The sequence below is a fragment of the Xiphophorus maculatus genome, chromosome 5 (genome assembly GCF_002775205.1).
Source record: "Xiphophorus maculatus strain JP 163 A chromosome 5, X_maculatus-5.0-male, whole genome shotgun sequence".
Lineage (NCBI taxonomy): Eukaryota > Metazoa > Chordata > Actinopteri > Cyprinodontiformes > Poeciliidae > Xiphophorus > Xiphophorus maculatus.
The window spans coordinates 29,812,964-29,885,052 of NC_036447.1; positions in this window are offsets into that span (position 1 = coordinate 29,812,964).

The following is a 72,089-nucleotide window of genomic DNA, read 5'->3' on the forward strand; positions in this document are numbered from 1 at the left end:
TTTTTCGTATTTTTGCAAATTCTCCTTTTTCTTTTAAAACTTGTAATCCTGTTGTTGCTTTATAGGTCAAGTTTCTGCTCATTTCCTTCAGGTAATGCTTCACTGAAGCTGAGTCACTGAAGTAATTTGGCTTCAGTGGAAACAAAAATGTTCTAAAAATACAAATAAAGTGAATTTTCATAGCAGTGGCCCTTTCAGATCATACTCAAGAGTTTCAGTCATTTTACTGATTTTATTCTCCAACTTTATGAGGGAAGGAAACCAGCAAACTTACCCAGATTCAGAACCAGGTTTGATTTGTCAGCATTCAGCAGCTCAAAGCCCACAGTAGCAAGAATTAAGTGTCTCACCGTTGGTCCGATTTTGCTGATCCCCGCCTACAGGAGCAGCAGGATCTCAGCTGGTGTGTGTTTGTGACCCCAAGAGGAAAAACTCTTGAAGAAAAGTAGCAGGTGTGTGTGTGTGTGTGTTGGGGGTGGGGGGATCAAAGAGAACTGCAGCCTGGGATGCAAGCGCAGCATGGTGTGGTGGGATGCTGGAGGAGGCCGAGGATGACAAGGGTGGTAATGTATTCTGACAAAGCTTAGCCAGCCAGTCAGAGCTGACCAACACTCATCTGTTTGTTCTCTGTATCTCCAAACCTGCAAACCACTTGGCACGCTCAGCCAGCCCAAGATTAAAGGCGTAATCACAGGTCAACAACGCTGCCTTTTGCATCATTAGCCTCCACTCGTCTGACTCCGTAATGCATCACCCACAGGACCGAGCTGGCAGATCCCTCGTTCTCCCCCCTCCCCCCCTTTTTTTGTTTCTCCCGGTTTCTACAGCAGCTGCTTAGAAAAGAAGAGACTGCATTCTGTGTGGAGGAAGTCCAAGTAATCACAGCCACAGCAAACGCTTGGCAGCAGGGCTTCTCTTTCTTCTCTTTTTTTTTTTCTCTGTGCACTCAGTTGGGATTTTGCCCTGGCAAGGCTTCTCTGCTCATTTTAAACCGACTCTGTTGTGTTGTCGGGCTGCTTATGCATTCTTACTGTGACATGGCAGTAACTGGATGGGAGACGACTCGGAGGATAATCCCTCCTGACATCATTTAATGCACTGTTTCACACCGCAGAAACAACACGTCCTGCAGCCTGAATCAAGCTAAAGGTTTAGGCTTGATTTTTTTTCTCTCTTCGGTTTATAGATTTTCCAGTTACTGTTTGAAAGTAAAGATGTCGATGCTGATGTAAAGGTCAGATTAGTTGGCATCCTGAATTGTTACTTCTACTATTTTTTTGTTGTTGCAGAATTATAAACTGCATATGAGGACTTCTTTAAAACTTCAAATATTATTTTGATTTTTTTTGTAGAATTCCTATCACCATAAAAGTGTCGGTACAACGACACATGGTGATTTGTGTTTTATACAGACTGGATCTGTGTTGTAATTATCCATATGAGGTTCACATTCCAGTGTTACTGTCCAGTGTTGTCCAGTGTGACAAAAATGTGAAACAAACCCGAGGGACGTGAATACTTTTGCCAGTCTGTGTTCATGTTCTCTCAGGAGGAACATAATGTTCAATTTTCTTCCTGTGCTCCACAATCATCTCCTTCATTTTGTTGACATACAATATGAAATGCCTGCTGCCACCCCGCGCCGCACAGTGCTCTACCAGTTCTCTGTGTTTAGATTCCTGTTCACCACTCATAGACACCACAACTGCAGAGTCATCGGAGTGTTTCTGCTGATCGCATGACTTTGGGCTTCTCTGAAAGCCTGAGGTGCACAAAATGATGAAAAACTGAGAGTGAGAGAGAGGCCAGTCTCTCTGTGGCCCTCCACCGCTGCTTACAGCTCTAACACAGAGCACAACTGTTCAGCAAAGGAAGAATGACTAGTTTTGTTGTTATGCTCATGATGAAGTGATAATTAAAAAAGTCCAAAGCTAAACGCATTCATTAAATAAATGAATGTGAAGGAAAATTACATTAATGGGGTATTGTAAAGTATTGTGTATTTTCCAGTCAAATAAGGTGGAACTATTTGACTGGTACAAGAATTCTTATGGTACAAGTACTTATGTCACCTTAAATTGATATATAGAATGCAGCATATCAAATCAGACTTAAAAACTTACAAGAAATTTGACTCTGTAATTTAACACCCTGAGATTGGGCCTCTGTCTCTTTAAGAAGCTCCTGCTCTTTCTGAAACTCCGCCTTCAGGAAGTCATCACAACATGGTTCCTCTATTAACCCTTTAACAACAATTTTTTCGGCGTTGCACTGAGAAGTAGCTCCTATAAAGAGCTCAGATGCTCAGTTCCACCGGGTGTTTGCTAATTAGTTCTGGCTAGTCTGAAGGAGCTGAGGGAGGGAGCTGTGCAGGAGAGTTGCTGTGTGAGAGGGAAGCTTGGAAACTGAAGCTCAGAGGTAGAGATGTGTTTTTAAGGCGGAGCTAAGTCCACTCAGGCATTTAGCACAGGTGAATGGTTGCCACGGGAGACTCAGAGATTTCTAAAACATGCATGAAAGAATCAAGGCAATACTCCTTGTGTGTTTTTGATGAGGTAATGATATGATGATGTAAAACTCACAAAATTTAATTTTACATAATACTGGAATCTAAACAGTCAAAAAAGGAAGGAACTTAAAGAGGGAAAGAAGAATTGAAGGGGAATAAAAAGACTAATAAAACTTGTCTGCAATGGAAAACGAAAGATAAGAGTAAAACATAAAACATAGAGGAGAAGAAAAATGGATGTAAAAACTGCAAGAGGAGCAGCAAAATGTGAAACTAAAGGACTAGAAGTTGCAGGGGCTTTATAAAAAACAAAGAAAAAGAAAAAAGAGAAAGAGGAAATGCTTCTCATTTCTCAAGGGGCTCATAGCTAAGATGGACAAAAACAGCAGGAAAGAAAAAAATGTCCAAAATAAAGAAAATATGTGCTTCTTGATCTGCACAGGAAAGTGACAGAAACTTGGAGGTTCTTGTTGGGATCTGGCTGGACAACAGAATTCATTCTTCATCGTTATTTTCTGCCTCTTATCGATTCCCAGGTCTAACATGTTTCCATGTTAGACCTTTTTTCCCTCATCCACATCTTTCTGCTTCTCCCTCTTTTTGATAAGGTCTCCTGTTACCCACTAAACTTTTCTTCCTCCAGCCCTCTTTATTTCAGGGGAGCAGCTCAGTGATTAGCATTGCAGCGAGTCGACTGTCAGGTTCTGTTGGTAGATTTGGGCTCCAGTCTGTCTCAGCTTGGCTTATTTACACACAGCAACAAAAATAACACAACTTAGATTTGTAGCAAAAACTTTGAAAAACAAGTTTTTAAGAAAATATGTTGACTCTGTGGCATAATTTCAACACGAGCGGATAAGTTTTGGTAAAGCTTATTTACTTGTTAAAGCAGTATTAGATAAATTAATACGACTTTATATACTGTTATTTTGTGATATCAGCAAAACTCACTACGGCTTAGAGGGGCATGAAAAGGTTTTGGCCTCTTCCTTATTTTCAATTTTTTTTGTCTCCTTTAACGGACTCCAAAGGCTTAATTTTATTTTTCTTCAGCCAGTCAGAGGTGGACTTGCTGGTGTGTTTTGGATCATTGTCCTGCTGTAAAACCCGAGTTGGTTTCGGCTTGAGGTTATGACCAGATGGTTGGATGTTGTCCTTCAGGATGTTTTTGTCGACAGCAGAATTTGTGGTTCCATTTATCACAGCACGTCTTCCAGGAGAAATCCTTTAATTTCCCATGGCAACCATTCAGCTGTGCTAAACGCCTGGGTGGGACCAAGCTCCTTCTCGGAGCTGCAGTTTCCTCGCTTCTGCCCTGCAGAGCAGCGCTCCCTTGCCACTCCAACTCCTTCAGACTAGCCAGCAACAATTAGCAAACACCTGGTGGAACTGAGCATCAGCTGAGCTCTTTATAGGAGCTACTTCTCATAGCAACGCTGGCAAAATGTTGTTAAAGGGTTAATAGAGGAGCCATGTTGTGACAACTTCCTGAAGGTGGAGTTTCAGAAAGAGCAGGAGTTTCTTAAAGAGACAGAGGCCCAATTTCAAGGCGTTAAATTGTGAAATCAAATTTTGCTTAAGTCATATTTTATATATATATATATATATATATATATATATATATATATATATATATATATATATATATATATATATACTGTATATATATATATATGATTTTTATAATAACTGAAGAAGACATAGTTGATTGTGCTATGAAATGGTTTATATGTGCCTGGAACATAATACTGTCTGCTAACGGGAAGACTTGAGATCAGTGAATTTGGGTTAGGTTATTGGGGTTGGTGACACATTTTCACACCGCCATGCGAAGTCTATTCTTCAAGATGTCTTCTGCCAGACAGCACACAGACTGCAGCTCAGCAGAAGACTGCTGAAGAAGGAACCTTTTACAATATATATGTTAAATAATATGTTCTGATCTCTGACTGATAATACATCACAGGACTATAAATTCATTTCTAGCACTACTGAATGCATGATGGAGGTGGCTCCCTGTGAAGGTAAACGAGTTTATGCCATACTAACGAATAGATTGGTTGACAAAGACATGAGACACAATAAATTATCATGCAATATTATGTCATATATTGCTAATACGTGCTGCAGCTCTGCTCAGAAGCCCACCACCTGTTTTCCCCCTCAATGGTTTTATATGTCAGCATCAGATAGAAACCACAAAGTGAAATTAAAACCTTTCTTCTATATCCTTCCATCATGTAGAGGTATGAACATGTGAAACAGAAAGTTGGACTAACTTGTAAACAGATATGCTGACTTTGTTTTATCTGAACAAGAAAGATAACAGTGTTTCAATGACGACACAGATTCCTCAGACTTCACTGCCTCATTAGGAGCCGGAAAAATCTTTAGCAAGTCTAGGATGATAAGAACTGAAATAAATGTCGAGGTTAAGGAGGTAGTTTATCACAGTGAAGGGATTATTAAGGGAGATGGATTTTAGGGTTTTAGGTCTTAAACCGATTCTTCACTGAGAACCAGACATTGTCCTTAATTTGTCATTCATCAGGTATCTCTACAGTTAAAGTACTTAATGAAGGAGAGACCCTCTGTACGGCTAAATGCAGTTGGTTCATGCTGCTGCATAATTTAGCAGTCCACACAGAGGCTGGGAAAACAGTAGAGCTAGAAGGTTGAAAGGCTCTGGGTCATCGCTCAGTGTTGTTGACCAAATTAGCTCTGGCTGTTGAGCCGCTCACATTACAAAGTTCATCGGATCTCGGTGTCATCAAGTGAATCATTCTGCTTTTTTTAAAAAAAAATACAAAGTTACAGCTAACCATTATCAAGGATGCCTCAGAAATGGATCCCAAAGCCAGAACTGCAGAGCTGGTATCCTGCAGGTTTTAGATGCTTGTTTGAAATGAATAGGCTGTCTACAGGTTTTATTTTTAAACTTTATAATATGATGGTCAAAATGTGAATTCTCTTCTTCCAACTTCTGTGATAAAAAAACCCAACCAAAACAAAATACAAAAATAGAGTAAAAGTTTTCCACTAAAAGTTTTGCAAAGTTTCTTCACGCTTCGTCAAATTCTCTTAAAGAGATTGCTGAGATTTTGTTGCGTGACCTCCTATGAGTTTTTAGCAGTAAGCGTCTTCCTTACAGGAGGCAGCTGTCAGAGAATCTTTCATTCTGTTTCTGAGACAATCCAGCTAACAGCTGAGCAGACAGAGGACAGCTCTGCTGTCCTATTTCTCCTGAAATCTCAAATGTTTCACAGTAGTTTGTGTGAATCCTGTTAATTACGCCAATAATCATAAAATAGAAAGTAGAAGCAAATTAACAAAAAAAACACAAATGATAAAACACAGAAAAGTTCAGATTTCCTTTTGCACTACTTCCAGTTGTTTTGTCTTTTTCAAGGCGTCAGTTTAGTTGTTTTAACTAACTGCTTTAACTGCTCATTTCTTCCACCTCCACTGCAAGCCGTTTTGCAGCCCTTTTCTCCAGCGCCTCCTATCAGACCATGATCTGATCTGCATCCTGTGAGTCGATGTGCTGCTCTGCTTTCTGCTGACTTTGTTTCTGTTCTGCCTGAAGCTGCTGATCTGTCTGAAGCTCCCAGATCAGAGTCACACCACAAAACGCAAGCAGATATAAGCGAGTGGTGTAGTAACGTGTGTTTAGTTAACATGCCTCTGAAAAACACAAGCGATCATCAACATCTTGTAAATTCTTTAAAGAACAGAAATGACCTCAATATGTGTAGGAGTGTTACAGTGTGATGTGTACTGCAGAGGAACACACACATCAGAACACACACACATCAGATTCACGTTTTTTCCATTAGCTGATTCTGTTTGTTTGATGCTGTTCTCTGGGCTTCAGGCTTTCAGTCATAGGTTAATATTAAATTTGATTTATGACTATGTTTGCTATCAGCTCTGGTCAGCTTTCGCCCTTTTCATGTTTCAACTATTGAATTGCATATAGATTTGAGAATTACGCAGATATTTCTCAGTATTTTCTTCTAATGCAATGTATGCAACTCCCTGGGCAGATTTATAACTTACACGATGGATCAATTAATGTATATTAAAGTACTCTAGTGCAGTTTTGACTTCATCACAGAATGAGGACCAACACACTGTTGGTTTAAAAACATCTTTTTCTCTGAATGATGGCTTTGTAAGGATTTGTTGCATTTTTCTCTTCAGTTTCTTCAGAATTTTGCAACATATCTCTTTATATACTTTTGGTAAAACTATTGTTTGCTTTTTTGTTTCCAACCAAACAAATGCTGTGGAGCAGAGGGAAGTATAAACAATACTTTATCAGAGGTTTGTTGGCTTAGGATTTCCATTTTGCTCTCTGATCTAATCATTCATCATCAGTGTTTCAACAGAGTTAGAAGCAGGACCAAAGGAAAAGCTGACAAAACAAGGAGCTTTACGCATTTCACTCGTTAAATAAATGGTGTCACCAGTTGTGTTGTGTATTTAGTTGTTCTAACATAGACAGTGCAGTTACATTTTTTTATTATTATCTTTTTTTACACCAGATCATACACAGCCACTAATTCATGTATCACCTTTGTACCCAGGCGCAGAGTGAATTTTGGTTTTCATTATTTTTTAAACACATGAACAAAGTATCAAAAGTTAGAGGAGGTGAATTTTCTGAATTGAGAATATTCCCCTCAAACATCTAGTAGACCTTCTATGTCAGTATCACCAACAAATCTACAGTCTATGATTTTATTCACACCACTGTAACACTGTTTTCATATTTTTGTTTATCAATGAAAGTTTTTTTTTTTGACAATTTTGCATCAAATATTTGTTTCTATTTCAGGCCATTTTGCACATTTTATTCAAACACTTCATATTTTAATGACATTACCACTGTCTTTATGATATTACACCTTCCTTATTATGGAACCAGTGATCACCTCAAACATGATAAGTTGTCAGAAAGAATTGACATGTATGCTGTAGGTCATACAGATCTCTGTAGGTCTGTATGACTTACAGAGATCCTGCAGGGTGAAGGATGCTCTTCTGTAGCTCTCAAAAATACATAGACAAATTTGGAATTCTGACATTAAATTAGATTGTTTTGATATTAGATGTTTTCTGTAACGTTGTTTTAATGAAACCACTTAAAAAATGTCAGTAACAGCAACATTTGAGTTATTGCTTTGATTTTTCAAAGTTGAGTTTTTCTCATTTGTTGTCTCTGCTGTATTGAATATGTACAATATTTTTATTAGTATCCACAATAAAAATAGATGTAGTTATTTGCAGTCTTTTTTTAAAATCCCTTTATGTTCTAAGTGAATAACATTCTACAATGCAAAAAAAAAAACACGACACAAACAGAGATAGATGAAGCAAGGGAAGTAAATCTGAGAGGAAATTATTACTTTCTCCAGATTGAACTCTGTTAACTCAGACACACGCACTGATTATCACATTTTCTTTTCCACCGTTTTTCACGCAGCTTAGCATGAAAACCACATCTTCACTCATGGTAATAAGTGAGGGGCTGAGTAGACGCCGTGGACGCTCGCAGAACTCCAGAAACGAGCCGTCAGCCCGCTCTGGTTTTGTGTGGAGCGAGGGTTCAGGCCAGTTGTTCCTCTTGTTTTCTCTGCGCCGTGTGTCCCTCTTTCTTCTTCTAGTGTGGTAGTCTGTCATTTCCTCCGCCTGGTTCCTCGAGGAGTCAGACTGTCTGCGCCTTAAATAGTCTTGACCTCAGCGCAGACTCTGAGGCTACCTCCGTCTTTAACTGCACTCATGCTTCTCCGTTTACATTAGAGTGTGGTTTTTTGAAGGTGGGTGATTTCCATTGCAGGCACGCTGCTTGTAGCCTCACATGCTGCAGTGGTTTTTTTTTTTTATGTCTCTCAAAGCTTTATTTGTAATCTGAAATGGTCTCCATGGAAGCGGCGGCCCACATGATCGCAGTGCTCCCTCTGAACTCGATTATGATGTCAGGAATAGCCGAGGTTTGTGTACAACGATCAATACAGTTTAGAATTTGACTCTTCCATACTGTGGAATATTCCATATTAAGAACTAATCTAACAGGAATAAAATCAGGCTGGAATTGAACCCTATCTCCATTAAGGAGTGGTCTTTGAATGCACGTATGTGATCAGAATGTATAATATATAATTATCATTATATAATAACCAATTTTGGGACTCTTAATAGGGCGATAGAGCATCATGCCACATTAAAATTATTGCACAAAGTGAGTCAAATTGGTGTCAAATGCTTGAATGTTTGTGCAGAAAAATGTTTTGTTTGTGGTGCTGCTATCATTGTAAATTATTAAGAAATGTTTCCAGAGGTCATGAAAGGTCAACCAGCCCCCTCCCCCCTACCTTCTTCAAATCAGATAAAATTGGTATCAATCAACTCGACTATGTTGGTTCTGCTTTGGCTTTGAAGATATTAATGACAGTTTAAAAGGTCAAAAGGTCACTGCCCCACACATACACATTTATTAAATAAAAATGACCTTTAAACTTTCACTAATATCTTCAAAACCAAAGCAGTTAGTATATTTACTCAGATAAACTTAATTTGATTACTTGTAACAAATTAACCTGTTTTCTTTTTTCAGTGTATCAAAATTATTGCTTATTTCTTACACATTTCTAGGTGTTCTAGCTCTAATTTATGATGCTATTTGTCATTTAATGCTCATTATAAAAATACTTATAAGATACAGAAGTTCACATTACACATGACCAGGTACTGATTTGCATCCAGTCTCATCCTGTCCTGCACAGTCAAGCGACGTCTTCACCAGAATGGAGCCATTAAATCATAATGAAAATCTCGAATTTACATATACTGTCAGGCAGCTGTATCTTTCACGCTACATTAGAGCTTAAATGTTGGAACCAACGAGACAGAGCTCTCAGGCTTCCATCCTTTCAAAATGTTCCAGGACTAAAGTTCTATTCTAATTATTAGAAATGCAAAGTGAGGCGCGGCGCCGCGGCATCTTCACATGAAGAAGCTCGACCGAATGTAATAAAAGTGTTTACTTCATGAATTATGAATGCTGTAGACTGGTCATAATCTTTGCTAAAAAACATATCCTGTTAGGCATCCTCCAGTGGGGCGAATCAGAAGTTAAGCACACGAGCTACAACTTCTGCCGGAGCTTATCACCACCGGCAGGGATGGCTAGAAATTTACATGCAAGATGCAGTGTTTACTTCAGCTGCTCCCAATTGATAAAGCAAAGGGTGGAGGCAGTGGGGAAAAAGCAAAAAGCTTAGAGAGCAATGACCTGCAGAAAAGCAAAAAAACCCAACAAAAAACAAATAAAAGTTGCAGTTCATGATCACAAACGATAGAGAGCAAAACTCCAGACCCTTAGGCTAAGGAGGCGCTAACTGCTACACAGTGAGTCCTGCTGAAATATTTGCATGCCAAAAACAACGGGCATACCTTGAAGCTGCGGTCTGCCTCCAAGTTGTTTGAAATAAAAGAGGTCGCTCAGGTGCAGGGGTCATAAATCTGAGAGCAAAATGATCTCCAAAGAAGTGTGTGTTTTATTTCTATTATTTTCTGAAGAAAACACAAGTACAACCAACCAAACACCAAACAGGAAAGTGTTTTTTTTATTTGTTTGTGAAAAGAATAGGGTTTGTGGTATTTAATTATTATTTTTTATTTTAACCAAAAATAAAAAAGTGAAAACCTTTAGAATTTTAACTATTTCAGCACAGAATGTTTGATTCAGTTCTGATGTCAATATTTTAAACCATTAAATATATTGTGTATAATAGTAACAGTTGGCTTACATGTATGGAAATATACTTAGGTACAACACTTCACTACATCCCACCACTCATCTGCTAGAGTTCATCTCCCACCTTCAGATTCTTCCGACGGCTTCTTGTTTCACGTGAAAAGAACCACAGCGACACTTTGCAGACGCGGCCACGTCCGACAGGGGCTGACAGCAGAGATCTCAAAAGCAATTTCACGTTCAGTCTTGACGCTTAATTACATTTCCAAGGTGCTGCTGACTACCTGGGGAGGCTTTTTTTTTTTTTTTTACAGCAGAACCTGGAAGAGGAGGTGACTTTGTGTCCCCTGAGCGCAGACTGTGCTCTGAAATGGAACACGGGTCCTGAAAGGTGCCATTAGCGGCTCACTGAGATGAAATGGTGTCAGCCTTTGTCTTACCACATGAATGGATTTAATTTGTGTGATCTCCATGTCCTCAGAGCAGTGGAGCAATCAAAGGTAATGTTGATGAGGCTCAAGGGCACCCGGCAGTGCGTTTTTACAGCGCAAGTAAAGTACGCTGAGAATGAACAAGCATTTTTCTTTTAAAGGAAAAAAGTAAACCCAACAAGATTAACTGATAACTTGTAAAGACCAAGAAAACACTTACTTCTCCACCCAGTCTGCTAAAAAGCTGTTTATTTGTTTATTGATTTTCATTTGTAATACCTCAGTGTCGATAGCTGTATATTATTGACTATATAATTGGACAATTTTACAATTCAAAAATACATTTGCCTGATGGATACACACCAATTCTGCAAAATGGTAGGATGAGGTGTTTTTGTTGTTTTTTGTTGGCTGTATCGAAACAAGTTTATTTAAAAAAACTGCAACGGAAACACTTTTTCTGCATCACACGAGTCACATGATCAACAACCGGATGTTGCTACTGGTGGAAATGACGCAGAAGACGGCAGGAAGTAGTGCTTATTAATGGATTGCGTGAACAAACTTATTAGTTATGTTTCTTATGTAATAGAAACCCTGCAATTGTGAAATTGGTTTTCCAACATTGACCAAGATTTGTGCACATTTGCTGTGGAAACACAGCTACTGACCTGTGGTGACTGTTTGAGATCCCTCTCTTCTTTAACTCAATGCTTGCAGTAAAGTTTTACGACAGGATAAATTCTACGTTTCGCAGTCATTGTGTAATTTTGGGCTTTATTAGTTCAGGATGTCTATCGAACAAGAAGTCAGGTAAATTAAGGACAAACAACCCAGATATTTTTTCTACCTATTTTATAGACGAAATTTAACTTTTTTCAAAAACAATCATTTTGCCCTGTAGAATTATAGATGTAATTTTTAATTATTCATCCCAGCAGGGAAATTATTTTGCAGTTACAGCACACGACAGGAGCTGTGTCTGCAGGCAGCCAGCTGAGCCGGCGCCATTTTTTTTTTGAAGGAGGACATGTGGCAGAGGTCGTTGGGACCGGGAGTCAAACCCGCGACGTCCGCAGGTCTAAGGCCTCCAAACGTGGGGCGTGCTAACCCGCTGCGCCACCACAGCACACCTTCCTTTTCCTTCCTTTTCGCATTTCTGAATCTATTTATTAGTCTTTTGAACTGATGTGAATTTTTTTTTCCCACACACACAAGCAATTTCTGTCACCTGTCTGTAAATTATGCCACTCCATTCTCCTCCTTAGCAAAAGTTGGAAGAAAACTTCAGTCATTTGTTGTTCAACAATACTTGAATACATTTTTCAAAAATGGTTCGGATGAGCATTCTTCACCCAATCGACGTATACTTAGTCACAATACAACACTGAAAGCTTTTTGAAATCTGCGCCTAAACATTAACCAAAGTACGAGCAAATTAAAATTGCTATAACTAACAAAAACTAGCAACCGCCCTCTGAAGACTAATTAAAACTAACCGAATTAGACAAACAAAATCACAGCACAAGAAAACTAAACTAAAATGAAAAACCTAAAACTATTACAAGCCTGCTGACTTTCATCTATCAGAGATGAAGCAAAGCTGCGAGACTCACAGGTCTCTTCAAGGTCGCCTTCGGTTAGAGCAATAAAGGAGCAGAAAACAACAGAACAACATTGGATTTTATTTGACCCTTACTGTGTCAAAACAAAGCTTCCCTTAAAGTCAGCAGATTTCCCACATTGTGTGAAAACTCCTCTGGAAAAACAAACATGAAATTAAGACACTGGATGCGTTTCTGAACTGGAAGGAAGCGGTGCCGATAAAAAGAGGCTGGAGCTCCGGCTTAAAGAAAAATGAGTTCATTTGTTACACGGAATCAAATTAAGTTTGTCAAACCTAATTTATTTGCATTTTGTTTAACGAGACAACTTAATAAACTTAATATGTTTACTTGGATAAATTTGATTACTTGTACCAAATTAAATAACATACTGTATATGTTTTAAGTTGCACCACTTGTTTTCTTTTTTCAGTTAGTTTTTAGTTCAGTAGACTGGGTGAGAAGGCACCAACATGTGATATTTGGGAATATGTTAAAATGTCAAAGCCTTTGTCAACAACCTGAAGTTGGGATACATAATATTACATAAATGGGTTAATGTTTTACTGACAAACACAGCAAATGTTCCCCTTCTCTTTGGGGAAAATGCAATTGAACTATTGTTGGGATGAAGCAAAAAAAAAAAATCAGTTCACATCTCATCACCTCAATTATGAATTCTACTTCAAGAGCTCAGATTCAGGATCAGCTCTCATAAACCTCACAGACTTTGTACATTATATGAAGCATAAAAACATGCAAACCAGATGAAAGTCAAGAGTCAATTCTTTAAGGAACAGAAAATAATCTAGCAAACACATGGCCTCAAAGGTGCATTAATTTTCTGCTGATCATCTGCATTGGAATAGATTCTTAGTCATCAAGAACAAAATATATCCAAGACTTCTAAAGAGGAAGTATTATGTATTTTCCAGCTACACTATGATTTTATAGCAGAATCAAGTACTTATGCTAACTGAAGTTAAAAATGCTGCATACATCAAATATGACATAAGGGAAATTTGACTTAGTAATTTAACACCTTGAAATTGGACCTCTGTCTCTTTAAAAATTCCTGTTTTTTCTGAAACTCCGCCTTCAGAAAATCAGCACTACATGGCTCTTCTGTTAACCCTTTAACAACATTTCTACCAGCATTGCAGCAGATGTGCAGTTCCAGCAGATGTTTGCCAATTGCTACTGGCTAGTCTGAAGGGACTAGTCTGAAGGGACTAGCCAGTAGCAGGGGGAATTGCAAGGGAGGAGTTTTTAAAGAGACAGAGGCCCAATTTCAAGGCATTAAATTATAAAGTCATGTTTTTAAGTCATGTTTGATACCTACAGCATTTTTTAGTAACAGAAAGTGACGTAGTTACTTGATTGTGCTACAAAATGGCTCTATATGCCTAGTAGATGCACAGTAAAGCCCCTTTAAATAAAGACTCAGTAACCTCTCACTGATCTGCCCTCTGTCCAGTTTGTGGGTCGAAAATGCAAGCTTGTCCTTCTGACAGTTTATTTTCTCCCTGCCTACAGCCAGAGGAAGATCACTGCTGTCTGCCCCCCCACCCTCCCTCCGCCTCCCAAAACAAGCTTCTCCTGAGAAGATCATGCCACTCTGCTTTTCCGCAGCACGTCAGTGTGTGAGAAAACCCATCTCCTTAAATGTGTGCGGGGAATGTTTGCATCAAAAGAAGTTTACATTGCCTATGGGGCAGGAAGTGATGTCTGTTAATGCTGTCACTAAGGCAATCACCCATGAAACATCCTCCTCAGACACAGCAAGTCACAGATGCAGTGAAACTTCTAGGCGGGTTCTGGGAATTTGTCAGCCCAAACCGTCATCAGTGCTGACAAGGTCTGCACCAACCAGACACGGCGCTGGAGCAGCTGGGTCATAATTATCTGGCCTCGGCCAAAATGGCTCTTCTAATTTCAGCTAATCTAATTATTTCATTTTCCTATGGAATTAATAAAGTGTTTCTGAATTTGAATTGAATATAATCTAGTACTGCTCCCTGCACCATACTTGGTGCAACGTTGGAGAGAAGATGAGAAAAAAAAGAGCAAAGATAAAAGTATTGACAAATAATTTGTTCAATCATATCTTTTTATGTTTTTTTTTCCAAATTCTATTCTGTTTTTCAATCATTATTATAAAATATAAGGAATGTATTTTTTGAAATATTATTTGTCACTCATCTTTCTGATTGGCTGCCAGTCAAATTCATCAAGTTGCTATAGCAAAGTTAGAAAGTGCAAAATGGACAAGTTTCTGACAAGAACCACAGCAGCTCACCTGTTTGGTGTTCCGACTCAATGCTCAATACTTCTATAACCAGAGCGCCCAGGACAGTGCTTTTTAGTAGCACTTCACTGTTATATTGTTTCAAAAACCATTGTTATTAATTGTAAAGAATATTTGTAGGAAGATATAAGTTAGGGGGAAAAAATAAAAATAAAAAAAGAGAGAGAAATTTGTAATTGCACTCAAGTTGCCAAAATGTCCAAAAATGGCACATTTGGAATGTTCGCCTGAAATTTTATCACCCAATATCTTTCTAAAATGTCTATGCTTCATTTCTTTGGAATGGAATTTGGTACAGTAAGTCATCACAACCTTTACTGTGGATTGCTAGAGCTCCTGGGTTTCCACTGCATGCTTTTAAGGAAAAGCCACATTACATAATGTATTCCATTAGGATTTATTATTTTTAATCTTTTCTTTAGTGTGTGCCATATGTATTTTCTCTTACTCAGTAATACAAATGTTGATTTTTAGACTTCTAGAATTTTCTCTGGAATATTACCTTTATTTTGATACCTGAACCAGTAAACTACACACTGTAGTTACTGAGATATATGAAATTCAATTTGGGGGTGTCATTTTCAAGAACTCTCCAAAAAATATATATAAAAAAAGGCTCTGTTTATGTTAAACTAAAAGTACTTTATGAAAATAACATCCTAAAAACAGCAATAAACATATTTCTATCTTGAAATGTTTTTTTTTTTTGGTTTGATGAAATATTTTAAATGTCATATCTACATCATCATCATAATTGACAGAAATAAATCACTATATAATATGTTTCACTTAGTGATGGAGTTAATGAAATAAATTCACTTTTATATAAAGTTCAAATTTATTGGTTGCCTGTAAATGTTGTTTCAGGCTTGGTGATTTGTTTAGCAGTGATGGAAAGTCAGATAAACTGAAACTTCTTTATTCTCCTGAGAGTCTTCATGCAGGCGGGTTAGAAAGTTTCACAAAAAACCAAGACAAAGTCAGGATCACCGCCACAGAGCAACTTAATCCACCCGGTGACATTAAGAATGCAGAGACAATAATATCTGACGTCACAGAGATCAAGAGGAATAAGCAGCGTTCCTCACATGCACACGACATGAAAAATGGAACCATTTCAAGATGAAGCGGCTCACCGAGCTTGAAAAGAAGTGAATGCAGAGAATGTGGGATGTAGTCCAACACATCCTTAGTTCCGAGCTAAAGAGCAATGCATCTTTCTCACTGTAAATGAGGCCAGGGGCAAATTAATGACAAACCTCAAGATTAACTGCTCAGGAACTCCCCGATGAAGCATTCCTCACTCTGCCTCCTTCTCCAGCCTCCTGAAGGTGGGAAACAGGGAAGGAAGTTGATTTAGTCTAATTAACAAATGAGCACCGAAACCTGACCTCTTCTTTTCCCCCGAGACGAGTTTTCGTGTTCAAAGCAGAGTTTGTGTGAGGAATTCTGACTGGGAGACAGACGGAGAAAAATAATCCGCTGAGTAACATTGTATAAGCCAACAGTCCTTAAACAGCTGATTTATGGAGAAGAGCCAGTATTCTCTCCTGAAAACAATGCGAGTATTTAAGGAAAAGCATTTAATGATAACTTCATAAAATGATGTGCAGCATTTTCTTTTTGAGTTGATGAATTCTGCGGCAGCTAAACAGCTTGTGCAAGGAAGATAACAGAAAAGTAACTCAGTCCTGTGACTCTATTTGTACTTCAAATGTCAATAGCAAGGTGTGAAATTTTAATGAGAACAGAAAGCAGAAAACTCGAGACCCCAGGAGTTTCCACCCTAACACATTTTTCATTTTACAGGTCTTTCCACGGGTGTACGGAGGACCAATCCTGGCATGATTAACACACAAATTAATAAATGACTCAGTAGAATAATCCCATGACCAAAAAGCAGGCAGACAACTAAATTAGTGTCCCATTAAATGCAAAGAAAACTACAAAAAGAAGAGATTTATTATGTATAAATGTATATTGCGCTTATATAAGCGCTTTTTTTTTACAAAACTGATCGTTTTCAGTCATAGTTTTTTTCTTGAATGCTACATTTTTCTCTGGTTCTCTACATGTTCATTTTTCAAGCCAGTTTTTCCACATTTATTGCCACCCAAATATAGTTGACATGTTTTCTCTCTAAACATCTATCATTTCTCAAACTATTTTACAATTGTGGCCAGTGGTTCTGTGTGGTGGTCTGTGGGACGACATCACCGTCTCATCTTCTCGCCTGTTGGCCGAGGTGTAGCCTGCAGGAAGGAGCTGCTGAGTTTGACTCTACATGCTTTGGAAAACAAGTAGCAACAGCTAACATTTACAATGTTATGGAAATGATCTCGCCATGGCTTCAGTGCCTTCATTTAAGAGCACATTTCAGAATAAATATATATACATTAGACATGACTCAACTCAAATTTGTGTTCGCTATTTAATGCCTTGAATTGGACCTCTGTCTCTTTAAAAAGAGCCTGCTGTTTCCGACTGTCTGCCTTCAGCACGTCATCACAACCACGTTTCTCCATTAAGCCTTTAACTACATTTTCAGAGGCAAGAGGCTGAGTATTCCTGTGTGTGATGAGCCTAGCAGACTTCTGTTCTACCAGGTGTTTGCTAATTGCTGCTGGCTAGTCTGAAGGAGACGAGTGGGGAAGGTAGAGGAATATTTCTTCTTCAGCTGATTTTGATTTATGTCTCAGGTGTAAAATCTATTTAATTGCTTATTTCACCTGGGCACTCTCAGGGCATAGCGATTACAGTGATCATGACAAAAATGAAATCTTGGAAGTATCTTGGAACCCTGAAATTCTCAAAGGGAACACTTTTAGCACCTACTGTAAAAAGAAAACATCCTCTGTATCCTGAATGCTGATGGTAATCACCACTCAGGGGAAGAATTGGAAATAAACAGACTTTAAAAGAAAAAGGCAGGGATATTGTAGACTATATTTATTTGCCCTCATTTCCAGTGAATAGTTCCCACTATTGTGGCAAATAATATTTTTTGTAAACTGAGAAAACTGTGCAAAATCCTGTTTTTATATTCAGAATACAAACCTAATGATTAGAGAACATTCTACATTTTAATGTGTCACACCCCGAGGTTATGAGCATTAGTACATTAACTCTGCAAATTAGACAAATCCTCTTTATTGTTTAATGTGGCTGTGGTGCACAAAGGAATCTGCAACCTGAGTCGGCTTTTAGGCTGGAGGGGAGCCAGAGGAAGAAACCAGGGACCCATTTTTACATTAAAAGAAAAATGATTTATTGGCTGTCAAGGAAGAGCAAATACTTCTTTTGTTATTCTAGAAGTGCATCAGAAATGACTACAGTTCATATTTGTGAAAATGATATGCAGTTACTATATATTCCAATGATTTAATGCCAGCATCATCAAACAGTGAAATCATTTTGTATCAAAAACAATCCAAATCATTTCTAGAAGCACAAATATAATCGGTAACATTATTTTTGGAGTGTACACAGTGTATTGATATTTTCAGAAGCACAGGGCTGGCTGCGGCAAAGCAAAGAATTTGGAGACTTTCCTTCATTTTCAATATTCCATTAACTTTGTGCACTGAACCACCACAACCACCGACAGCAAAACAGACTCTCAGCATGATGCAGCCATCACCCTGCTTGAGACTTGGAAGTCTTCTTTGGGTCTGAAAAGCTTCAGCTCGATTCATCCAAACACTCTCTCTGCTGTTGTGGCTAAATTACTCAGGTTGTGTTTTCTCTGGCCATAAAATGTTTTGTCCAGATGAAAGTTGTAGCGGCCAGCTACAAAAAAATTTTCATTAGCCTCTCTTTCAAATGCTAAACAAGCTTCACTTTGAGCAATGACACTGGTAGTTTTTAGCTTGAGTCATGGTTCTATTTCGGTTATTCCTGAATATTCCAACCAATCTGGTTTCCAATCTTGGAATAGTTTGGCTTAGATAAAAGAAAACCAACATATTTAAACCCACGCTACCATTTCAGAAAGGTCAGACGTCCAGTTAGAATGATATCAGAAGTTTGTTTATGGCTACAAGTGACATTTCAGCGTGTATGCATAATTTTGACCCGGATAAAGTAAAGAATAAAATGTGAAATGAAAATTGCCTAATCACCAACCTATTCATCTTCATTTAGATATTTGAACTTATCATATAGGTTTTTTTATGTATGCAGAGGCTGACACCAGACAGCTGATTTGTCATCCCTCGAAGCAAAGAAGCTCACAGGCATTTTATTTTTATTTTATTTTATTTTTCATAACCAGAGCTAAACACTCAGCTATAGTCTGAGATGCAAGTCGTTTTCCAGAGCACATTTATTTGAATACTTTAGTGATTGAAACTCTGGGAAGAAAGGAATAGCCTAGCCTAGCCTAGCCTAGCCTAGCCTAGCCTAGATGAATTATTATTATTAGCAAAACAATAAGATTCTTGGAATGTTAGAAAAAGAGACATTTGGACTTCAAATCCAGCTACTGTACAAACAGAAATGTAGTGTATACATGGCAGAATATTGGACAGATGTTTTAGGTTAGCTTCCAAGGAACTAATTGACTTTCTAAATGATAGTTAGAAAACACTGAACTGTACCAGCATTCATAGCAGGGCTGCAAGGATCTTGAATATGGATTCCGGATCATTTCGTTGACGTTTCCACTCATTACCTCTAGGTTGCAGTTGTTCCTTGAATCCTTCTACTTTCTCAGACAGCCAACATAACATCATTTAACAGAGTTCCCATCGCTCCATACGCGCCTTAGGCCACATTCTGGTATTATTTGGTGTCTTACAGACTTTTTCTCAGCAGACCTGGAGGAGGTTATGGGCCCTGTGGCTGCAGAAGGCACAGAAAGACAAAAAAATAATAATCTTGCTGTCCTTGAGAGCAGAGTAGCTGAATTAGAACAATGTACAAGAATGAATGACATCATTGTTACTGGACTGGTATTGAAACCACAGTCGGATGCTAAGGCGGTTGTTCCTGAGAATGATGAGGAACCAAGTGAGCAGGATTCAAACTCGGTGGAGCAGCAGTTAAAAAAAAATTCTGGTCAGCAAAGAAGTAAAACTTAACAAAGACAACGCTGAGGTGTGACATCTGCTGCTGAGGAGAATTCAGTGGGAATATCCAGAGATATTATAATGAGCTTGTTAACCAGGAAAAACAAACAGAAGTCTTGAAACAAGGAAGGAAACTCAAAGGATCTGAATAAACTCCTGACAGTACACTACACTATTCAGATTATTATAGTGAATAATAATCTGATTATTATTCTGACTAATAATCTGATTATTATTCAGAATAATAATCCCTTAGAAAACTGGGAGACATTTTTTTCTATTTATACACATTTATAACAGGAGCATGTACATTAAAGCATAAAGGCTGTGTATGTAAATTCAGTCACCAATTCAAAGACTAAGAGTTTGTAAAGATTTCAAGGCTTTAAATCAGGAAGTAAAATTTCTTCTGACTCACATTTCATTAATACAATGTTTTTATAACTACTAAAGTTAACATAGTTACTTGATTATGCTATAAAATGGAACTATGTGCCTGGAAAATACATAATGCTGCCCTTTAACTTCTTGATGGAGAAAACTCTTAGATTAACTGTTGAAATGTTATTTTAAACTTTAAAATTCCTGTTCAGTGTTTCAGGAGTTCAGGAGAAGAACATGACAGACATGGTCAGATATAGAAACTAATCATCTACATGTTCATAATCAAAAATTACTTTGATTATATTGATTTTAATATTCAGTGTTCTGCAGTTAAAATCTCTGCTCTTTGTCTGTCTTACTCATTCACATTTCAGCTACTAAGTCATGTTTATAACATCGTAGACATTATGAGGCAATTAATCTCACTGTCCAAAATTACTGAAGGTGAAGCTGATCATGTCAACATTGTTCATGTATTTAATTTGCTGTTGATTAAGTCAGAAAGATTAACAAACCTCGGGGCTCAAGTAAGCTCCCTCACAGTGTTTGCCCAGTTCAAAATATTATAACCAAACATAAATTGACAAAAAAAAAACAAGTGTTCATTTTAATTAGTGTGACAGCGAGACTTTAGTAGTTTTCCGATTTTAAATGTGATATTGTAAAGCCAGTCGCTTCAGCTGACACATTTTCTAAGCATACACTTTCATGAGAAGCAGTAAATGTTCCTCAGGAAAACAAGCATGGAATGGAAATTTAAACATACAAAACAATAACATATCAAAACGATAATGTCTAGAAGAATTACAGGTTTGAAAAACTGTAAATGAAAGGATAGTTTCTGCTCTGACTGAAGAGAAAGGTTCCTGATTTACAGATAAGACAAATAGGTCTTTATCTCTCAGGCACTATTTCACTGTTTCAATAGAGAGCTGATAATAGCAGCACAACAAGCCACCAGTCTATAATGCTGCCAGCAGTCATATAACATTTTGTCTCTCAGCTTGGCTGTGCTAGACAGCAGAGTGTGTTGAGGATACTAATAGCATCTCTGACACTCCCGATTATCCAGTTGATGAAAAAACGTTGTCAGACTTTGCCATATGTCGGCATCTCTGAGCCTCAGCAGGAGCTTAAAGATGCAAAGTCACACACTCCTACCAGGTGAACAGCTCACCTTTTGTTGCAAGGTGAATGCGGGAACATTTCCCAGCATTCACTCTGATAATGTCTGCCGGGCCCTACTTTTCCATAACTCTGTTTATGCACAGAGCAACCCAACAATAAACTGACATTGGAAAATAATAACAACCCAGAGATTATTAGACAACAAAGACAACAAGAGAGAAAAATCATGGCATTATAAAATTCTTGTAGATTCGTTTTCACCTTTTCATTTTCTCAAAAAATGATTTCGTTATTCTGCCGTTTTTCTGATACATGTTACTTAATTTCAGACTTTTTAAGCATGCCTGAACATAGAGGGAGTTTCTATGGAAATCTAATAATGGCACGATGTTGCAAAAATGTAACAAGAAGTCACACAGACACACATGGACAGGGTCCAAAGCTCTCCCAGTCCTTCCTAACTCATCACTGTTACTGTCTCCACTGCTTGCACTTCCTCACACTCATTCCCAGCTTCAGGCTCCTCTCTGTGCTCCCAGCAGCCTGCTGTCACTCTCTTTACACCACAGAGCAGCACTGTTTCCCAGCCGAGCCCCGCAGCGTTGAGCAGAACAGCTTTCATTCCTGCGTGACAGAGGGGGTGACAATAGAGGCGCCAGGGTGGTAATGGAACCAGAGACACCAGCTCTCGCTTCCAGGCCGACAAGAGCACAAATGACCAGCGCAAGACTCTCCCCTGGAGCCAGCTCAGGCTTTCTGCAGCCAATGCGTTCTTTTCATTGGGAATTTTTGAGTAATAAAAAGGGGTTTCTGGGAAAATTATGCTCTTCTTTAGAGCGTCATTTATACAAGTGTTGGATTAATTCAAAATTTTCATTGTTTGTTCAATTTTAATCTTTGGTTAACAAATAGCTTTATAAGATGCTTAAATCAACAAGGATCATCAAATGACAAACTGCTGCGTTGGCACCGGTTGGTGGAATCATTCTCAGTATCTGCGTTTCCAATACAAATGTGCACAAATCTTTGTTGATAATGTGCTAATTTCAAAAAGACACAATTTTGCAAATGTGGTGTTTCCATTAAATAGGAAATTCAGCTATAATCACTTGAATAAGTTTGTTCGACCAATAATTCATTAAAAAACCATGCTGCTCCATTATCCGCCCACCACTTCCTGTCTTTCGCCAGTAGTAACATTCGCTTTATGACACATGACTGGTGTGAGGCGAAATACACTCTACACAGTCGAAAAACCACCTGCAGCGGTGCTAATACATCAGCATTAGGTTGCTAATGCTAGTGCAAAAAAACTTAATGAAAAATGTGTTTTTCTTTAATCGGCTTGTTTCCACTGAGCAAATTTACAGCTTGACATGTTGTGTCCAACAGCAGGAACCCCATCAGAAGGAACTTTGCTGGAGGTTTCTGAAAGGTTTTTGTCTTAGCCCCTTTATCTGCTATCAAACATGACAACTAAAACTAGTGTTGTGGATGTGCAATTATCAAGTTTAGAGATAATAGATGGTCTGGCAATAATCTGCAGTTTTTCAACCTGACTCGCTTCTTTTGAGCAGATTTATGTGTTCTGCTCAGTTCATGTACAAACCTAATCGTGTTTGATTAGTATATTTTGAGTGTACTATTTTTGTGATTGAATTACATTTCAAATATATTTAGAATGTATTTTAAGTATATTGGCATCACATCTTTTATATATTAGTAGTGTGAACACAGTATGCTACAGTTACACTTTTGGTTTATTATAATTGCTAATGAAGTAATTTTTTAGTTACTTAATGTCTTTTTATTCTGCTTTGCCACTTTGTACATTACATGCTTCATACACACTACAGTACTGCAAACCTATCAGGCTGCCAGAACACAGAAGGATAAATTAAAACGCACTTTCCAGGTGAAACTAATTACCTTGTGCTTTCAATATATTACCATTTTGGTAACACTTTATTTGATGGGGTATGCATAAGACTGACATGACACTGTCATAAACATGAAGACGTCTTTAGGAATGTCTATGACTGTTGTCATGAAGTGTCATTTGGTAAATAATGACACGTTTAATGCAAAGTTACCTTAAAAGTTGGATTAAAAGTTTAGTACTTTTTTTTTAAACCAATTTCTGTAGAAATAACTGTCTTTGTGTTTTTAGCCGATTAAAGCTACAGCTTTGGTCTTGGAGGGACAAGTAGTAATGTATAAAATCAAAGTTTTTACAGCTTTATATTATGCTACATTGTCCTCATCAAAAACATATCTTTGATTTGTTCATAGATGTTTGAGGAATCCTTTAATCCCATGGCTATAAACCATATAGTCATGGGATCAGTAAAATTAAGAACATTTTGGACAACCTTTAGCATCCTCTTAATATTGTCCTCTTATATTATATTGTCATACAACAACATAATGTTTATCTGAAGCAAACAGAATCAGACCATATGATGGATGTTGTTTGATGTTTTGACAAGAAAATTGGGTTTTTGTAAGAAATTGTTCAGTTTGAAGAAATAACCTGAGGTGCTATGGTAAGTGACCGAAGTATCGTACTAAAGTGGGCTCTGTTCTCTAAATTGCTCTTATGTACTTGATGAACAAAACATGGTTAAAAAAACAAAATGAACAAATGCCATTAAACTGTTTGTGAACTCATAACAGATCATTTGAAAGAAAGAAAAAATTCAAATGAAATGGTTCCGGAACTTTGAGTAACTTTGTAGTGAAACACAAGAACATTTATTGTTGTCCCAAACCGAAGGTAAAGCTTGTGGCTTCTACAGCAATAGAAGACAGTCAACAACTGTCTTCTATTGCTGTACCTGCAATGAAATTAATAATAGCTGCATTTCTTTGTTAATGTACCTTTTCTCTTGCTCTTTTTTTGCAATTTTTATTTTTGCAACCGAATAGGGATTTTCGTTGCCAACAAACAATTTCTATTCACTCAAACTCAGCAATTGTTTTACACTTTCTCTCCTCTCAGAAAAACGGTCTGAATGCGCCTGACATTCTGCCATCCCAAATGAATACAATTAAATGTCTTTAACTGCCAAACACATATTATTGTACCTTTTGGTTATGCTTTTAAAATTAAGTGACCGTTTAGTATTAATTAAACTACTTAATAAAATTATTAGCATTCATGATTGGATCAAATACCTTGGCTTTGGCAAATTGCTGCTTTCGCTCACAAGAACTACAACTTATTTAGTTTTCTTTAGATACATTCTAACCACATTCTGGTCTCAAATGTATCAAGTCTCAGTCATTATTCAGTTTTTAATAATAATAATAATAAAAAAAATTGTTTTCAATTTGATCCTGAAGTCAGCAAATTGACATGTTAAATGTCATTCCAGCATAAATGCAAGAATGAATGAATTAATATTTATGTACTTAATCCAAAAATCAGGTTCAAACGAATGAGATGGACAAGGAACAGATTTTAACCATATTTATCATTTACTGAGTATTAAAAAAACTACAAACATTGAATTCTATGTTCTTGAAGCTTCTGCTGCCCACTGAAATGATCCCTCCCTGGGTGTTGAGCCACTGTCTTTTGGTAATAGTGAAAGTGTTTAAACTGAACCATGATATTTGATTAAATCATAAATCAAAGATTTTGAAAAATGGATAGAAAAATTGCTCTTAGCAAAAACAAGAGTGCTTTATATAACATCCGCGTTCTCTGGTTTCTGTCATGTTTGTTTAAGTGTCAGGTTCTAGTGTGTGAACCCAACTGTTGCTAATCATGTTTGTTGCAACACTTGAAAAGTTTGGTGAAATACCAAATCCTTTGCATTGGATCAGTGAGAGAAGAATCCGATTAGTGGAGCTCAGAAGGTAATGAGGTGAATGTGTGATTCAGAAAGGTTTCATACTTTAAGGTTGAAGAGTAATATCACATTAGGCCCTGCGGACACATGGGCGGATTTAACAGTCAGTTTTATAAGGCCACTCAGGAAGGCAGATGATGAGCTTCCCAGGTGAGAAAAAGGTGAACTAAACTAAAGTGTTGGTTGGGTCAAGAGCTAAACTCTAGGTAAGCAATGCCTACCAAATGAAGAAAACCAAACCCAGAATCATCCAGGATCATGATGCTCGTAAAGATAACACACACACAATGCTGAATGAACCACTTTAAAGCTGCAGTAAGCCATTTTTACACAAATATGCTTTTTACATGCTTGTTAAGTGTCACCATGTCATGACAGTGTATGAGGCAGATAATCTGTGAAATAGTAGCAAATCGGAGCCAGGAGGAGGGTCTTAGTGCTATCAATCAACCTCTTGTACTCACTGCTAAATGTGTTAATGGCAGAGAAACAACTTGTCTTTTCAGAAAACTTTTATCTGCCGTCATCGGTGGCTGTGCTAACTAATCTTAGCATTCCTAGCAGGTTCTGTTGTGGTGAGCCAGATATAACGTAGAGGAAAGAAAGAGGGAGGATGTCAGTGACGTGTACATGAGGATGATTGACAGCGATAAACCAGCTCCACCTGGCTCTGATTGGTTGTATGAGATTATCTGTCTCATACTGTCACAACATAGTGATAGTTTTAGTAAATATATACAAAAAAATTATTAAATAAAAGTTTCATACTGCTGCTCTAATTGGCATTTGAATACAACATGGTTGTCTTGCCATTCCTACTTTAAACTATAAAAAGTGTTAAAAGTATTATAATAGGTAAGGAGTCAGTGAAAGCACATGGCTGATGCACCATAATGTTGTGTTAGTTTAATGAGCCTCTGGTCTCTGTTTAGAAAAGCTTTTCTTTATTTTTTTGCTTATGACAGAAGTTTTCTTTTCATGGTTTTAGAACTCTTCTAGAACTCCAGGTTATGATTTCATATTAACCAAAACCTTTGGTTTGTTTTTGACTTAGTATGCAAATGTAAAATTGTCATTGTAGCTTCTTAATTAGGCAACATGAAGCGTGCTGGCTGGGTATTTGTTTTCCTTTTGTTTTAGGTCAAATTCTTCAAAAAACATCAAAACGAACATTTACTATTGCTTGAAATCTAAGGAGCCCTGTGGAAAAACCTATTCTGACTATAAATCTTTGTACATACATCAATTCCCTTTCAATTCAGTTTATTTATAGAACTCCAGTTGACAACAAATATCATCTCAAGGGACTTTACCAGATAATTGAATCTATTTGTTAGTGAAAAAGCAGCAGAGCAGCGTCTCCTCCAGATTTCCTCAGCTTATCCTGCTATCAGTTTAATATTTGAGCTTTGCTGTCACAACGCCATTCATTATATATATTTTCCATTACGTCACATTCTCCCATAATTTAGACAGATGTTCTCATGTCCTTTAACCATTCCTCTAGATGTTTTTCTTCAAGTTGGCGTGCTGATAAATCAGAGCAGAAAGCTTTTAGTATTTTGTAAATCACGGGTCTCTCCATGAATTGCCTGGTTAGATTAAGACATTTAAAAATGTGGGGTTTATGTTGTTAATAAACAAAGACATTACACTCTGAACCTTTTCATGGTAATTATCACAGCAGAGCAGAGGAGACAGATTTGGTGTGTTTTTATTCATGGATTAGCAAGAGCTCAGGGTCTCAACGCTGAATAATGGCTTTCTAATGACAATATTAACCTTCTGAGCAGGCAAAAGTGCCTAATGCCTCCTTGAGAGCTGTAATGTCAGAGGTCAGGTGCTCTCATAATGGGAAGAACTATCACGGAAATGTGTGTGTGGTGATTTCTGGAGAGAAAACTGATGTAAATAGAAGTGTATGTTAATGCAAAGCTAAGTATATTTCTCTGATTTTAGTTTATTATCAGTTTTAGAAGGCTAGACAGTTTTCTGCTGTTTGATTTACAAATTGTTACAGGCTAATAATTATACAATCATATAAATATTAAACATTATACACATAAATAAATTCTATTCTACATGTCAATTTTACTATTTAAATATGCATTCCACACATTAAAGCACCCAAACGTGTTAAACACATTAACTGTCATGAGAATAACAGTGTCCTCTGGTTCCCATTGACTTGCATGCACGTGTTTCAGGGTGAGAGTTAAAGGGTTAAATGTAATAAATGTAGATTTTTATGTTTTTTTATTCTTTTGCAGGAACAAGCTCAGGTTTTCATTGGTAGAAAAAAATGTAAGCATTTGCTGCTTTTATGAACTGTTAAAATTCACAGCAAGTCCTTCTTGCAAATACAGCAGATAAAGAAAAATGTCCCAGAAATTGAATGATGCAGAAGATACAGATCTACCCTTTTTTAACGGATTATGAAAAGGCAGGAGTTTTTTTTTATTATTATTATCATTTTTATTGCTGTAGCAGTTTGTCAGACCTGTAGGTCTGTAATATACCTGACTTATTGTCATGGACACATACAACTAGGTCTTTGTCAGGATGAATTTTAAACCTTGTGATAAGGTTTTTGCTACAGTTAGCAGTTTGCACAATAAAAAGTATTTCTTTAATATATGAAAATAAATTATAAAAACTCAGTAAAAGGGCACTAATCTATCCATCCATCTATACATGTGTATGTATACATACATAGGTACACCCACACATACGCGCACACCCCCACACGCGCACCCCCGCCCCCCCACACACACACCCCATCATGTTTTCATGACTTGTGGAGACTTTATATTGACTTCCATTCATTTTCTACAGCCTAACTCTGACCCTAACGCTACCCATCACATACCTAACCCCTAACTCAAAAACAACACTTCCTCTCATGGGGACCAAGAAGAGGTCCCCACCAGGAGTAGTGGTCCCCCCAACCCCACATTGTAGATAGAAATAGGTTCCCACATGGATATAAAAACCTGGTACATACACACGCACACAAACAAACATATGGCTTCTGTTTTTACTTTCAGCAGCAGATAGCAGATGTTTTGTACACAGAGCAGTATTCCAGTATTCATGTAGTTCTGTAGCACTGATGCACAATCAGTCTGAATACTGAACACCTGGTTTCGACTGAGACATCTCCATGCGGTAAGGATACAATTTCTCTTGTGCTGAGACATTTGAAATGTATTTGTCAGGTCAGGAAGGTGCTGCATTTGAAGAAAATCCAATTGTAAGGTGATGAAAGTGTGCCTAATTTAGATTCACGACAGAAGGGTACAATCAGTTTCTCTCTGTTGTGAAAATGTGAGAGGATGCATGGAGTGAAAGGTGACATTTTACATAAACAAATAAACTGCATTTCTTGGGAGCTGCATCTTCCCATTTTTTTACCCCCTAAACAGATAAAGCTACAGTTCCCATTATGTACAAATGCCAATGGAAAGCAATATTCAGCATAAAGGACAGAAAAAAATACATTTCTTTGCTAGCTTAAACACACAAAGAAATTGGTTGGATACCAGAATCAGTGCGGCATTGGGGCTTAAGGTGACTTTGTGTCACTAAATCACAGTTTCTTTAAAATAGGCAAATTACTTATTCGCCCTGAATCTCATTAATTCAGTCTAGTCCACCTTAGAATAGATATGCACAAGCTTTGAAAGATTCTATTAGTACTTTGGAATTTATAGAATTTATAGTTGTTGACTTTCTTACTTTTCTCGAGTAAGAATATTGGGCTCAATCAAACTTTTTATTTCTTATTGTGCAGCACTGCATAAGTAGAAGAACTGTTGCTTCGTGTCTGGATTCATATTCCCATTATTTACCCAAATTAATGAGGCATTCTGCTGGCTCCAACCTCACATTTCCTATCATCATAACATCTAACTCTGCAGGACAGCGAATAAATCGAGGAAATTCATTTCCTGCCGTACTGTTCCACCCACAATGGTTACCTTATTTTTTAGCTGTTTAACTGCGATCCAAGCAGACAACTGGAACTGATCAGTGAAGCTGAACAAAAATAAATGTCTATAATAAAGAAAATCAGCTTTAGGTTTACAATTAAAAGTAGGTATTAACATATGATCAGGACTTGGAGAAAAGACATGTAATCAGGAAAAACAAAGTGAGTATGTGCTTTGTGTTTTTTTTAGGATCAGTAGTTTCAGAATTCAGTTGGCAGATTTTCTGAAATCATGAGATGATGGTAAAAATGAGTTTGAGGCCTGGGGTGCAGTTCATATCTCATGCTCCTAAAAGGATTTTGGCGAAAAAAATAAATAAAAATCACCACCTCTTTCTTCCCAAAAGATGTTTTAGGCAAAAAATAAATAAATAAACAAAACAAAACAACATTTGGTACACCCAATGTAGCCATTTAATAAATTGTTAAACGATTAATAAATGATTCCAAGTGCTTTGTCGGGCTGCTTGATTTCCTCAGTGCCCTGTGATGAACTGCCAAACTATCAAGACATATAACTCTGGAAAAATGAAGAGCCCACTGCACTGAGCCCTGTTGAAATCCTCCTGGTTATTCCACCAAATATTGATTTCTGAGTTCAAGCATGAGTATTGCTGTTTCTAAATGAATTCAAACTTGAGATTATTTGAGGTCTGAAAGGACTGCATCCTTTTGGTTATTTTGATCATTTCTCTTTTTCTGCAAATAAATACACAATTTTTGCTTGGAATTTCAGAGACATGTTGTCAGTAGTTCATAGAATAAAAGAACAAAGTTCACTTTGCTCAAACATTTACCTCTGAAACATAAAATCAGAAAAACGGATCATATTAAGCGGTCTCTTCATTTTTTCCAGACCTGTATACGAGGTGCTTAGATGATGTTAAACATAATTTTTCTTTAATTATTGGAATCATAATTCGCAACAGATAATTTCCTCACCATAACAGTGTTGTGTTTTGCTTTGGATGTCGACACAAATGATCCACAGCACAGCAATAAATGGAAACTAAGGGGGTGGCGTGTCAATGAATTATTAATATCCATGCTCTGCCCACTATATGGTTAATGTTTCACATTGAATGGCCTGAATAAATTTGTGCTGTTTTACACAGCAAAAACAACTTGCTCACCAAACATTAGTATGCTCAATGTTCTGTCTTTCTGCATGGAAGTAGATGTGCTCTTTTTTTCAGGAATCATACAATATTTAAATTTCCTGATAAGGTCAGTCAAGTTTTTTCTCTGAAAGCTTCAAGAGCCACCAAGCTGCCATAGCAATGACCCTCCATTTCCTGTGCTAAATGACTCGAATTAATTTTTTCCACGTTGTCATTGCAAGAGAAAACGACTCGTCCACAAATTTTTAAAACGCTTTGCTTCCTTTGTCGTAAATGTAACCGGAGGGACACCAGCAGATAACACATTTTGATCCTTTAATAATGAAATTGTGCAGGACCTCACTGTCGTGCCTTTGTAATTTGATCTAGAATCAAGATATGACGCCACCTGTCACAGAACTACACCCCCTTCTACCCCAAACGCCTCCAGCACAGTTTTTGTGTGCAGCATGTGTTAAAGATTTAAAAAACAACAAAAAAAACCCATCTCTGTCTGAAATTGTGCCGACAGCTGCTTAATGTGATATTTGGTGTGGGTAATAGGTAATAAGTGAAGCGAGGTAGCCTCCAAGACCTGTGGTTGAAGCCTGTGAGCTTCTATAAATGGAGGGAAATGAGTGTTTAGTGGTGTGTAATCAGAGGGTTTTAGGGAGGACATGATGAATAATTCACATGATTCCTCCCTCCACTGCCATGGACACAAACACACAACTATTCATATGGTCTAACTAGAACTCTGCAACTCAGGCTCTGTTGAAAACTACTCCTGCCTCAGTTTGTTAGGAACAATTTGGATTTATTTGGTTATTTTTAATTATTTATGTCTGTGTTACTCTGCTATGTTTTTGCAAGTGCCAATGAAAGTAAATAGGAACAACTATAAAAAGAAAAACTGTCTCAGCACCAAGTCTCTGCTGAATCCAAATAGAAAAGGATAAAACAGTTTTGCCAGCGGGAGGAGGACTAATGGAGACCAAAAACCAGTCAAAACGTTGTGAGCCCCATAGCGCCCCCTAGGTGCATTTCCTCACATTTCTAAGCTCTTTGTAGTGATTTTTTCCCCATGTAGGCTTGTTGTGGTCTACACAGTTTATACTCTGTGTAGACCAGAAAAAATATACAATAGGGCAAAACTTTCTTACATGTTTATAATCCATGCATTTAGTTTATACAGAAAAAAACAACGATTTACCGAATACGTTAGGGAGGGGATTTGGCAGGGGTGTTTTGTAAAATCCCAATTTTGGAGTTTTATATACTGTTATGATGTCATTCCCTCATCAAGAACACACCTGCAGTGGTGCCTTGATTCTTTCATGCATGTTTGAAAGAATCAAATCTCCCCCTGTTACAATGTGAGTGTCGGAAAGAGCAGGAGCTTCTTAAAGAGACAGAGGCACAATTTCAACGCATCAGTTTGTGAAGTCAAATTTCTTTTAATTTTTATTTCATATGTACATCATTTTTGTAACAACTGAAGGTAACATAATTACTTGATTGAAGTACAAAACGGCACAGTGTGCCTGGAGAATACATAATATCAAACTATACTAACAAAACATTTTCAGACAATTTTAGCCACAGCTTTAAATTCTGCGATGTACGTCTAGTACATTGGAGAATTGGTATTTTGAGCCGAAAAAAGATGGGCTGTCAACGGAACGGTCAGTGGGAAGGTCATTTTATTCACCATCAGGGACCCAGGAGGGAGGCGAGTTGGGACTGCATGAACTGACAATCAGGTGGGATGGTAGCTAAGTGGCCTCTGCAGGCTGAGTACAGAACTCCGTACGGCTGCGGGGGCTTTGATATGAGCAGCGAGAACAGAGTGTAGGAGGAGAGAAGCAAAGGACAATTAATTAAGGTAGAGTCGAGGCGCATTCTGGATGAGCTGCTTTTACTGATGGGGAGTCTTCTGGGAGGATGTCAGAGAGGCAATTGGAGCAGCCATAGCAAAGGGATGATGAACTAAACAATGAGCCAAACAGTGGAGGTGGACGCTGTGCACAATGTGCATTAATTCTCTCTATGTTGAGTATTTTGCCATAATTTGTTTTGAAAGTGTGAAAAATATGTAACAGGATACATTCTTCTAATAAGCTTTTACGGATCGAACTAAACATTTAGGTGTTTAGTGTTTACCTTTTAATGGTTAGAACAATAACAAGTAAGGACTTTTTTATGTCTATGCTAGAGTCCAATCTATGTAAAACCTCAAGTTAAAATAAAACTTTCTTAAGATGGAATATTTTTAAGGCTCCCACACACTCGGGCGAACTGTGTGTATTCTGTGGAACGTGGGTCTGCATGCACACTGTCTGTAGAGGGTTGAGGTTTAGTTGAGCGTGCAGATTGCCTACATTCATCATGATAATTCCTTCATTTCCCACAATCCAAATGGATACTAGTAAGTTTGATGAACTAGTGGGGGGTCTAACCCCGTTTAGCCCCCCACAGCCTTCAGTTCTGCATTTAAACAAAGTCAGGCTTCTTTTGTTTTCTATGAATGTGGATTCTAATGATAGGACATGGACAAGATAAAAAAAAAGAAAAATAGTTATAAAAATCCCTCTGGTCAGAGCACTCAAGCTGCTTATCTGGCAGTTTAGGTTCACCTTTAATCATATCAGAAAAAGATGGTATTTGATGATAAAAGAGCAGATTTACTTACCTTTCAAGGTAAGAAAATCCCTTATCCCTTGTAGATTTTACAAGGGAAATTATAAAATCTACAGTATAAAGAAGAATAAGAGAATTATTTGTCTTTATTTTGATAACTGAATTCAGACAATCATGCAAAATTCCCTTTTTGCACATTTTTGTACTTCCAATTGGGTCTCCACTGCTTCTAGAAACAGTTTCTGGCAATAAGTTTATGTTTTTTGCTGTGTGGAAAACAAGTTATTTCAAATCCTGCTGATTATTACATCACAATCAGCGGGCACTGCCCTGTAACCCTCATGCAGGTAGAGCTTAAACATCAACAAGTTTGGACAGCTGGTCTTACTGCTGCATGCCCTGTTTAATGGCAACTGGAAAAACAAACGTTTACTACGTCATTGTTAGTTGTGCAATATTCTTCAGTTTTTCTGTCTTTGGGTCTGAATCAGACTCAAAGATGTATGGTTATACAATTGTGCGTCTGTTGGCAGCCATTTTCACATCTATAAAGTGCGAGTGTAAACACTAAGTTGGGGGGGGCGTGGCCAGCAGCAGCTTATTTGTATTTAAAGTGACAAAGGCCCTAAAATAGCTCATTCTGAAAGGAGCTGAAAATAACTTTATCTGAGAATATTTTGCTAAAATTGTAATTAACATGTATAATGCATAGACTTTTCCTAACTTGCTCAAATAGCATTTTAATCTAAAAAAATCACACGTTCAGATTCCAGTGCTCTTGACGCCAAAGTAGCCCACACTAGACTAAAGGTGAAGGGTCATGGCAGACCTCCTGGCGAGCCTCTGAGGCCGGCTGTGTGCTGATCCTGGTTATCTGGTTAAAGATCTGTCAGCCAAATCATCCTGCAAACATCGGCTGCAAATCTGCAGAAAACTGTAAGCAGTTCCTAAGTGCGAACAGTGTGAGGAAACACTGTTGTTGTGCTGTTGGATTGGGCCACTTCACTGTCTGACTCTAACAAGATCACAATCACTGTCATCACGTTTAATTGCATGGCACAGTTCAGCAACAAGGCAACTCAAAGGGCTTTACATGATAAAAACACAACACAATGAACAAACAAGAAAATCTTATATTGTAAAGGCAAACTAAAAAGTAAACAAAAAGAAACAATCCAGATTAATACTAAAATCTTCTAGTTTTAGTTAAAAAAACTCGAACAAGTGTATTTTTGTGCTCTAGTAACTGCTCAAATACATTTACTCAATACATACTCATTTAGTTAACACTTTAAAATGACAGAATGATCAAACAATGATTCTGCAAATAATCTAGATTGTATAGGAATAGATGGTGACAGACACCTAACTCTGGAACAGTCCTAAGATATAAAAAAATAATTTCACATTAGTTAACTTCATTTATGCATTTGTTTTTGTAAGAATATTTTTTTTACTTAACTCAAGCCACAGGTGAAGAAAAGGGTTTGATAAATTATGAGGTTCTTTTTATTAAAGGTCTCCCTACTACATCATGTCATTTATGTAATGGTGCGTTTCTTTAATTTTTTTATTTTGCCGTTGCCGTTTACAGAGAAAAGTTTTTCTTTCCTAACAATGCAAAGAAACGAGTAAATCAAACATTATTCAAGGCTGTTGATTGTGCTCCACACACTGTTGAAGGGAGGTATAATTAGGCTAAGTAAATGATAACACTTGTGTGGGAGGAATATGTGAGTAATGCTCAAACAGAACTTCAGAAAGAACGTCTTGTACATCTCGCGGATAGGCATGCATGTTTAGCGGTAAATAAAGCAGCTGCTAAGGCTCATATTATTCTTCTTAGACTCAGTTTTTATAGAACAAAGAAAACAAGTAGTTTATAGTGATATAATTACTGCATTATTTATACTATGCCTTTACAAAAGAGAAACCAGGAAACAAGGATTATGTGTGGGCAGCAACAAGTTTGGTGAGATCATGCTGTCATTTCATTTTCTTTCTGTTTTGGTGTAATTTCTTCCTGTCTTTCTTAATTTTTGAGGCGTTTACGTATCCAAAGTTTCCCAAAGCAAACTGAACTGAAACTGAGCCTTACTTTTATAGAAGCAGAATGGGAGAAAGATCCTTTAGACAGCAGGCTCCTCTCCTGTGGAACCAGCTGCCAGTTTTAGTCCTTGAGGCCGACAATCTATTTACTTTAATATGTATTTATATATACTTTAAAATTGATGGATCTTTTGGATTATTTTATTATCTTTTGAGAAGTAACTGTCTAATTTCCTTTCAAGACAAACCTATTGATACAAATGATTTTAAACTTAAATATGAGTAATTATGGGCTTACCTCTAACTTGATCCTATGTAAATCGTCAGCTGACAGATTAGAAGCAGGACCTTCCACCAAGCCTCTCAGCAGTTTTGTTTCCATTATAGATATGAGGATATCTTTGTCTGTATTATGCTAATGTTACATAGCATAATACACACACACAACTTTGCATTTGTGGTGTTTCCAGAAACACAATTAAAATGACAATCATGTGAATCAGTCATTAAAGAACATCCCGCACCATCGTCCTCCAGCTACTTCCTGTCACCTACTTCTTCATGGTTTGCACCAGTGGCAACTTCCTGTTGTTGGTCACGTGACTCGTGTGATGCAAAAAAATGTGTTTCCATTGCAGTTTTGAAAAATAAAAAAATTATGATACAGTTAATAAAACCCAAATAAAAAATTAGAGCACCAAAAACTTTTTGGCAAAAATTTATTTTCTAAAAATTGTCTCTATTAAGCAAATTTGTTGCCCAAATGTCAAATGCCGCAGTTATATGTCCAATGGAAACGCAGCTACCTTCTGTGTTTACAGTAGATGTGTGAATAAACACATGAGTAAAGTTTGAAATGCTTCAGCCTCACTTTGTTCCCCAGGATTATTTTAGATGGCGTGCAGCATAAATCAAAGAGGCTCAGATTATAACATAAAATAACGAGTTTCAAGTCTGTTCTTTGTGTGTTATCTAGGGAAGTCTCCCATGAATTCCCCTTCTAACTGTATGGAGGTATAGGACAGTCACACTCATGCTGATATCTTTACAACTACTACATGTTTAAAAGGAAATGTGTCAAGGAATGTGTGTGTTATTGCTTTATGTGTGAACAATTACATGTTGATTAGGATGACTGAAACACATGTGCTTGGCTCTATGCCTGTGGCTGTTTCATACATCTGGTTGTGTTTGCTGCTGTACTGTTTTCTCGGTTCAAGCATATGCCACGCTTTACTAGAAATCTGAGCAAGTATGTCATTAAACCACAACTTAATGTTTTCTGTCCCTTCCGGTGCTCATCCATCCAGACAAGCACAGAGAAACAAGCAGCAAAAACATGAGTTTAACTTATGTGACTCAATGATTCATCAGGTGACATGTTTGCATGGGATCATAGTTTTAGTAAAAAAATTTAAAAAAAAGGTCCAATGTTCTTGTAATGCTTTAAAAGAGATTAAAACTTTTCAGGTCAAAGTTTATCTAATTATATGATTGATAATGCATAGACGTGAATATGTGAATTAGAGCAACAATGTCGAGAGTTTGATGATGTGAAAAAAAAGTTGAAGTGAGCAAGAGTGGTCGGAGAAATAAACAGATAAACAAGACAGATTATTTTTATTTAAAGAGGTAGTTCTTGTTCAAACAGAACGTTTGACCTTTTAGTCAAATCAAAAAGTATTACACGCAGTAATTTCACGTTTCTGGAACAAAACGTAATCCAGGATTTCAGTAAGCTCTGCTGTACAGCTGGGGGTTGGTTTGGTTTGTGAAATAAAAAAAATAAAATCTCATAACCCACCTAAAGGATTTGGCTTTGCAAATACTCACAGCCCTGTGAACAGGTGGCTGAAACTCCTTCAGTGACATGCAAGTCAGGATAAAAAGTCTGTATTTTAGGATCATCTCTTTTTCAATGATCCTGTAAGAACAGTCTTCATCATACATCACTATTAAACTAAAAATTCACATTAATTTTACATGCATCTCTCCCAGAAGTATGTGAGGGAGGATAGGAATTATTCAGACAATTTATTTTTGCTGTAGGGATGCACTCATCCACTTTGTTCACTTCCGATACTGATACAGATTTCTGAGATTTCGCAATGACTGATACAGATAAACAGCGCTGAGTCGACTTAAAATGTTTCACACATAAATTGACTGAATAACAATTGTATTTGCTAACTCTGCTCCACTACAGCACATTAAAATACACAAATAGCTTCACAAGCTTGGTCAAACATTTGTTCAGTCAGTTTAATTAGGAAAATAAATAATAAAGAAGCTAAAACTGACAAAAACAACAGGTTGACTACGTTGGTTAGACATGTAAAAATAAACTGCAACAAACCGTCTAATAGTTTAGAAAGTGCAATTTAGGATGTCTAAATATGATGTAAAATGAATGATAAAAAATGATGTAATAATATCAGATCAGTGCATCTCTACTTCAGTATCCACTAAGTGTTCATTCTCAGAGATGAACAAACTTCTTATGCAATAAAACATTTTTTTTGTCTGAAATCTTCCTGAAAGTGACTTCATACATTTATACTGTAAACCACATCTAAAAATCATTTCAACTTCTAGTAAATTAAGGCAACAGGTTTTGTTGCATAGAAAACACAATGTGCCTCCTGTGGTCTTTTCAGGCTTTGACTCTGGATCCCTAAAATAATTCTGCTAAATTTTGCAATAATAAGAGAAAAAATGTTTAGGCATATGTTTTAAAAACATTTTCTTAATGTTAAATATTTTGCACCATAAACAAGAAAGCTTATATTAAAACCAAAGAAACAAAAGATTCCATTAGACCATCTCGTCCTGCTTTGTTGTGTATTTTTCTTTCCTTTGTAGGCATATTATGGATGTTATTTATGGACAGTTTACTTGCTCTGATTTTGCAGCCTTTCAAGTTTGGGTTGTTGTCCTTTATGCAACCTAAAATATCAGGAGTATTCTGACGGACTCTGTTGTATGTTCTATGACTTATGCACAATAAGAAGTGAGATTTGGTCTTTGATTGATTTTATTGTCCTAACTGGCTCCACTGTCCAGAGCTGCAGGGGGCTGGAGGTAAAGAATGTCTTATCTGGTTGCTGGGCTCTTGCCACTTTGCCATGGTGTGATGCACTGCACTTCATGTTGCTTTGTTCATTATTGTTTTTCCATTCTGAAATATTGAAACGGTCATTTCAGTAGCTATCATCTTCAGTCTCTGTTATTCTGCTTCTCAACAATCAGGTCATAACAAATTCCACACATCCATCTTTCCATGATGCAAAAAAAAAGTGATTCCTCTTCATAAGGAGTTTATTTCTTCTCTGTAAACACACAGTAGTGGCAGAATTATACGCTTGACATCCTCATCTATACTGGTTCGAACTGGCCGAAACCATATTTTAAAAAGCTTTAAACTTAGTTCACCCTTTCATTTAGGAGAAGTTCACACTTAACACATGTTCTAAAAAAAATGGTCTATTTTAGGAAAGGTTTGTTTCAATTTAATGTCAGGCAGAAAAATAAAAAAAACCCAGTCTATTTATGCAGTTTATTTAAATATCTGCTTCTCACTGTACCTTGTGTGGAGAGATTTGACTTGACTTTTAAATCATTTCGATGATAGGTCTTTATTTGTAGCAAGTTCTTGTCTCGTCTCCGCCCTCATTCTAATAATAGTGACAGCCGCCGTGCGACATACTTACAGTGCATTGTTTTCCCTGACAGGAACTGTCAACTTAGTTCCTGCTGAAATACTAATTACGTCTGAAGGTCAACAATCCTGCAGCCTATCTGGACATTTCTGGTCATTTTTTCTGTCTCCATCTCCCATTAGAGCTCCAGTAGCCAGTGTGTCTGACTGGTGACAGCTCAGTGTGTTGTTGGGATTAAATGAGGACACCCATGTTGGATGCTCAACATTACTACATGGTTTGAAACCTTACCACAGTCCCTCTGCTGTGCTGGTCTCTCTCTCTCTCGTACTATGTGACTGTGATGCCATTTGTTCTGCCTGTCAAACTGATGACTCATTAAAAAATTTACAGCAGTTTTATGCACAGATTAAAGTTTACTATGTTTGTCTTTAGGAAAAAGTCTTTGTGCACAGAACTCTTTTAAGTCTGACCAAAATGTCTGTTTCTCTTTACTTTAAAAGTCAAGTGCAAAAAAATGAATCTAGAAATAAAATATTTTAAAATGTATTCATTTTTCTGAGTGGAAAATCTTGTTTCCTGAAGGGAAACCAATTGCAAGAAACTACCAACAGTCTTGTTCTTTTTGTCTGTTTTGTTTTGCCTTAAGCTCTGAAGGGCAAGAGAAAAAAAAGTGTTTTCTTTTCTCATCCAACATATAGAAAAATGAGACGACAGAAAATACATTTTCCTTTTGCTTGCTATTTTTGTATTTTTGTAATACTTTTGCTGTCCACAGAAATGACGGTGCCACCAGCTCCAATGAGAGTGAGTGCAGAATGCATACGTTTGGTTCTACTGTGTGCTTTGAGATGTGTTCAGATGGAAAAAATAGGCCTTCAAAAATCATAAAGAGAGTAATTCCTTTAGAAATGTGCCTAATTCTAAATTAATTTGTGCATAGACTGTGAAAATCTTCACAGACTGAAGATTTTTAGTTGCATTTATGTTTTTATCTGCAGTCTGTAGATGCTTCAGTGTACATGAGAATAACTCTTATTGACAAAATGTTACACAGGATACAAAGTAACATTTTACATCCAATGTTAAATGTTACATGTAACATTTATGACGTGAAAAATAAAGACTCATGCAATCTAATTAATATTGCAAGCATGTATAAGGGACATTTTAATGGAAGCATCTATGTTGACATTTAGAGGTCGTCGTATTCCTTAGTAACCTGCTGAATTTATCCAAACTGCTGCCAATCAGATTCGCCCACAACCCAATAAGGACATAATGACTGCAGCTCACATGCTTTTGCCTTTGACGTTGTAATTACCTTCAATTTAATTTAACCTAATTGATTTTAAAAAATACATTATTTAGAATTCTAAGATTGGTTGTACATGCAAAATATGTCCCCAGACAAGTGGAAAGGCTAAACTGCTTTGTAATGAGTTTTTTTTCCAGTATGATAGAATTAATTTTTATGTAACAAAATGTTGCTCCAAAAAATGCAGCAGTACCTTTTGTAGCAATTGTGTTTAAATATCAGCAACAATTACTAACATGTTTGTGTTCATTGGAACAATTAAATGAGAAAATAAGAGCAAGCAATTGAACTATTTTTATTTGTATAAGAATATGTGAGTAATGTTACAATCCAGAGAAATAAAGGAAGGTTTTCCTGGTTCCTCCATGGATCCATTATCGCTTTTCAATTTTGTCTGAAGGTCTAGGTTTTGTTCGTTTCGCTTTTTGTCTAGGTTTTGTTCGTTTCACTAAAAGCATCCAAAGAGTGGACCTCCAAACAACCTCAAATAGACTCAACCTTGATTACTGAAAACACTTTGGTTTTTCCCGTATATTCTTTCAGAAAGTTTATTTATAAAATGCGTTTCACAGGCGCAAAACCACAAACTACTATAAATCTAAATTAAAATGTACAATTACAGGCATAAAAACATAGACAGAACAAGCTTGAACACAAGAAAAAAAAACTTTGCAGCATTGCATTTTCCCATAGTTATGAACGCATCGTTTGAGTCCTTTCTTATGCTGTGATTGCTCAAATAACATGACTTTTCAGAATTGATATTCAGACTAATCTGATATTAGGCTAAGTGACCTTCAGGACCAAAAGACTACAAATCCAAACAAACTGTCTTTGCTAATGGTTGCTCAGTTGTTGCTACCAATGTATAATTTTTTTTATGTTCTTAGTTCAGTATTTCTCCTTTACACTGAAACAAAACAAGAAAAATATGATGAATAAAATAATTCAAAAAGCAGTTTTCAGCATTGTTTTTTCAAATGTAATCAGCATAACTGACTGCATTCATTGCTGTAAGGACTCCATCATGTCCTGGATGGCTTTGAACATTTTACACTTGAATAAACAAAAAACAGAAGTTATGATCATTGGTGGCACAACTGAGACCCCAAACACAGATTTTGGTTCTAGGCATTTTTCGTGACACACTAATGTGTGACGTTTGTGCTGCCAGAGATTACAGGGTTGCAGCAAGTTGATGAATACGGGTTCAGAATGTTTCAATTAAAAGGGCAGTAATGTGTGAATGCGACGTTTTTAACTTTACTTCATGTTGTAGTGTTATTCCCTCATCAAAAACATATCTAGAGTGTTGCTTTGAGTCTATCATGCATTTTGAGAAATCCTTTAATCTCCCATGGCAACCATTCAGTTGTGCAAAACACAAGGGTGGACTTAGAATCACCTTCAAAGCACAGCTCCTCCTTGGAGCTGCAGTTTCCAAGCTTCCAAGCTGCTGCCTAACAGAGCAGTTAGCAGTTAGTCTGCCCTCCCTGTGACTCCCTCACTCCTTCAGACTAGCCAGCAGCAGTAGTGACATCTACTGAGCTCATTATAGGAGCTACTTCTCATAGCGACACTGGTAAAAATGTTGTTAAAGGGTTAGTAAGGGAGGCCATGTTGTGATGACTTTTTGAAGGCGGAGTTTTAGGAAGAGCAGGAGTTTAAAAAAAAAACAGAGGCCCAATTTCAAAGTGTTAAAATAAAAAGTCATGCTTCTTTAAGTCATATTTGATATATTCAACATTTTTGTAACAACTTCAGGTAACATAGTTACTCAACTATGCCATAAAAACTATAACATAGTCCATGACAAAATCCATAATGCTGCCCTTTAAAATGTTAGAATTGGTCAGAAAATACGACTGGAATTTCATTTCCAGCTTTCGTAGAGTTAAAAGAATTGGATAAGGAAGTTCTGATGGAAAAATGACAATCTGAAATTAAAAATAGAGACAAATGGAGAATTACGTCACCACTGACAAGTTGACACAACAAGGAGCTTATCTAAAACACGAATGTGCTTGTGTCATATACAGTAGGTATTGTATGTGCTGCACATTAATACAAGAGCAGAAAGCCCTATTAATGAATTTCCACCAATTGCACTTTACATATGACAATCAATTCTCACCATTCTATGTTTCCAACTGATGGTCCTGATTGTCAGAATTCAAATCTGAGGAGTTTGAGTTGATTCTGAATATTCAGCTGTCAGTTCAGGTTCGTACTGGTGTGACTGTCTGTCATTTAGTCCCATTAAGTCTTCTGGCAATTCTTCATATTCAAATAAATTCTTCTTTCATTTCTACTGGTAAACAACTGGAGAGTAATGTCATTTTAGTGGCTGAGGTAGAGGACACATCGTGAACCCAGGTAGTGGACGGTAACTACACCCCCTAAAATCACCTTGCTTCTGCATTCCTTAACAAAAATACTACAAACAAGTTATTTAAGTTTCAGCCCAGAGAAACGGGTCGATGGAATGCTTTGGAAATGTTCCGCTAAATGATTTTCATGCATTATCAATATTTTGAGATTTGAATTCAGTTCTTCTCTAAGCAGTCATAACGGTGATGTGTTTAAAAATAACTGCTAACATACTTTAGGTTTGATGTTTCTTGCCTTATGATTCTGCTCAAAGCATGAACTGACGTTCTATAATTTAAAGCGTCTATGAGACTCAGGCGTGTTTATTTCTGATGGGGATTTACTTCGAATTCAAGTCTAACATCTACGCCTTATCAAGGTTTGATGATACTCTCCACAGAAGCCATGACCAAGACCAGAACACTGCGTGATGTAAAGTCGTGTAATAATGATGTAAAATGAAACTGCCTTTGATTTTAACAGGAACTAATTGCCATGGTCTGAACTGAGGACGGGGCCAGATAGCCATGACTGCCTATGTTAAATTGCCATTGGCTGTGCTGCAGAGCATTGTCTTCATTAATTACAACTTCTCACATAGGCTGTTTCTCATGATGGGGTTATTTTTAAATTACTTGTACAAAGGTTATGCACGGTAATTACAGCGATGGAGAGGATAAACGTTATCATGCAAGCTAATATTTCATTCACAATCTGCGCTCTTACCATCCAGCGGTTATGAGTATTAACATATAACAGACATCCACTGCATTGCTTCAGCTCCATGTACGATCATGTCTCAACATTTTGCTTTACCTAATGAGTGTTTCTGTCTCCTCTCAGGAGAAATATACAAATATAGCACTGGCACATGTTTATTTAAGTAAAAGCCTGGAGAAAGAAGCACATCAGCAGCATTACAGATTCCACCATGATGGGATAGGTTAATGGGACAGGGCCTTTGGGAACAGTTCACACAGTTGATGCCCATGTACTTGGCAGCACACACATAAGTCAGCTCAAAAGATGCCTGTGACTATGTAGGGTACTTTGGTGACACTCTACATGTCAGAGATGTTGTTAAGGCTGCATTACACAGGATAACTTTGAATTCTCTCGAGGTTCTTTCTGCAGCCGCGGTGATACGCTTCAGACAGAAGTTAAATCACCTTTTTATCTCTGTAATTAAGGACAAAATTGCCTTCTTTCTCTGTGAAAGTAGTCTAACAATTTGCACAACAGTTTCTCAACACCTTTGCTGTAATAACAGGAAATCATAAGAGGCCAGTGAAAACTCTCTTATGAAGTAGTGACAGGTTGGTTAGTCTGGATAATTAAACATGGCGAAAAATGAAGGCTCTCAGTGGGGGTGTGTGTACACACAGGCATGTGTGTGTGTGTGTGTGCCTGAGGGCATGAGTGTATCAGTGTAACACAAACAAATCCCACATTATGAGAAAAATGTTTTTAAGTTCTACAGTTGCATTTATTGACTTTTTAATGTTAATGCTAAAATGTGAAATAATAAATAAAGATAGTCACTTAGAAAATTAAGAATTGTTTTCTGTGTTTGATTCTCATGACATAGAATAAAGGTTTCAAAAATCATATACAGTTTCAAAGAGTACATGGTTGATTTCAGTTATGCACCATATATACATATTGGTAGCAACTCCAAATATCCAAATGTATAATGAAACATAAACAAATGTCTATAAATAAAGATATGTATGAAATAATGAAAGAGTAGATAATTAAAGTATGGAACTTTTACAAAAGAAAGTTTTTTGTTAAAACTGTTACTATGTCGTGACAGTTCTGTATGACACAGATAATCTGTGAAAACATTGAGCTCCTCTGCCCTCTCTCTATAGAGCTGCTCTCATCTACAGAAATGCACAGCTCCATGAGCAACAACCAATCAGACTAAGGAGGAGGGTCTTATCGTTGTCAATCACTATTGTGTACGCGCCGCTCACAATCTCCCACTTTCTCTCCTGCTACGCTACAGCTGGTTCACCACCACAACTATGAATGCTCAGTCTAATTAACATGGCCACCAATGACAGCAGATAAACGGTTTTCATATTTTCTGCCATTAGCACATTTAGCAGTTTGTATACAAGGTTGATTAACAGCGCGAAGCCCCTCCTCCTGAGCAAGCAACAAAATCCAGTTTGAGATCAATTTATTTTTGCACCTTATCTGTGATCTTACCTCTGTCAGTGTTCAGTTTAGTTTTTTCTCCATGGTTTCTCGTTCATCAGGCACAACAGTTATCACAATAATATATCATAATTAAACACAGCTAAGCTGCATTAAATGATCCAATCTCCTCATGCACTGAACATAGCAACTTTAAGTTCAGACAGAACATGTCAAAAAGCACGCAATAGAAATATGGATTATATATATATATATATATATATATATATATATATATATATATATATATATATACATTCATGAAAAAGCTTAACATATTTCCAAAAAAGGTGTGAGTTTAATGTTTACATTCATCCCAGTAAACACACGCTGTTCTCAAGAAAATCTGAGAAATGTCCAATTAGGGATTATTTTCCCCACAGGGATTTCTGTAAAACAGAATTCAATACAACAACTCTGACTGTGAACTACCAAACAAGCTCTATTTCCAGATCTATAAGGAGATAATGACAAAATGTATATATAGATTTGCCCTTCATCAAGAAACACAGCAAGTGGCTCCTGGAAGCTCGAGTGCAGCTCAGCCCAGAGTTTCTTTTCTCACTTCTATCTAACGGCCCAGGTTCAGAAGAAGTGTTTAATGAGAAAGTAAAAAAAAACAAAAAACAAATTTAAGATCATGAAAATGTAAATATTGCAAAGTGGTTTGAAGAGCTGTTGATTGTGGAGGGAAGTGCAGTGAGAAGGTGGTGGTGGTGGGTGATGGGCTCCTGTGACCTGCATGGTGGCAGGTATGTTGTGTGTATCGGTGGTCGGCTCTGGGTGAGCAGGGTTCTGGTTCTTTCTTCTCCACATATGTTCTAGTCTGGGACTAACTAACATGACTCTGTATACATAGCACACACTTTAATAAATACAAATATAAATATTTAAAATTTACTCTATAAGTATCTTGACCAACACATCCGTATCCTAATGAAAACATCAAAAAGCCACGTGTAGAAGTTTTCCTCACTCATTCCATGGCCTCTTCCGGAACCTTTAAAGGGGCGCGATTATGCATTTCCAGGCATAAAATATTATCTAATCGCACAACCAGTAATTGTGATATCTTGTTTAAAAATGTTGTATATATCAAACACAACGTAAAAAGAAATTTGATTTTGTAGTTCAACACCTTGAAACTTGGCCTCTGTCTCTTTAAGAAGCTCCTTTTTCTGAAGTCGTCACAACGGCGTTTCTCCATTGAGCCACTTACAACCGTTCTTTGTAGAATTAGACTGAGAAATAGTTCCTCTGATTTATTTATTTACTTTTTAAAAATTTATTTCAAACATAATAGTAGTATAATAACAGACATGAACAAGGAATTCAAGACATATTTTTGTACCACAATAATCATAAAATGCATGTGAAGGAGTAGGAAGAAGTAAAAAACTTATGAACTTCTACCCCATAAATTCATGCCATGTTTTCTGATGAGCTCAGCAGATGTTTCCTCATTGCTGCTGCTGCTAGTCTGAAGGAGCTGATTGAGGAGGGGCTCTATGCTGGGTGGAAGCTCATCGTGGAGACTCCAGCTCCAGAGCAGAGCTGTGTGGAAAGGCGGCGCTTTGTGAGAGTAAGCTCCAGGAATGTTTTTGATGGGGGACTAACATTGTAAAATGTTGGAAAGCTAAAACCCCCCCAAAACAAATCAATTATATAAATTATATTTCCGCTTTTAAGTGGTGGCCAACCCCGGGAAACATTTGCCCAAACACCCTGGAGATGACATATAAAAGACAGGTCAGGTATTCCACCTTACCAACTTCCTTACACTCACACTTTTACCTTTAGACTTTATACAATCGTTTTCCAAAGTTTTACTCAACAGTCAACCTTATTTGCTCCAAATTCCAATTCTTTTCTCCTCACAGGGAACCACTGCACTAGTGCGGAGCAGCTGTGCAGGGCCTGGAACAAAAGGTTGTGTGTGATCTATTAAAAACACTCAAATATTCCATGAATACTTAAAACTTCTTGTGTGCAAATGGTTATTGATGTGCAAATCTGTGCTTAAAGTGCAGTGCTCAGCAAAGCCTTAGTTAAAGTGCTTTTAACAAAGTGCAAAGATACTCTTAAAGTGCTGTTTAAGAAACTACAGTAAAATATGATACCAGCAATTAAGACCTCTTCATTAGAATAGCAAATGAGTCTTAAATGTAACTTTTCTAATTTAAAGCATTTATACTCATTACAAAAAAAGAGACTGTGGAAAGGTGGTCAAAACTTTCTTCGCTGAGTCGGACACTAAACTGTTTAAAATTACTGTGAGAAATGTCTCATTTTGTTCAGTTACTGTTTGTTTAAATATGACTCTGGTCATGCAGAGTCTGCTGCCGCTTGTTGAAGTGCCTCAACAGCCGCTGGCCGAGTCAGGTGGGTCGGGTCCGGTTTCAGAGTTGTGTTTTCAGGCAGTCATGGGAAATTAAAACTCTACATGCTTTTCAGCCAGAGAAAAACTGAAAAAAGGTATGAATCATTGAAAATATGCAAAGCTAAGTGGACCATAATGACAAAGCCTAAAGTATGTCCTGAAGCTGGCCCTGGGGAGTCTGGGTATAATTTAGTTTTCCTTTCAAAATCTGCAGATTGGATCGGAGTCGGTAGTTTTGTTTCTTCGGCGCACATCGCACTCAACATGGAGAACACCAATTAAAAACAAAAACAAATGTGTGCTCTAAATATCATATTTTACGTGGTTATCAACTTGTGAGCTGATTGCTTCCTTTGTTGGAAACCAAGGAAGAGCTAAGTGGCGAAGCACAGAATAAGGAAGCAGCAATTCTCTTCCTGGTATCTTTGTTAATATCTTCTGACTTTCCAGTCAGTAAACATGACAGCTTTTACTTTCCAGACAGTAAAAGCAGCATGTTCCAGGTGTGACCTTAAAATGACTCAAATGTGTCAGTTAACCTATCAGATGTCTCCACAGGTCATGACATCATCACAGTAGTGGTTCTGTATGTAAGCTTCTGATTTTGAGGCATTAATAATGAGGGGACATCATTTCCTCTCATTATTGTAGTATTTAGCAAATGGTAACGATTTTATTTCTGACTGCCCTGAAACAAGAGATTTTACTTGAGACATGGAGAAAAAAAGTGTGTGTGTTTTTATGCGTTGTATGTAAATGTCTGGTTTCAGCTGTGTGGGGGGATCGATTCTTTTTCTGCACCTTCTCTGTGAGGAAGCAGGAACGACTGGAGGCAAGCCAGAACATCTCTCTCCTTTGTACATTGTTGGAAATTATTTTAAGAAACAGTAATCAACCTCTGCGTGGTAAGAGATGGTAGGGGGGATAAATAGCTTGGAGGGGTTAAACTGTGAGAAACACATTAAGAAAAGGTTGTCAGACGATTTATTTGAATACTCTATCATTGTAATCCTGGATCTGCAGAGGATGGAACAAAAGGAAGGTCTGATAGTGTTTAGTTATTTACAAATACCAAACCTGTTGGGTTGTTTGTTTCAGGCATAATTTTAAATAAATTTGTAATATAATATTCACTAAGAACTGTTGATGTTCAGGTTTCATTAAAGCTGCAGTATGTCACTTTTATTAAATATATATATTTTTACATGTGTTTAAAGTCTCACTGTCCTGACAGTGTAATATAAAATAGATAATTGGTGAAAAAGTTGATCTCCCCTGCCTCCTCCCAGTCCTCCCAGTGCTAACTGGAAACAACCAATCAGACCTGGGAGGCGGGTTTTAGAGCTGCAAATCATTCTGTGTATGGTGCTGCTTAACCATCCCTGTCTTTCTCCTCCTTTGCTCTCTGCTATGCTTAAGCTAGCAGTCTGTCATGAATGCTGGCTTGTTAGCATAGCTACCAATGCAAAAACTGCTTCCTTTAACGGTAAGTTGCTTCTCCACCATTAGCACATGGAGCAGCATTGATTGACAGCGCTATGCTCCTCCTCCTGGCTCTGATTGGTTGTTTTGGGTTGGGAGCGGTTCATTTCTTCAGAAGCCAACAGTAGCTCAGGGAGAAGATGGAGATGATCGATCTTTTCACAGATTATCTGTCTCATTACAAACGGTCACGACATGGTGACAGTTTTACAAATATGTAAAAAAAAAAAACTTTATAAAAGTTAGATACTGCAGATTTAAGTAGTGCAGAAGGTAAAGAACATCGAATACGTCAAAAAACAAACTGGTTGGTGGGAAGTGAGTTGGTCTGATATTGTCTCTGCTGGGTCACAGATTCTGGATCTGTTCTGCCCCTTTGCTGCTGACCTGGACAGTTCATCTGAACAGTGAGCTTTGGACTTCTGATAAATTGAAGTCCCCCTGGTGTTAGTTTCCATGTTCTGTGACGTTTTCATTTCTGGTTTCCAGTGAGTATCTTCATCTATATGGTCCTGTGGGTAAAAGAACCCACAGCAGTTACATCTAAGAGATCCGACTTCCCAAAAAGGACTTTCCTGGAAACCTGATTGTGTTGGGTAAGCCTCCACTTCCTGTTTTCCCAATACTGCCTGCTTGCTATGTTCATATTCTTGTCTTTTTTGCAGAGTCTGATCAGAAGGAGGAACCTAAGAAGAAGTTGAACTATTCAGTATGTGAAGTAGTGTATTTCACGTTTTGACATAAAATAGTGATACAAATGAAGTTTGTGATGACATTCTAAAATGTTAAAGATGGAGCTACAGTATGTGAGGCATTTTTAACATTGAGCACCCACCTTATTTGATGATTTGCTTATTTTATTAATTTAAAAAAAATGGTATTAAGTACTTTTTGTCTCGAAGAAAATACTTTCAATTGCATTGGTAGAATCTTTGATGCTTTTCTTTGAAATAATTCAAAAATGTTGTGTCTGGTTTCACTTTCCATGTGTTTAAAATGTTCCGTAGTTCATCTTTCTTACATTATATATGTAATTAAAAAAACACGGTTCACTTTCTATTTAGTGTATATTTATGATATTTTTCACTCTTGGAATCAGTTTGTATTTAATTTATACAACACACGCCTCCTGGCTCTGATTGGCTGGTTTTGGTTCAGGAGCAGCAACTGTTTAAATGCCATCAAGGGCACAAAAAAGAGGCAGGAGAACTTGATTTTTTTCACAGATCATCTCTCTCATCTTCTGCTTTCAGGGTATAGTGAATTTTGTAAACAAATATGAAAATGAAAAAGTTACATATTGCAACTTTAAGGGAATAATTTTATAAGCACTATATGTTCCATCAATCAAGGTTACTTTTACATGTCAGAGCCTCAGATTGCTATAAATGTTTTAACTTAACCAAGAGGCAAATAGAGTTAAGAACATTGATAATAACATTTTGTTTAAAGACTAAAACTGTTTTGGTAATTTTGTTGTTGCATTGACTTGCATCGAATTGTACAGCATTTTGTTGTTTTTCTGCGCCATATAAAGGAATCGACATTTCTTTTAGAGGAATTTCGGCTACACTGGATGCAAGAAAGTTCAGAAAGCACGTTGAAACAGACTGAAATATTTGAGACAAACATGGATACATATCTGACCCTGGAATTAAAGCCCACTGTGTGGGTGGTTTTGTAAAAATGCCCAGAAATGTTGCTCTATGCTCATATTCACACTTAAGCCATTAAAACCGTCTGACCACAGAATTTGGCAATGTTGTTATACTTTTTGTTTAAAAAAAAACCCTCCACAAAAGTAAATCAAAATGATATTTTGTAGTTTCAGAGATTAGAAATGTAACTGAGATCCTGTCTTAGTGAACAGAAACAATAATTCCTGCTGGTCGTAAGCTATTTGAAACGCACAAATAGATTGAGCCCCGGTCCTGCAGTTCTCTGGAAATGCCACAACATTTTGAGGTCTTTATAACAATTGCCATAATTATTTTAGAACCAATATGTCACATGTTCTCTGTGTGCATGCAACTTTTGGCAGTAGATTTAATGTATGCACTAAAATCCACTGCCAAAAGCCGTAACTGTAACCTACCTGGACGTACAAGATGTTCAGAGCTCAGAGACACGGCCGAGGTAAGGAGGGCTGAAAGCCGACCGCCACTGAACACACCACATGAACTAGAGCATCTAGACTGGGTCAAGTAACATCTGAAGACAGATTTTTAAAAAATGTTTTATGAACTGATGTAATTAGAGTGAGTTGTGACGGGCCAGATGGCTCAGTAACGGGCACACAGCTCCACTTCAAGTCAGATGCCAACTTGGGTTGAAGATGGGTTCAAAATCAAAATCATAAATCTCCTGCCAGTTTTCAGAACAGTCCTTCTTCATGCAGGAAGAGGTCTGCACATTGATTTTCCTATGATTTCCCTGCATGGTCCATCACATGTATCTAAGTACTCCTCTGTGTGCCAAACAAGTAAAGGTGTTAAAGATTAAAAACTAAAAATATGGCCCCCTTCCTCATCTAAGCTGAACCCTACTGAGAAATAGTGGGCAGTTCTTAAACAGTAGATTTACAGAGTAGGAAACCAGTAGCAGTTGGTTTGGTAAGTTAGTCAACAGCCCTGTGGAAATCCAATAAGTAGATACTCTCTTTTTATGTTCTATCTTTGGTGCTTAAAGCTGGTCTTCCACATTTCAGGAGTCGGCTTTGACTGAAGGACCTGAAGAACATTCTGGAATTAAAGGACTAATATCTCAGCAAGATCTAGAGAAACTCACCCATGTGCTTATCTTTAATCTCATGGGTGTTTATGCATTGATTACTGCAACAGTGTCTTCACAGGTCTGCCTAAAAAGATCAATCCTCCAGCTGCAGCTGATCCAGAACGCTGCTGCTGGAGTTCTGACTAAAACCAGGAAGATGGAGCACATCACCCAGTTCTACAGTCCTTCCAGTGAGAGAATAGACTCTAAAATACTGTTGATAGTTTATGTATCACTGAACGGCTTAGCACCACAATACATTAAAGGTCTGCTGTTGTTGTATCAACCTAAATTTTCCAAAAATGGCAAATCAGCAGAGGCAGAAGCTGACATGTTTCTAAATAAAACATTCCACAAACTGCTGTTAAAATGAGAACATTGACTAGTCAAGTTAGCGTGAGCCGCATGGCAGACAGAAAAGCTGCACGCGGCTCTCTAGTTAGCTTCATAGCACTTCATGTGTCCACTGCCTTTACTCTCAGTGACATGCTGAGTAAGAGCAGTCACCACAGTATACCATTTAATATCCAATGTATACTTTAAGTGTCTCATGAAACCTAATCAGTTCCTCAAAATTGTTATTTTTATTTTTTTTTGACCGGAGAGAATAAGGTAATTAATTATTCAAACAGTTATTTGCAGTGACATTTTGATCTTTAGAAATAGGTTTTATAGTCATATGCAATGATACCTATATCAGCATTTTACTTAAAGTTATTACACCTTCAAATTACAGTAAGCTAAGATCCACGGAGCAACATGTTGCTTTGGTTGTCTTCATATCTGTTGCTAGGTAACCTACAGCAGAAATTCAAAGTCGTCTTTGACCTAACCACACAAAAACGATTACTTTATAATTAATTTGAAAGAAGTCCTTGTATTGCCTCATTTGTTCAGTGAACACATGTTGTCAAATATTCTGTAATCAACAAATAAGCTTTAGACCTTGGACAACATGTACATGAAGGCAGCAGCTTCTCAAAACAGTTAACTGAGCAGTAATGAGAATTATGCTTATAGATGACTGGTGTATTGTTGAACAGGAACAAGGATGGATGATTCACAGTTTCTTGTAATCGTCATGTAAAGCAAATCTGACTGATAGCCTAAGCAAAAAAAACATACGAAAAGATTTGACAAGATTTTTGCATGAAAAAAAAGCTTTACTTCTACTTCTGCTTCACTGATTCCATCAGGTTTTCAGTTGCCTGCTGTTTGTGCCATCTGCCTTTCTTATCATTGTGATTAAGTCCTCAGTTTTCAATCATTTTGTGTAAATCTGTATTTTTGCCATCATGTTTTGCTTAGAGAGTAACATGTATTTGCCAAAGGAAGGGGTTGTTCTTTTCAGTTTTTTTTTTTTTTTTAAATGTACCATAACATTCCACACGTCTTTTTCAAATCCAACAAATTGACTATCATCAGACCTTGGGCTGGCTATTTTATGCCATTCTTTGTCCAAATGAAAGCCTATTCAAGGCTAACCTGACAATGTGCAGTCACTCCAAAAGCCCAGTAGCAATTAAAATATCTCAATGGAGGCAGTGGTGTGGCATTATGATATTTTTTTTTTGACAATGGTGACTCGCTCCGGTATAAAGGCTGGTCTGTATACCCACTGAAACAGCTGCAATCACACCAGTCCATTTATGGATTACTTACTGATCTTAATCCCTTTCAGACCTGTGCTCTTTTTGAGAAATTGCATTTTCCCAATTATGTTTAAGCATAACATAATCAGTGGCTGGATTTTGATCTAAAGCAGAGTAACAATGTTTATGACCTTCATGTGCAATTGAAGGAAAGTGCTCACCTCTCAGAGTTTGCAACATCTTTTTTGAGGGTTTGTTTGACTAAAGGAATGTGCAAATTTATGCTTTTTCACAGAGAACCAAGATCAAACCTAAACAGATTATGCTTCGAACAAGAAAAATAAATCATTTACCCTGGAGAGAATAACTTTGAGCATGGCTACATACTCCAAACCCCATGACTATTTGTCCCACTTCCATCTCTGCTTCCAAAGAAGGAAAACACACGGTGGTTGTAGGATAATAAAACCTGGGAAACAGTGATAAGAAACATCTGCGGGATTAAAAAAAAGTATGTATTTGACTGCTAAATGAGCTCCATCACCCCTATTAGTGGGGTTCACCCAAATATTCTAGAGTCGGCTGGTCATGCACCGTCTGCCTGGATGTCACGCTGTTCAACAAAGACACAAACTCCAACATTTTGGCTCCAGTTTCTAAAGATTTAGATAGACAATTTCCAAAGATTATGCTGGTGTAAACATGTCTGACTTTGTATAACAGCACATTTTGAAGGTTTTTAGGAAGTGCTGACAGCTCTTAAAAGAGGTTTGAAATCTTGCAAAGCACTTTATTAAAAAAAATCCTATTCTTCGCAAATGTATTCATGTTTCTCTGTCTGCTACGTTACATTAACTTATTTATAGCTTGTGGAATTTTACATGGAAGACCAAGGCAAAGTAGTGCATTATTGAAAATCATTTAAGCGTGTGCATTTATATTGACCTATTTTGCAGAAATACTTTATAGGGCTACCGTTCACTGAAAATTTGGCTGCTAACCTGTGGGTCTCTAGCAGCTCTGCACATCTCGAGACTGAAATTATTGCCCATTCTTTGCAAAATAACTAAACGTCAGGTTAGGTGGAGCAGGTGGATGTAGTGCATTGAGGTATCATTATAATGCATTGTATAAATAAAGTGTATTGGTCTGATAAGTCTGTATGAATATCAACTGTGTTCAGAATTTCCATTGCCAAAAATGTTTACGCCTCTAAGCAGACTAAGCCGGAGTCAGAGGAGTACAGTGATTACACTGACATTCTAACATTATGAATGTCTAATGGCTGAAAAAGGAAATGTTGACAAATTATTGTATTTAACATTCAAATTCCAGACATTTCAATCTATCCAGTCAAGTCTCAGTCTAGGTTTTTACCTTTCCAAACCCCTCAAAAAAAAAAATCACCTAATGTAAGCCATTAAACCAAATGTATCCAGCTTATCTAACATCGTAGTGATTACTTTATTCCACCAAAACTAATTCCCGCTTTTGATGAATTGGTCCGAAAAAGAAAGTATTCACTACAGGAAGCTACCCTCCACAGTACTGAAGCTGCGCTTGCCCAATTTCCATTTGAATAGCTTTGAAAAAAATTTCCTGGAATGGCAATTTGCACAATTAGACCTACAAGTGTGAAGACCTTTGGAAAAGGAAGATGAAATGTTATTCAAAGAACAGCAAATCTAGTTCACGGAAAAGAAATTTGTTAAAGTGAAGATGGTGTTTTACCCCTACACAGGTGAACTTCATAACAGGGTCTCTTCTTATCTGCTGCTGATGTAGGAGAAACTGTTCAAGACCTTTCTTCATAGGTTTTTGTTATGGGTCAGACAACAGGGTTTTATTTTTTGTGTGTTCTGCTTTAATAAAAAGGGATTTTGGTTATGTCTTCAGGTTCAAACTGCAGCAGCTTACAGACTGCCTGACCTTCATGGGCCTGTTCTTCTCCATGAATATCTCTGCCAGTCTGTAAAAACGGTCCATGTTTGCCTTCGTCCTTAGAGGCGCGGCTGCTTCCTCTGAGGTGGTTGGCAAGGAGAGTTGTCCTGGATCAGTATTATTCCCAGTGTTTCACTAGCCTCCTCAATGCATAGAAGAACAGCATTACATAGGCAATGCAAACCTGTTACCTCCTGTTGCTATAAGGCTCAACACTGCCCTCTATATGTGCAGAAATGACTTTTTTTGTATCTCACTATGAATTTTCACTTTGCACTTATGCCTGAGCACAAAGACCAAATATCTCACACACATTCATTAACCCTTGTGCGATCTTAACATTCTGTTTACTCCCCTTGTCCTACAGGTCAAAAATGACCCACCCTACCAAAGCCCTAAAATCAAGCAGATTAATTGAATTTTAAATCCAAAATCTATTTTTGCATGATGAAACAATCTGACATTTATCAATTCATCTCAATTTAGGTTTAAGTTTAAGTGCAGGTGTTTGTGTGTGTGTGTGTGTGTGTGTATTAGAGAGAGTTTGTGTGTGGCCTTTGAACCCTTTTTCTGGTGTTTAAATGGTTTTATAATTCACAGGTCAAAAATGACCCATAAGACAATCTTTGCACCCTAGTGGTGTACAGCCCACATGGAAATATAAACAAAAACAAAGTTTTTCTTTTTCTAATGATGGGGTCCATTTAGGAAAAGTCATAAAATTTCAAGTTGGAAAAAGATCGTTTAGGTATTTTATCTACAGCTAAACATGGTAATAAGTCACTTTTGACCTGCAAGACCACACAATGGTGAAAGTGGCGTTATTAGGCATTTTCCAGGCACATAGTTCCTTTTTATAGCATAATCAAGTAACTATGTCAACTTCAGTTATGAAAATTCTGTATATGACTTAAAATAAATTTTGCTTCCTACTTTAACGCCTTCTAATTGGGCCTCTGTCTCTTTAAAAATACATGTTCCTTCTGAAACTCCACCTTCAGGAAGTCATCACATGTGTCCTCTATTAACCCTTTAACAACCTTTTTACCAGTGTTGTACTGAGAAGTAGCTCCTATAATGAGCCCAGCAGATGTGCAGTTCCTCCAGGTGTTTGCTAATTGCTGCTGACTAGTCTGAAGGAGCTGAGTGTGGGAAGAATGAGGGAGGGCTGCTCTGTGAGGCGGAAGCTGGGAAGCTTGAAAACTGCAGCTCTGAGGAGGAGCTGTACTCAGTTAATTTTACGATGGCAGTGGAGAAAACGAACAAAGCCCTTCATCTTTGTCTTAACAGTTGTTAACAGTTTGTTAACAGTAAGATCTCTCCATCTTCTTCACCATCAAACTCCAAGAAATGATATTAATCACTCACATTTCTCATAGCGTGGAGCTGAGTCGATCCTCCCACACTGGTGGCTTATCTTCCTGTAATAGTGATGCACTTTTCAAAATAAACTGCTAAGATTTCTCCTCCCAAGTGTCCGTAATTGTTGCCATAATTAGTTTACAGCTGTCCAAACTCCTGAAAAAAATCCAAACTAAAGAAACTCAATGCTCCCAATGGTTTCAGAAAAAGTCTTTTGTCCTCTGGGTGGCATTTTTGCATGAACTGCCACCGTGGTGGGTCACGACACAGACTAAACACAAAAAAACAGTTAGCATATTTGTTGGTAAGAAAGTCTGTAAACATTGCTCTGGCTGACTTGTGAATTTTGTTTGATTTGCCCCACAGTAAGATCTGGCCTTTTGCAGTGCTTGTGTGCAGATTTAATTTCTTGCATCTGGGAGTTTTGTGTGTTTGAGTTGTTTTAAACAGATGCACATTGTACCAAAACCCCACAATCGAAACTGTAATCCCACTGACCGAACATGGTCACCCAAAGTTATAAGAAAAGTTTCCTCTGTGGATCCGGCAACCTGGAGGTTCTGACGGAAGGAGACAAACTGACCTAATGAATGACTTTGAACTGATCCAACAGCTTGTTTTTCCCTAATATATTAAACCATGACATCAGTGGTAAATTGTAAACTTCTTATGAACAACTGAACACCTTAGAAAGATCTTACTAAAGCACTGCATTAATGTAATGTGTTAAAACTCGCTGATGGGATCTACTATCCCGTCATCCGGATAGTAAAAAGATATTCAAACCTGTTAAATTACATCAAAGTTTGCATTTCTACTTTTTGGACAGATATGAGACTCATTTTTAATTCTAATACAATAGAAAATTCATAAGAAGAATTGCATTTACTCAAAATGCATCAGATCAATTAACTCTATGCTTTAATTTACTAATCTATTCTCAGATCGATTTGAAAAAAAAAAAAAAAAAAACTTTTAACAGTGTATGAAATCTATTTCTCTGGCTGCCTGGAATGCAGTTCTAAAAATACACTTAGTTCTCTATTTCTTCTCCTACATGAAGATTTCCCCTATATAAACCCCGTCTCAATAAGACTTAATTACCATTTAAACTTCATTCTGAAGAGATCTTAAGCTCATTTACAATCTTTTCTTCTGAACCTTTTTCTCTAATTTGAGCTTAAATAAATTATAATGACTGTGGTGATCTTGCGGTGATTAACCCTCTTCATGACTAAACAAACTGCTCAAGTTTGCAGAGCCTTAGCGTGGCTTTGATTTAACGCCCAAGCTCTACTTTATTACGCAATAAATTATTAAACAGTCATAAAATTCTGCTTCAGGTATTATTGGCATATTGCCAAACTTTGAAACTGCTCTCCACACTTTCCACTGAAAAAAAGAGAAAAAAAAAATCAACATGCTCAGACCGAATGAAAATAGAGACTGCAACACACTGAGCGCACACCTCCAAATTGTGCATGTTGGCTGGTTGGTGGGAGAAAGTTTCTTTTTTTTTAGAGTAAAGTATCTTTTACTCTGGCAAATAGAAGTTATAATATCCTATTTAGAGATACTCATGTATTTTGAAGGCGGACACGTCCAAGCAGCAAAGATATACTGTATGTCCTAAGTGAGTTCACACCTGACATTAACGTGCATCTTCACATGTCAACATTTAATGTTTTCCTCCTGGAGTTACTGTGTTCTTGGTTTATTGATCTTTATCTTTCCTTTTGTGACTTGATTAACAACAGGCCATGTTTACACCTTGTGTGAATTGGACCCTAGTCTTCAAGGTTTGATGGGACCTCAGAGTGTAAACGCTTCCACTATGTATATACAGTAGATCAACCGTTCAGATGAATTATGGAGTATTTCTCAAACTCCGTCTCAGGTTTTTGTTCAAATTTTTCTTACTTCCTCAAAAAGAAGAAAAATACAAACAAAACCATAAATCCTGATTATATCTGACATTAAAATAAAAGATACTAAAAAATACTACAATCTGGCAACTTGGGCACATAAAAAACAGTCGCTATATATTTTTCTGTGGGCAACTGTGGCTCTTAGGTAGAGTAGTCGTCTTGCGATTGGAAGGTTGTAGGTTCGATTCCAGCTTCCTCCTGCCACATGTCATGATGTGCCTCTGGGCAAGGCACCGATCTGCGTATTGGTGTATAAATGTGTGTGTGTTTGTGAATGTGACTCTAGTTTAAAGCGCTTTGAGTGGTCAAAATGACTGGAAAAGCGCTATAGAAGTTCAGTCCATTTACCATTTCTGTATCAAAGCTGACAGAACAGAAAGTTTGTACTTGCAGCAGAATGAAAGGAGGACAAAAAAAAACTCACTAATGTGCACTTAGGGTAGTGACTGTACCCTCAGTGCAGCTACTCTTTTAATGAAGTATTTCACACCTTTGTGTGCCTTCCTGCTGATTTTTTTGATCCGGCTAGTCTTAATGAAAAGCTCTACATCTGCCGCCATGCTGTGCCACCCACTTGAGTGCCACAGTTACAGATTGTTTTCACCACAGAGCCAGCGAGCCGGGCTGTCTGGTTCCTGGAAGAAATGTGGTTTGGCTTGAGTTCTGTTTATAGACTTTCTGTTGGAAAATCATGCTCTTCTAACTTTTTTTTTTTTTTTTTTACCCCAATTTCAATCACATTTAAAATGACTCCTTCTGATTATGGCAGTTGTTACTTGTTTCAATCTGATACGTTTGTTCATTTCAAATTAAACATTAAAATTATTATTTTTTTTTTTTTTGTGAAAAAGTTGGGACGGATTCAGTGCTGTCACATCGAGCCATTGGGGAGTTAATAGGCTCGTCTTCTTCCCCCTCCAAAAATTGACTTTTGCTAATAGAAAAACTCACACTGGGATTCAAGATAAAGAATTGAATCATATATCTCAATTGCCTTCATGCAGAAATTACATTTTGGTGAACACAGATCTATAATTTTTGGAGAACGTATTAATTGAATAGAAAGAGTGTAAGCAAATTTAAAGCCTGTTTGATCTTTTAGCAAATCCTCATTAGCTTCTAGCTCTCGTGGCTGAATGTCTTCAAAGCTCAGAGGACGGTTTCAATTTTCCACATGCTGCTGAAAGATAAAGGGAAGGACACGGGCTCCAATAGGAGTTTGAGGAGTTCCTCTGGCCAGTATGTGGATGCATGTTTGAGACTGATCCAAGGATACAGTTCCCTGGAGACACGGGTCAGGAAAGAGTGAGAGACGCTGATGTTTATATTAATTCGTCCTCTGCTTTGTGAGACGTGTGCACTCTCTCTCTACTGCTCATGAATAATATATACCCGGGGAGTTTAATGTGACCTCGTCTGCTATTACATCAGATGATGGATTTGTTTAAAAACCACTTGACCTCAGCATCACCACTGTGCCTTGCCATTGACCTCTCTGGGTTCTCAAGTCACATTCAGGCACTGATGCTGCAGAGAAATGACTGATCAGGATGAGGCTTTCATCAGGATCTTAGATGTTTATGCAAATGAGTTTTAACACATTTTGCATTATACTTGTTCATGCCTCAATTTCTTTGTTTTGATTCACTTGACTGAACTCTGTCATAAATTATTTCACATCTTTTCTATTAATTTGCTTTCCTACCTGGTCTGGAGTTTACTTACAGTACCAACATCCTTCATCTGTCATGTAATTTCAGATGTAGTTTTTGTTCACTTTTGCAGCCTCCTCCATGAACGACGATGTTACGATTTAGTGAAGAATCGTGCAAATGTACAGCGATCCTCACCTTGTCAGACAAACGTTCATCAAAGTCTTCATGTCTGCTGCAGATTCAAAACCCCAATAGTGGACTAGTTGAATAGAAATATCCATATTGGTGTCTGAGTGTATTTCTGTATAAAGCACAGTAACAAACTTCTCACCAATCATACAGCATTTTGCACAGAGCTTTGTTTAAATGGTTGGACCAGAGCCTGATGTCGAGTTGGGCAGGCGAATGCCTCTTTGAGAACAGAATGATGCAGTTTTAATCAAGCGTCTACGTCAATGAGAGCAGCCACAATTCCTACATTCATAAAGCAGGTACTGAGGTTTGGTTCCATTTCTTTTTTCCTTTTTTTTGTGCTGAAATGTGATTTCAAGGTCATTGTCTGAACCCAGCTCTGTGGATTCAGTCAAAAAATACTGACTCTAGCTCTACAAAAGTAATTTTGTAGATGGATTTTCACTCAACTATGGGATCAAACATTAACCAGATTGTTAGATCATTATGGATTAGATGCCAAGTCAAAGTTAAGCTTTTTTTTAATTTTTATTTATTTCTTTTTGAGTGGTAATGAACACACAAATGAGCTTCATTGGGATGCAGATACTAATCTATTGAATATGACTGCATATTTGAAAACGATAGAATATGACGCGTGAAAGAAAACGATTTCATATTGGAGCGGTGAACATAGTTCAGAATATTAATTAGGAACAGGAACGTTATAATCTGACTTACCTGAATTTAGATCTACTCCTTGTTAAGGTAGAACTGGCACAACATTAGCTGTGTTTCCATTACAACTGTACACAAAACTGTGTCAATATTCTGCTAATGTAAAAAAACAAAAACATTTACGTAAGAAAAGCAATTAAAATCACACGGGAATACGTTTTCTCATTCAATAAGTCATTAAAAAAAGCACACCGCGTCATGATTGTCCAACTACTTCCTGTCGTCTTCTTCGTGGTTTCCGCCAGCGGCAACATCCGCTCTCTGATCACATGACTCGTGGGATTTGAAACAGTGCTTCTGTTGCAGTTTTTAATGTGGCTAAGAAAACCATTTCATCCTACCTCCTTTAGGTTTTATCCCGAAATTTTTTACATTTTTTTTATATTTAGTGTTTCAATTAAGCAAATTTATTTAGAAAATGTTAAATTGCGCAGTTATATGGTACATGGAAACGGAGCTGCTGGTGACAGCAGCTGTAGAGGTGAGAAGGCTCAACATCAAACACTGGCCTAACTTCAGAAACGGGCGTATATTCCGCTCTGTTTAATTAAAACCCACAGTTTGTTTCTCTTGATCACAGTTTATTAATAATCTTTGTGATCAGGCGTTTGTTACTCCACACTGTAACTGAATGCAAGCCTTCTTTAAGATGCGTGCTGCTCAGAACAGCAGAATAAATGACACGCAGCAGCAGCAGCAGCAGCAGCAGCAGCATACATAAAAGATGGCACTGATTTATCACTGCCATTAAGGCACATTAGCCTGACAGGAACAGTGAATGGGTCGAAAGCGAAGGCGCAAGAAAGACGCCTAAAAGAACGTTATTGGAACAGAGATGTAATGTATCATTAATCTCTTCCGGCTCTCTGTCTCTCACATCTCGGCTTCCTTTTTGACACTCTTTAATCTTGGAAGGCTAAATTAAAAGCAATGAATACCCCACCAAGGTATGTGCCACCCAGAATCCTTACCACACGCTCTTCCTGTGGAGAAAACGTTCGGAAGCTGGCATTTTGGTGCCATGTGCTCTGCAGACTCTGATTTGTAGTGGAAAAACAACCCAAACAGTAGCAAGGATCTGTCCTTGTAGAAATGTTCAAGAACAGATGAACATTTCTACTACAATCAATCATTTAAACTACAATTCACTAGTTGTGGTTTAAATGATTGATACTGCAGCCCTTGCTTTTTAAACATAACTGACTTGATCAAATGCAGGACTCAGTCTGCCATAAACCAGATGCAAATAAAGTTTATTCAAAAAGTTTTCGGATCAGAAGTCATCTTAAAACATCTTTGAAGAATTTATGAAGTGTTTAATTCACATTTTGTTCTTAAGTGTAATAAAAATCCAACTCTAAGGTTAGATTATGATTTCTGTCTCTTCTATGTATAATCAATATGTTTCTAGGAATAGTAATTGAGGCAATAACCAAATATTTGACACGTCTAAATGACTTTATGCATGTATTCGTACCTCAACTTCCATAAACTGTATTGGGATTTTATGTGATACAGAAAATCGACTCAAATTAGAGCTTAATAGTGATATGAAAATGATAAGTAGCATCGTAAAAAAAACAACATGAACTGCAAAACATGCATGGAATTATCAGTTAAAGTCTGTTGGTGTGTGTCTTTATTTCAGGTTTACACACACAAAAACTCACAAAATTTCCACACACAAAAGTTTCTTTTAAATAAAACTTGAAAGTTATGTACTGTACATTTTCATGTGTTTCCTTCAATTCTCAAAGTACATCAAATAAATCACTTGAGTTATCAAATGAGCCGTAAGTAAAGATATAAAGAAATAAATGTTTTTTTTTTTACTTTTTTTGCAATATGAACACATTACCATTTTTGTGAACGGGAGGAAAAATGCAAAATTTTTTTTGAAGGACAAATATTCAAAATTAACTTTGTATATATTTTTCTGGTTACAGATTTCGTTGTGTGCCTAAATTAAACTGTTAATTGGTTTGTTTTAGGCTCCAAACACAATTGTGATTATGAACGTAATTAATTTTAGAGTCAAAATGCGTATAATCCATGACACAATTGAAGGGTAACAGAGTCCATTTTAGAGCCCTCATTTATAATCCTATACATTAATTACCTAAATGGATTTAATGGAGCCTAATTCTAAAAAAGGAAACATGTGAAATATGCAAACGGGTAAAACCAACAGAAGCTTCTCCTCTTATCTAAACTCTTTATCTCCGTCTAAGAGCTTCAACATAAGGTTCGTCATTCTCACCGCCTTTCGGGTCTTGACATGACCAGGAGTGACAGGAGCTGCTTGCACACACAGCATTTCTTCATCTAGTTCAGACTGTGTGGAGTCGGTTTGCCTTCTCGCTAGTCCTGCGCCTTACATGTTTCCATAGCAATTAAAACAAACAAGAACCTGACACAGGTTGTTTGACATCATCATATCCATGAGAACCTCTGTGTGATGTCAGTGATGTCATAAATGTTCAGAGAGATACAAGAATTCTCAGTTTGCTTTTCAACTTGGTTGGAGGTAGATCGATCCCAGAGAGACGACTTCAAACTGACTTTACAAACCATTTTAACTGAACACCAAGTTAAGAGGATTGTTGGTATCTTATGGGGCCTTGAATTTCTTGTCACGATGGGAGTTGAAAAGTTGTTAGGATATATCACAAGAGACAATGTTTTAGTAGAGAGCTCTGAGGACGAGAGATGAAAATACTTTGCTTTTGACATTGAATCCTGAAGATCAAAGGACATGGAAGATTCCTCTAATGATGAGAAAGTTACCATCAAAACATGGAGAAAGAAGGAGACCATCTCTGGTTCATCAAGTCTGATCATGATGAGTTTCATTTTATCTGTGCTGCAAACTAAGAGCTGTGACTCAGTTTGTGTCTCAGTTTGTGAGTTATGGTAACCTTCATCAGGTGAAAACTTCACATCTTGTCTAGTATTGCTTTGCTCACAGAAAACCTTCTTTTTGACAATTTGAAATATTTAAAACATTTCTCTTTTCTTTTTCTTGTGTATTGTAGAAGTTTGCTGTAATTTCTGACACATTTGTGATTAGTGAAAATTTGACTCATAGCTTTGAATGTTTAACTAATGGAGTGTTTTATATGTTTTTTAATATTGCAAATTAAATTTTTTTGTTTCTTCTATAGTATATATATATATATATATATATATATATATATATATATTTTATACAGTTTGGGGGTGACTGCCCTCGGGGCAGTCACCCCCAAACTGGACCAATGGCTACAACAGATCCCAGGAACAACATCAGACATCTCAGTCCAGAAATGTGCAGTCCTTGGCACAGCCAAGATACTGCGCAGAACCCTCAAGCTCCCAGGCCTCTGGTAGAGGACCCGAGCTCAGAGGATAAGAACCACCCACGGTGGGTGAGAAGGGAATATTTTTATATATATATATATATATATACTATAGAAGAAACAAAAAAATTTAAAATTTACTGTATATATAATACTTTAATTGAAAAGTAAAAAATAAAAGATGTTTTCAGCTTCTGCTTAAAAGTGTTTAAAGTTAGTCATATTGCTGTAGCAGATAAACAAACAGGCCATCGGAGATCTAAGGTGAGATCAATTTTAGGATGTTTTGTCATCCAACTATTTTTGTAAATACAGAAAATGACGGATGGACAAACAGAATGATGAGCAGGATGCGCTCGACAAATCCTTATGACTCTTTTGTCAGGAATATTTCACCATCAGATGAGTGTCCAGTCTCCATGGTGACCAAAGGGCCCACTGGCCCATGAAATAGTGTTCCCTTGAATGTGAAACAATTCAAGGGAATAAAATACAAGACATTGGTGATAAATTGTGAAGTGTTTTTTTTTTTTTTTAAATCTGCATCCATGCAGCCCTGGTAAAGGTCAAATAGTTGTTTTGTTGCTAAAGTCTGTCACGGTTGTTATCCTGAAAGTTTACTTTGTCTCAAAATTCATTTACTATTGTGAAATAGTGAGACAGTCGTACAAAAGTGAATTAGCTATAACACAAAAAAAATTTGCTTGCACTATGCGGAAGTGCTGGAAAAACCTGAGGTTTTGTGCAAAATCATGCATGTCACTGAACACGAGAACTTTTTAAACCTCTTTAAAAAAAACTTTCTAAATATCTCCAACCATGATTTGGACCAGTGCTCCCATCATTACCAGCGTCGGATATTTTCAGGCTCTGCAAATAATTCCAGTTAACAACGGCATAATCTGTGGGAGTAACTAAAGAATAGACTGGAAGGAAAAACTTTCAAACTAAACGAAACTCACAAATGGAAAATCCAACCAAACACCAACACTGTGATTTGTGGCACAGTTTAACACAGAGGGTCAGTTATTCCAGGCCTCCATTACTACAATAGAGCCCTGGAATAACTCAAATTGTATTGTTTTTTATTTAATTTTTTTTACATACATTGATAGATCAAGTGGTGTATTTTTCTTTAAAGATTCAGTGACTCAATTCGAAGGCCCTACAGACTGATTTACTGTCTTTCAGTACAAGCTGGAGGTAGATGTTGAATCAAGAAGGAGAGAAGCAGAACTACTAAGATTAAAACAAGCTCAAATGGGTCACATTATAAGCCTCTCAAGAGATGAGTCAGTTGAATGGATTATAAAGTAAAATGAGAAAAGCTAATCAGAACGGCAGACGGGAAAACTTTATTGCACTCATTTTAACTGAAAATGGTGACGAGTTGTTTCTGCATGAAATAGATTTATAGGTTAAATTAAAACTATATATTAAAAAAACTAATCTATTTTATATAGGCAGCACTTGTCATTCCTGTTTTATTAAACTACTTGCATCTTCAGAAATGTGTGCTGAGGCACCAGCAGTTTGCAGTGGGTGAGGATCGAGAAATACACTATTTCACATAACAGAAAAGCAATTTCCGTGACATGTAGGAGGCAGCGGTGTTTTCATGCAAGTATGCAAGTATGAGTGAGATGACTGTGGAATTGCGGCTATAACACAATCAGAGCTATACCTGAAGCTTTTCAGCTGATCTCCATGCGTGTTTCTATGGTCTCTGATGCCAGGCTGGGCTCAGTTTACATCAGAAGGAAGCAGGAAAAGAATGAAAATGAAAATGTGCTGGTACCCTGGGAGGAGGACGGATTTGATTTGTTCTCCTGAGTCCTTCAGGACAGTAAAATCTACCGGATCATTAGACCTTTTGACTTTAAAACTTACATAATTTTGGGGACAAAAAACAAACAATTGTGTTCTTCTTATGAGGGAAGTTAACAAATTTCGGAATTTCTGGAAATTAAGGTATGTTAAAATTTTCTGTACATAAACTCAACAAAAAGCCAGAATGTAACTAAGCAATACATTTTAAAAGAGACCGGTTTGCAGTCATGTATTCTTAAAATTAGTAGATCTTCACATTTTTCACTGTGGATCAGGGGAATGATACACATATTCAATAACTGGTCAAAAGCCAAAAATTATCTGTGGTTTTCAACTGTTTTAGGGTCATTTTGATGAGCTGAATCCAAAAATCACACTGATTTTGCTCAATCAAGTCAACTTTCTGAACTATGGAGCAAAATGAGCATCAAAATGCATGACTTGTTCTCACATCTGGATCGATTTCCTGAGAATCTGGGTCAACGAGTGATGAGCAGGAGGAGAGATTCCATCAGGACAGAAAAGAGACGGAGAATTTTACACAATGAAGACATAATGTTCAATTCACATGTACTTACCCTTATTAGTGTTTATTATTCAATGTACAGAAATACAAGTTTGTAACATTTAATTAATACACTCTGTTGGAAAACATTTTTTTTCTCCTAAAACCTTTTTTGGATGAGAAATATTAACAGAAGTGAATTGATAATGTCACAAAAATGTCATCAATTCAATTGATATTTTTTGTAAACCAGCATAGTCATAGAGAAAGATGAAGTGAAAACAAATGTTCTGCTCTTACAGAAACCACAACTTGCACACTTATTGGCACCCTGCTAACGATGTGCAAAAAATCTCATATAATACATAATCTCACACTGACACATTTAGAGACATCTAACCTTCCAGTACGTTAGCTTACTGTTAGAAATAAAGCTGTTAAGACATGTACGCCTTTTTTAATTGATGGTTACCACTGTTGGCAACACTGCTGTTAATTCTTTGCTGCATTTTGCCAACAGGAAGGCACACAGCCTTTATGATATTTCACAGGTTGCAGCGTAAAAACCGGAGGATACTGGTCTATTTCTATAATTCTCATAATTCTCTCAGTGTGATCCACTGAGAGAATCACACTTGGAGATATGTTAAAATTTATCACACTCGGAGATTCTCTGAGTGTGCTCTCTGACGCTCTTCTCCTCAGATCAACCCCACAGCTTTTCAGCAGGGTTTATGTCTGGGGTCTGAGAGGAGACCTAGTCTGCTGAACCATTTTGCCTCCTATGCTTAGTGACTCCTTTTTGGTTTTCTGAAAGAGGCCATCAGATTTTTATTTTATGTATAAAGTTTTTTTTAAAAGGTTCTAGATATCATTGGAAACAATCCCACAGCATCCCAGCTTTGCTGCTGTGCTAAGCAGTGATTATGAAATGCTTTTGCACATATTCATTCTTTGTTTTATATCAGGCAAACCGAAGTGTTTGTTGCAGAAAACATTAAAAAGGCAGTACTGTGTAAAACTGACTTTTTTGAGCATTTATATTGTTTTCCTGCCCCAAAAACATACCTGGAGTGTTCATTTGATTCTTTCTTGCATGTTTGAGAATTTTTTTAATCTCCCGTAGCAACCATTCAGCTGTGCAAAACACCTGGGCGGACCTACCTCCACTTTCGAGGACGAAGCTCCTTCTCAGAGCTGCAGTTTCAAAGTTTCTGAGCTTCCGCCTCACAAAGCAACCCCGCTCCCTCATTTTGTCCCCCACTCAGCTCCTTCAGACTAGCCAGCAGCAATTAGCAAACACCTGGTAGAAGTGAGCATCTGCTGGGCTCTTTATAGGAGCTACTTCTCAGTGAAACTCTGGTAGAAACGTTAAAGGTTTGACAGAGGAACCGTGTTTGTGATGACTTCCTGAATTCAGAAAGAGGAGGAGTTTCTTAAACAGGCAGAGGCCAAATTTCAAGGTGCTAAATTACACAGTAAAATTTATTTAAAGTCATATTTGATATAAAAAGCATTTTTATAAGAACTGAAACCAACGTAGTTACTTGGCTGTGCTATAAAATGGCACTGTGTGCCTGGAAAACACATAATACTGTCCTTTTAATGTTCTGTGTGGTATGAAATCTTCCTCAAAAAGTGACCCAGAGGGAGCCGCTGCAAGGCTATGGAAAGATAAAGCCAATAATTCACACTTGAAATAGACATTGTAAATATGCTTTGATATATTACTGTCCAAATGTTATCACAAAAATGTTTCAGCGTCTGCAGACATGAAAAAACATTACAAATGTTCTGCTAAGGCGACACTCGCAGGCCTCCGTTAAATAAGAACATGCAGCCAGCTGCCAGTTTGTTTAAATAATGCTGTCCTCCCGCAGGATGAACCCATTCAATAATACTGGATCAGTGTGTGTTTTTAATGATACTGTACAAACACACACACACACGCACACACACAGTACAGAAGCAGAAACCATCTGTTAGAGTCTCTAACACCTGTGCTGGTGCAAACCTGCGCTGGAAGCACTGAAGTTTCCTAATCAGCCTAATTTTGACGGCACCTTCAGAAAAACCAGAAGCAAGTTGGAACCCTCCCTTCACATCTGGTTGGCAGTTAATGAGTTTCTGCTCAATTATTCTCTTGAGTAATTTATTATGTTATGTAACCCCTGTCACACAGGATTACGATTTGGGAATACAGAATCACAGCCCTATAGTCATCTTTTATTACTAGATATTTATTTTGTGGGCTTGACCTGATCTGAATGAGCAGATTATTGTAATCTTCTGATTTTAATTCCTTGCTTGTGCACTTAACGTGCCGTGCTGTTATGAGCTGATGAAATTCCAGTATATTTAATACAGAATATGGATACCTGTGAATAAGGGTGGAAGTTGCAGCTGGCCATGCAGGACTGTTGTCTGGCGAATCGTTGTCCTGTTGATGCCTGGAGGATTAGCGAACAAACAGAATTATGAAGGATACATGCTTTTTCCCAGCTTAGGACTGACCTGCTTTAACACATCACAATGATTTCTTCTCATCCAAATAAAGCCCCATCTGACCCATATTGTTGTTTTACCTGTGTTGCATTCTAAATATCTGGAAGAAAACCATGAGAAATAATTAGATTTTTATGGATTCCAACATTATTTTTCATTCTTGTTAAATCTGCCTGAAGATCTTACTCTCTCGCAGACTGCAGACATTGATCCCACCACAGGTTTCGCAGCTCTTCAAAACTTCTTAGGCACACAAATTAAATTCTCACATGATGAATAGTGATTTTTAGCCTGCAGTAATCTCTGTGTGTCTAACAGACTGCAGTGGAAAATCTCTGCAGTTTTACCTCTTATACTGCCTGACCATTAAACTTAACAGAATGCATGATAAAAGAATTCTGGACATTTACTAGTTGATAGTAGTGGTGCATTTGCATCCTTTCTGTCTGGTCTCTCCTATCGGCTGCAACTTTTTCCCAATCAGCCACTTGTCACTAATCAGTAATCAAGATCCCCAGTCTTTAATCTACTCATTTCCTTTCCCACTTTGCTGGATTCTCCCAGATTATCAGTGTAGTAGGTGGTGGTAAATCCTAACTACCACCTACCATTCTCTCATTGCTTCATGGGTCTCTGCCTCCTGTCTCTGTTCCAGTCTTTCATTCCTTTGTGCCTCTTCACATTATTAACCTTATCACATTTTATGACCTACGTCCAACTCTGCCTGCATTCTGGGTCCAACGAAAACTCTCAGCATGATACCCAATGCACGGGATTGATGGCAGTCTCACTAACTTTCCGATTAATTCAGCTAACATTTTTGACCATTGAGGACTCTCACAGCCTGCGTAGAGAAGAATGTCTCTCAACCCTGGTCCACAGAGACCATTGCCCTGCATATGTTAAATGTGTCTCTAATCCAGCACACCAGATTTGGATGATAGCATTAGCTCCTGCATGCCATCAATTGCTGCAGAAGCCTGTTACAAATCCATTTATTTACGTCAGACGTGTGGAAGAAGAGAAACTTCTTAACATGTAGGGCAGTGGTCCCTGAGGTCAGGGTTGACTCTGGCATAGAGGAAGGTATCAAACTCCACGCCTCATCCTGCGACTTTTAGATCGCCCTCTGCTGCAACACACCTGAACCAGATGTTCAGATCATTAGCATCAGACTGAGACTAACTAAAAGGAATGTGTCCAACTGCCTACACTGGACACCCTTGAGAATAAGAACCTGTACATGTAGGACAGACATATTAAGGTCGAAGCCGTCAGGCCACATCCGACCCGCAAAATCATTATGTTTATTATTGATAGCCCACCACTAAGTTATGTAGCACTTATACACCAGTTGGATGACATATTCCATAATTCACTGGTACAGTTACTTGCAGCAAGCGCTGGGAGTGCTGAGCTCCACTGTGATCCCAGATGCACGTTTTGCTAATAAACTGAACGCTGTGCAATGAGCTTTCACTGGACTTTGAAGAGCAGAAAAAATAACAGGGAACTGTTTTGCAATTCTTTCACATGGAGAAAACTCCCACATCCAGATGGACTTTATAGTACTGCAGATGACAAGCCCTCTCTGTGGAAGCATTCCTCCTTCATCCCTGATGCTTTGCTGCAACTACCCCTCCTCTGCTCAAATGCACTTTACGTTTGTGAACAACTATTCTCAGTGATGAAGATGAACAAGGCAGCTCACACAAGCTCAACTGATGATGCAACGGTTTTCACAGCGCAAACCTTTACACTCAGAAAGAAGTGCCAAGAAGTTCTGCTAAACATGTGCCTCCCCACAAAATTTTTAAAACACCATTGTACTTTCATTTAGAAATAAAAATGTAGCCTGCTCAACCTGTGACGTAGGCCAACTAGTGGGTTTCTTATATTAGGTGACACGTAAGCACAGTGGTTATCGAGATACAGATAAAAAGGCAGCCATGTGGCACCAGAGTGAAGGTGTTTGGAAAGTCTTCTCCTCATTAAGGGTCAGTGAAGTCTTATCTTAGTACGCGTTTCATATAAAACCTATCAAATGCAACTATCAACTATTTGCAATCACTATGAGAGGAGATTTAACAGCAAGACTCCTGTCAGTTCCAGTAAAATCTTCTGACTCTTCTTCATTGCCTTGTCTGACACAGACTTCTTTAAAAATGTCAAAATCACCACATTATTTATACCTTTGTAAAAATAAATGATCTCCTTTGTTCTCTTGAGATATTCTTACATGTGGGTGATGTAATGTTTCAAAAATAAATGTGTTTTTTCAAAACATGCCTCTTTCGATAAAACATTTTGGTGCTAGCACGAGGTGTTCTTAAGGTATTTTTAAGACAATAATGGAACATAAACGGTTAATACACTTTTGTAATGGAAGCCCATCTAATGACACAAGCCACAACCTCAATTAACTTACTTGCAGATACAATTATAGACAGATATTGGTAACCAGATATTCAAATTCAAGATAGTTGCACCTTTTTTTGAGATATCCATGCTTATTATCATCTATTTTTCACTTCCACTGCAGCAATAAAATGCACAAACATAATCCAGTAAGTATTATTTTTAATAATAGTAGTAAAATAATTGTTAGTATTAGTGTTAGTCGAAGCTTTAATAATTTCACAACACCTATGAAATTGTACATTAGTTGAAACTGTGTTTTAAAAAAGCCTGATCATTATAGGATATATAGTCTGAGCAAAGACTGAGCAAGAGTTTTTATATTATGTTTATTTTGTGGCTCAGTCTCTAATTCTTCAGGAGAAAATTGACATCCATTCAAATAACATAAAACTAACATATACGTCTTTTAGAGGCAATGTCTGATATCTTGGATTTGTAAACAATCTAATGCCATTTTTATTTCCTACAGCGTTTTTGGAGGCAAAACCACAAGAGACTAGCTTTTTGGAGGTTTTTGGAGTGTGGTCACTGAGTGTAGGGAGGTTATTCGATTTTTGTTTGCTGGTAGGGAAAACAATGGAGCAATTTGACTGAGGATGGAAAGGCAACAATCATTCATTTGAACATAGCCTCTGGTCCAAGCATGGGTTCATTAGGAATTAAGGGTGGTGAATTTAAAGCCTCGCAAAGGTTTTCTGCTGTCACTATCGAGAAAGTGAGTACATTTATTAATGATGCTAATAAATCAGACTGACTTCAAAAACAAACTTATAACAACTGAAGGTAACATAGTTACTTGAATGTGCTGTAAAATGTTACTATGTACCTGGAAAAAACAGAATACGGCCCTTTTAAGAAAATGTAGTTTTCAGTGGTCTATCTATTTTCAGTGTCTAATTTAAATGTTCTGTGATATTTGCATGTTAACTTGATACACAGTCAGAAAATAAGACAATTCACTGAAGACCAACCAGAGTGTCAGAATATGGGTCGGAAATCTTCAGCCATTTCATTATTCGATTTGAGCGTCATTCAAAAGGCTACAAGGATATTTTATACTGCACATGTCAAACAATCATAAACAT